The sequence below is a fragment of the Megascapheus bottae genome, chromosome 6, assembly GCF_031878675.1.
Source record: "Megascapheus bottae isolate mThoBot1 chromosome 6, mThoBot2.hap1, whole genome shotgun sequence".
Lineage (NCBI taxonomy): Eukaryota > Metazoa > Chordata > Mammalia > Rodentia > Geomyidae > Megascapheus > Megascapheus bottae.
The window spans coordinates 4,093,192-4,165,280 of NC_143514.1; the positions used below are offsets into that span (position 1 = coordinate 4,093,192).

The 72,089-nt window shown below is 41.1% G+C and overlaps 2 long non-coding RNA genes across 3 annotated transcripts; one reads left to right on the top strand and one right to left on the bottom strand.

Annotated features, from left to right (window-relative positions):
* Positions 1-15,414: 15,414 nt before the first annotated feature.
* On the bottom strand, positions 15,415-21,942 carry LOC150061229 (uncharacterized). The gene is made up of 3 exons (XR_016535802.1): positions 21,711-21,942; positions 19,991-20,303; positions 15,415-15,567 (listed from the first exon to the last, which is right to left on the bottom strand). It is a non-coding gene; the product is annotated as an uncharacterized LOC150061229 (long non-coding RNA).
* A 13,826-nt stretch (positions 21,943-35,768) lies between these two features.
* Positions 35,769-43,854, top strand: LOC150061230 (uncharacterized). 2 transcript variants are annotated; one of them, XR_016535804.1, is made up of 4 exons: positions 35,769-35,849; positions 37,502-37,644; positions 41,375-41,560; positions 42,554-43,854. It is a non-coding gene; the product is annotated as an uncharacterized LOC150061230 (long non-coding RNA). The 2 variants fall into 2 exon arrangements; XR_016535803.1 differs by lacking the exon at positions 41,375-41,560.
* The last annotated feature ends 28,235 nt before the right edge of the window (positions 43,855-72,089 follow it).

The following is a 72,089-nucleotide window of genomic DNA, read 5'->3' on the forward strand; positions in this document are numbered from 1 at the left end:
TGTGTGTGTGTGTGTGTGTGTTTGGCTGGCTTAATTGGCCAATTCTGTTCATTATAGCTCTTTTGTTTCTTTTATGGATGTCTGGTTTTGTTTTGTTTTCAAAATTTGGTGCCAGACTTTGTGTTTTTTCTCCTGTGTATATCTTTGGCTTCTTCTAACATGTATTTTGCCTTCAATCTGATATGTAAGTGGTCAGAGCAATGTCTGTTCAAGAAATACATTTTTTAAACCATTCTATGATTCATGCTTAAAGAAATTCTATTTTTCACTCTGGCGGATGGAAGTAGAAACAGTTCCAGGTCTATGTGAGTCTCAGGTGGCATTTCTTTACATTCCCCTCACCCCTTTAAAAAAAAATTTTTTTTTTTGGCCAGTCTTGGGCTTGAGCTCAGGGCCTGAACACTGAGCACTGAGGACTTTTTCAAGGCTGGAGCTGTACCACTTGAGCCACAGCACCACTTTCAGTCTTTTCTATGTATGGTGATACTGAGGAATTAAACCCAGGTCTTTGTGCTTGCTAGGCAAGCACTCTTAGCACTAGGCCAAACTCCCAGGCTACCTTGCATCGTATGGACCATTATTTAGCAATACTCAAAAAGAGCACGTTTCTGAACTCCAGAGATTATATTCTCTGTGTGTCAGACCCGTTTCTCTTCTTTTTCCTCTCTAATATTCTGTTTTGTGAATTCTAGGGCACCTTAATATTTCTGAACTCTCAATTCTTATTCTTCCATGTAAGAGTCCTGTTGGGTTGTTTTGTTCCATTTTTCTGTAGGATAGCCCAGATACTATTTAGGCAGTGTCTGTATCCCAACCTATGGGGGGAAGGTCAGATTTGGCACTATTGAGCATCTAGAAACAGGTTTTATTTTCCCTACTCCAGACTAACAGTGGATATTGTCTCTCTCAGTGGCTCTGACATCGACTTGAGCCTTGTCTTTGTGCTCTGGTGTGAAGTCTGTTGGTATCATTGTTATTGTGGAGAAGGGGAAGTCAGGATTCTCATTATCTCTTTTCTTTTGGTATCATTGCTCTTCTTTCTACCAATGCCACATGATGCCTGTCAGCTTGCTGGCAGTGCCTCCTGTACCACCATTCTTCAGTTAATGCAGACTTCAGTTAATGCATTTGTGTGCACTTGAATATGATCCTGTATGCATGTACTTGTATGTTTATAAATTAGACCTAACTTCTACACATGAAAGAAAACATACATCCCTTGTCTCTCTGGGCTCAATTTGCTTCACTTAACATAATTTTTTCCTGCCCATCCATTTCTTTGCAAATGATGTAACATCATTCTTCATAATGGATGAGTAAAGTTCCATTATACATATGTACCTACATATATATGTGTATATATTTGCCACACTTTCTTTTCTTTTTTTGTGCCAGTCCTGGGCTTGAGCTCAGGGCCTGAGCACTGTCTTTGGACTTTCTCAAGGCTAGAGCCTCAGCACCGTTTATGGCTTTTTTCTGTGTATGTGGTACCGAGGAATCGAACCCAGGTCTTCGTGAATGCGAGCATTTGCCACATTTTCTTGATCCATCATCCGTTGAGGGGCATCTAGGCTGATTCCATACCTTGGCTATGTTGACTAGTGCAGCAATGAACATGGTTGTGCTGGTAGCTATACTGTATCCATATTTGTAATCATTTGGATAAATGCCCAGGGGTGGCCTTGCAGGGTCATGGAGTTTTGTTTTCTGAGGAACCTCCCACTGCTATGCACAGTAGTTGAACAAGTCTACATTCCCACCAACAGTGTATCAGGGTTCCACTTATTCCACATTTGCATCAGCATCTATTGTTTGCATTCTTCTAACTAGGGTGAGATGGAATCTCAGTCTTGTTTTGATTTGCATTTCCTTTATGATCAGCAACGTCAAACATTTCTTCATATGTCTTTGGCCATTTTTACTTCTGAGAAGTCTCTCCAGCTCATTTGCCCATTTTTTAATGGAGCAATTGATTCTTTCAGGGTTTTAGTTTCTTGAGCTCTCTGAATATTCTGGATATGAGTCTGTTTTTTCTGACATATGGTTGGCAAAAATATTCTCCCTTTCTGTAGGCTGTATTTTGTTGTTATTGTTGGTCATGGGCCTTGAACTCAGGGCCTGGCCACTGTCCCTGAGCTCTTCAGCTCAAGGCTAGCATTCTATCCCTGAAGCCACAGTACCACTTATGGTTTTCTGGTGGTTAATTGGAGATTAGAGTCTCATGGACTTTCCTGTTTGGGCTCGCTTCAAACTGTGATCCTCAGATCATAGCCTCCTGAGTAGCTAGGATTATAGGTGAGAATGCCTGGCTCTCCAGCCTATAATCATAATCTACCAGTGCCTGCTGTGGACTGTCTTTTAAACCCTGGAATGCTCCATCAGGATGAGGCAGTTCCACTGATGAATCTGTAGATCTTGAGGATTCCAATTCTACTTGACTCCAGGACCACCACGTATCTTCTCCTGTTCTCTGTGCTACTTGTTGGTGCCGCAGGATTTAGGTCTAACTCTGTGTTATCATTTCAGAGAGCACTTGCTAGATCACATAAGAAAACCCTTCTCTGTGATTTCACACCTACTTTTTTCCTTTATAGTACTTACTACGGTTTACATCTAATTTTACTTCTCTGCTGACTTTTATTTTCGCACGTGCCTTCCTCTCAAGAATATAAATTCCATGAAGACAGACATTGAGTCATTGTAGCTTATTTATACATCATTACTCAACTTGTTTATTAGATGAATATACAGATTTGGCAATTTTCCTAAACTACAGTTGATAAAATGTGGCTGAGATTTTACACCTACATAATAACCTTCCCAACATGGTCAATTATATAATTCTAGACATTCATCTGGAGGCCAAAGGAGGATACACATAGGCGTGGTAGAGAGCTCGATGGCTATGTGCCTATGATCATATAAAACAATATTTTATGGAATAAACTCCAAGCCAAGGAAATAGATATTTTTTAAGTTGCTGTTGCTGCTATTTTTGTTTTCTTTTCCTTTTGTCCTGTTAGTTCGTTTGGGGGAGGGTAAAAGGTGGCATAGGAAAGGTAACACAAACGCTGAACAAATTCAACAGTGGTGTGCACTGAACACCATGTGGAAAATGAACTGTACATCTTGTGGGTGGGGATGGGAGGGGAAAAGCTGAGAGTGTGGGAAAGGAAGACATGGTTCCAAAAGCATTGGACTCATTGCCTGATTAATGTAACTGTAACCCCTCTGTATATCAACTGGACAACAACAATAACAACAAAAATAAATTTAAAAAATAACCTTCCCAGATAAAAGTATGTTTATTGGCTGCTATTTGTGTATTCACTTATTTGATAAATACTTATTGAACAAATGTTAAATGCCAGGCTTCAGGGATGGAACCAAAATGGGAAAAATATCATTTCTGACTTCAGAAACCTCACAGCTTGAAAGGAGACACAAGCAGTAAAGTCTGGCTGTAATGTGGCATAGGAAGGTCTCTAATAGAAAAAAGGGCAAAAGAAGAAAACTCCCAGAGTGCGAGGGCTGAGAGTCAATTCTGCAGAAAGCAAGCACATCTGATTTTGTTTTGCATGTAATCCTAAGATTCTTGAGACACTCATACCTTTACTTAGAAATAGGAGGCTAACCATAATTTTGAGAACACAGGTGTGTGTTTGGGGGATGTTAAATATGTTCTATAGTTTAAGCCAGGCGCTGATAGCTCATACCTGTAATCCTAGCGATTCCAAAGGCTTGATATGTAAGGATTGTAGTCTGAAATCAGCCTGGGCAACAAAGTCTGTTTATCTCCAATTAACCACTCAAAAGCCAGAAATGGAAACATGGCTCAAGTGGTAGAGTGCCAGGCTTGAATGAAAAAGCCGAGGAACAGTGTTGAAGCCCTTAGTACTGGCGCGCGCGCGCGCGCGCGCGCACACACACACACACACACACACACACACACACACACACACACACACACAATTAAAATGGCCTGAGGCCGGGAGTTTGGCCTAGTGGTTAAAGTGCTTGCCTAGCATGCACGAAGACCGGGGTTCGATTCCTTGGTACCACATACATAGAAAAAAGCCAGAAGTGGTGCTGAGAGAGGCTCAAGTGGTAGAGCTCTAGTCTTGAGAAAGTCCAAGGACAGTGCTCAGGCCCTGAGCTCCAGCCCAGGACTGGCAAAAAAAAAAAAAAAATGGCCTGAAAGTGGGTGCTGGTGGCTCATGCCTATAATCCTAGCTACTCAGGAAGCTGAGATCTGAGGCTCACTGTTTGAGGTCAGTCAGGGCAGGAAAGTCTGTGAGATTTATCTCCAATTAACCATCCCCAACCAGAAGTGGAGCTGTGGCTCAAATCAGTAGAGCTCAGGGACAGTACCTAGTTTCTGAGTTCAAGTCCCATGACTGACAAAAAAAAAATAATAGCATGAGAAAAAGAAGAGAGGTAAGACTGAATGTAGTCCATTGGGAGAAACAGAATGAGGATACTTGGAAAGTAGCAGATGGAGGCTGTTGGGGAGTGGGCAGATAGATGAACAGGGCAGATTATGAAGTTGTGTTTCACCCTGTACATTTAAGAGCAGCCAATTGAAGAACAGTGGTGTGGGCTCCGTTGAAATCATTAGAACAGCAGCTGGAGAAAATGCCTTCTGTTTCTGCTGTCAGATATGAGTACCAGATGTTCCCAGATCTCCAGTTCAAACTTATTTGGAAAAAGCCTGGGCTTCTGTAATTTTCAGTTACAATTCTCATCCTGAGAGGAATGGACTTTGGGGCCTACCAGGTCTTTCCTGCCCACGGAAGAACTACTTTTAGAATACGCCGAGCAAGTGCATGTTCCACTCTTCTGGGAAGACTTGGGAAGAAAGAATACTCCTAGAGCTTGTTTAGTAAAATCCACCCTGGGTGTGAACTCCCTGGGTAGAGCATATGGGGGTAAAGTTTGCAGGCCTTGAGTGTATCTTTCCTTCATTCTTTAGAAATAAATACCTTTTTATGTTGAGTCAAGTTCAAAACAACATGTCTGGTGCCCGAAATACACCTGTGGGGAAGAGAAGCAACTTCAATGAGAACTAATTAAATAGCTTTGCCCTGGTAGCGGGCACTTGTACTTCTGCTAGTGGAAAGAAAACCTCTGGAGAAGCAAGGATCCAGTGACCTAAATTTCCCTGGGAACACTCTACGTTCTGGAGAAGCAGAGGATTTCAGAGGACATGTATCTGTGTGCCAGACACGTATGACTGTGGAGATGAGCAATCTGTTACTTCTCTGTCTGCCACAGCTGCCCCTCTGAGGCTTCTTCGAACTAACACAGAGAGAAGACTCATGAAGGTGTGGGCTGCCGGGAAGAGCCATCAAAGCACGGAGTGAGGGGAGAGACAGACAGACAAGGCGCCTTGCTCTTGGACATGTGCTCTGAGCAGGACCTGGAAATAAGCCATTTGTCTGGAGGATGGGAGGTATTTGGTCATTGCAGGAGGGTGAAAAGATGAAAGAGGATGGCGATCCACCATTGGAGGTAGGCAGGAGGCTTCCAGCCTTATCTTTGGTCCTTTCCCTCATGTAGAATGAAGTACATACTCCTTACCCTTCCAGAATCCTCATCTCTCTACCTTGATGCTTAGGCTACAGTATTATAATTTGAATGCCTCTCTGTGTCTCCCCTGTGACTCCTAATTCTGCCTCTAAAGCCTCCTATGCCTACCAGCCTGGTGAAATCTAATTCTCCCTATATGGCTATTGCAATGCCTCCATACCCAGGTCATAAAGGGATGAAAGTGGAAGAACATTCGGGAAGACTCCACACCTCCTGCTTGTTAAGTCATGCTATCTGACTAGAGGAACCCATTATAGCATCGATGTAAGCTGTTCAGAATTAGTATAAATAGGTGAGCTGAGCATTTGGGGAAGTAGTATGCGCTGGGTTCCAATTCCTTTCCTATGGGGATATTTAGAGCAGGACTTATTTTATCATATTTGTTTTTATCACCTGCTAAATTAGAAATTTTTATTTATCTACAGGTTATAATATAGATATATATTCCCTTTTTCATCCTCCAAGAATATTGGCAAAGCTTATCTCATGAGCATAGGATTTTGCTTAAGGACCTAAATGAATTACTTTTTACATGTCAAAGACTAATATAAGTTTGGCCTACTGGCAGAGTGCTTACCTAGCATGCAAGAAGCCCTAGGTTTGATCTCTCGATTCCACATACACAGAAAACGCCAGGAATGATGCTGTGGCTCAAGTGGCAGAGTCTTGAGAAAGCCCAAGGATATTGCCCAGGCCCTGAGCTCATGCCCCAGGACTGGCAAAAAAAAAAGGATTAATATACTAATAAGATACAAATGAAGCAAGGCACAGGTGGCTCATGCTTGTAATCCAAGCTACTCAGGAGGCTGAGCTCTGAGGATTTTGGTTCAAAGCCAGCTCAGCTAAAAGTCCATGAGACTCTTATCTCCAATTAAGCACCAGAAAACTGGAAGTGCCACTGTGGTTCAAGCCTTGAATTGAAGAACCCAGGCCTAGAATTCAAGTCCCATGACTGACCAAAAAAAAGAGTGAATTGTAAGGTAGGGATCAGAAAACAGAAAACACAGAAACAAACAAACACCCATCCAACTTTGTAAAATGTTGGAGGGAAGGAGGCAAAAAAAAGAAGAGTCAAAACTACCCTTTTCCTTACTGACTTACTGACTGTGAAATCAGAGACAAAAGCATTCTAATTCCCTTTCCTTGTCTGGAAATGGAGTTTCCTAATAGAATGTGCTGCACAGGCCTGCCGCGGAGATTAGATGAGGTGCTGCGAACAAAGTCTTAGCATAGGTCTCAACATACATATGACAAATAAATAGCTTGGTAAACATATGCCTAGGAAGGTGAGGCAGAGCCACAGGGACTGGAAAGGGGGGAGGAGAGCTATCTGACTGCCAGGCAGACCTCTTGCTCCTGCAGCAAACATTCCAGCTACTGCATATCCTTGGCTTTTGTGCCCTAGAACCCAGAGTCAGCTTTCAGAAGATGAAGTTGCAGCAGCGTCTTCCTCTGGACAGAGGCCGGGACTGGAGTAAGGAAATCAGTAATAACAGGGGCAGTTGCAGTACAAACTCTAGCAGATCTTTCTGACTTCTGGGCCTCTGATCCTGGATATTTTAATGTCATTTCTTAAAGGAAAACAGGGATGCTAGATTACTATGCCACGGCCTGAGACACTCTGATGGGCACAGGAATGTTCAAGCGAGCCCTGCCAGTGACAGGCGACAGGGTAAACTATGAAATGCTATTCCAGGGCCAGGAAAAGCCTGTGTGTCAGATGCTAGAGCACCTGAAGTTTCCGGAATGTATCACCCTTGGAGACTGAGGTATTGCCATCTTCTATTAAAATGCAAATGTAATCTGGAAGGCATTGTGCATTGATCCTTAAACCTTCATTTCTGAAATAATATATCAGATTTGCCAGTCTCTTGTTTGGGCAGGAAGCAGCGAAGTTTCTGAACCCAGTATGTTCTGTCATCTCTAAAAATAGTTGACTACTAAATTGTCGTCATATTTTTTTCCATGCTCCAATGTGGACAATTTCATTTTCTTTCCACAGACTTTATCATTGAATGCCAGTAATTCAGGTCCAACTCCATATAGTATTATACATTTTATAATTCAAGGAAATGGTTTTTTTTATATAAATGAAAGATACTCTTGGAAAGTAGATACTTTTGTAGGTGTGCGTTAGGCCACTCTCTCTGTTTCTTTTCTACTTTAAAATTTCCTGATATTCATTACAGTTGCTGTGTATGTGTATGCAAGCATATCTCCTATCTTATTATTGCTTTTTGGATAACAGCTAGTTTTATATTCTTACATAAATGAATTAATCAACTGGGACACAGAGGAAAAAATGAAAGTCAGTAAATAAAGAATCTCCCTTTTCATACACCTTATCACAGAAAAGCCAGTTATGAAGCAGGAGGAACAATGAAAATGGCCATGAAAATGAGAAGAGAAGATGGGATCAAAGCAAGGATGAAAGAAAGAAGCGGGGTGGGGGGAAAGCAAAAAATAGTTTGAGATTTGGGTGACTGGGAGAACAGAGATGCCTTCAATAGAAAGACAGGAGTCAGGAAGGCTTGGGCTACAGGGGACCCACTGCAAATTCGATGGCCGTGGATGGGAATGTGGTATGCCTAGACAACACAGGTCTGAATGTAGGTTAAGATGCCCAAGATGCCTTGACACCTCTGACGTGATCAGTTAACTGCTGAGTTCAAGCTCAAATGGAGGCTACTTTAGCCTCCCTCCTGGTTTTATTACATAGGGCTTTGCACTAGGCCATGAAAGGGGTTAAGACAGATACACATGTCACCATCTTTGCTGCCTCTGTGTTCCAGCTGCGTGAGGTGAGAACATGGACTCAATCACTCTAGACGCTGAATGCCAGCATGGACGGGGAAGATGGAAGGACCCAAGATGCTGTTGGAGTGAGAGGCAGACAAGCCATGTCTGCGCAGCTGTGGGGAGCCATGGCCCCTGGGAGAAAGCCATCCACAGTGAGAAAGACACCACTCCCCATATCAGGTTTATTTTCAAATGAATATACCAAGTATAAATTTTACTGGAAACCCATGTTTATATGTGTGTATAGAGATAAGGGGATACCACCAGTAATGGGTTCCTTTTTGTTTTTGCTAGTTGAGGAACTTGAATCAGGGCCTGGGCACTGTCTCTGAGCCTTTTTATGCTCAAGGCCAGCGCTTTATTTGAGCCGTAGTGCCATTACAAGATTTTTTTCCTCCCTGAGAAATTTATTGGAGATAAGTGGCTCATGGATTTTCCTGCCTGAATATATATTTAATTTCAAACTGTGATCCTCAGATCTCAGCCTCCCGAGTAGCTAGGGTTACAGAAATGTGAGCTACTAGCACCCAGCTATGGGTTTCTCCCTCTCTCTCCCTCCCCCCCTTCTCTCTCTCTCTCTCTCTCTCTCTCTCTCTCTCTCTCTCTCTCTCTCTCTCTCTCTCTCTCTCTCTCTCTCTCTCTCTCTCTGTGTGTTTTCCCCTTGAGGAAGACATGATTTTTCTGAGCCCAAATGAAAGTTATTCAAGACTCCGCCCCTAGAAATAACCCTGATGGCTGAGGCTAAGAAAGCCCTGGGGACATTCTCCTTTCCCAACTGTCTTTGCATCCACTCCCTTCAGGGACATTAAAAACAAAACAAACAATTATTTGTGTTATCTTTAAGTAGTTGTACAAAGAAGTTGTCATTTAACAAAGCCATCTGTGAATACAATGCATCTTGATCAAGGCCACCCTTTCATGTATATTGATTTTTTTTTTTGCCAGTTAACAAAGCAGTTTGTGTAAACACATCTTGATCTGCGTCACCCTTCAATAATGTCACCCCTCTGGCCCACCTCTTCTCTTATATTTTTCAATTTGGTGATACATACAATGAATTCTTGCCTGTATTTATCCCTCCCATCTCCTTTTCCTTTTCCTACCCTTTTCCCCCTGCCTGTCTCTCCCCCTGCCTCTGGCAAGTCCCCATCTCCTGGTATTTATATTATTGGACTTCTAACATAGACATGGTCTGTCTCCTGGAGGCAGCTGATATGTCCACAAGCACTCAGCTTCTGTCGGCTTCCTGTGGCCGCTAAGCTCTGTTGTCCAGCCATGGAGACAGCAGGGAGGGAGTGTAAACATGGGAGTCTCACACACATACCCAGGACAGGAGGCTTAGGTTAGGACATTTGACTTTTAGAGTAATAGCTTTTACTCTCGGTTTCAGTTATCAACCTGCATCTGAGAGTTAAGGATGTCTGAGAAGGGCTGACTACCTCATTAAAATAGTGCCATCTAGCGGTGAACATTTCACATTGTAGCCAGGTGCCTAAATTGCCATCCCACACCCTCAAGGGGCTTGGCTAATCAGCAGGTACAATTTGCTTCTTCATGTCTATTTGTAGTCTTTCACTTAGTTTATTTATCAGTTACTATATGTTGGGAAGCTAGATAAGTGTAGTGTTTGAATAGACGAGGAAGACACAATCCTTGGCCTGTAACAATTCACAATCTAGTAAGGATGGCATGACAGCTGGCAGACTAATGACTGATTGAGAGATAATGGCTGGGACAGAACAGCCCAGTATCCCGGGGGTGTTATGGAAAGCCCCTCACCCATATGTGTAAGCCCATTCCTTTCAAGTAATGCAGAGGCCAGGATGAGACAGGCCCTTGGAGTTTATCAACTGTGCTTTAGTGTTGACTCCTGACCCTTCTCCACACAACTCTGGCCCTGATCCTAAATTAAGATTTCAGTGAATGTATGGTTTGTTGCTGTATGGGGCGCTCTTCTCTTTCATGGTCATCCTGGGATAGAACTTGCTAAGCACAATATGAAGGTGAAAGAAATGGGTGTTTTCCAAGAACAGACTGAAGATAAAATGAGCTGTGATAAAGAAAATGTGATATTGTATATATAATATACAATATAGTGTACAATATGCATACACTATGTATACAATATATGATATATACATACACACATACATACACACAATGGAAGACCTGGAAAAAAAATCATGTTAAGTGAAGTAAGCCAGGCCCAGAGAGACAAAAGATGTGTGTTTTCCCTTTAGCTTTACGAGCATGCTAGCTGGTATGCAATGTATACACAAATGTAGTAACTGAGATATGGCAGAGACCATGGTGACTCAAATAGTGTGTGGCTCCTTCGGCAAAACCAAAGTTCAGCAAACTAAAACCCTAGGAAGTGGGCATTTGAGAGGGATAGGGTGGGGTCGAGGAGAAGAGGATATATCCTATAAAATTAAGAAGATCGAAGAAGAGGCAGGAAGGGAAAGGATGGGTGAGAATGTTGAATGGGATGACATGGATCAGAACAGATTTTCTTTATAAACTGCTATGTTAAAGGGCAGCTCCTTTGTACAACTACTTAAAGATAATAATAAAAAATTAGTTGTGCCTACCCTTATTTTCCTTTTCTCCCCTGAGTTGTCCTGTAAGTGGTTCTCTCACACGACTCAGGCTCTACGTAGTCATTGTTCTATTAAGGTCCCCAGTCTCTGTCTCTAAGGGTTGTTTCCCCCTTGGGAACAATGAAACTGACCTACCCACTTTCATTAGTGTTAGTAACATGTTTTAATTATGATTTAGTATTTTCTTACCATCTAAGCACAAGCAAAACACTTGTTAAAACTTTTCTTCACTCATTTGAAGTTTCACTGTGTGAACATTTCCTCTCATACTGTTTTAGGGACAGAATTTAACACAAAAGATTTTTCCCCTTCATTTATTTTTTTAACACCGTACTTCTTGAACACATCTTTTCACTTTGTTCCTAATTGGCTCTGAGTTTGGGACTCCTTAGTTTTTTTTTCTCCTTTCTTCCTCTGTTTTCTCTAGGGGAGGCACTGCTCATCCATCATTCTCGTCTTGGCATAGCTTTCCTCTTCTGTCACAACTCTTGCTTCCTTTCGTCTTCCGTTTATGAGTCTCAGAACCCCCGTCTTTCACATACTCTCTCTGCCCTTTCCTATGTGTTTCTCCTATTTCTTCCACTACATGAATCTTTTAGGTTCTACTTCTCAGGAATGTGTAGGGACCATGGTTAAACAAGGCTTCCCTGTTGAGTTTGTCCCAGTGATCATGTGAGAAACTATTCTATACGTTTGATGGAGGCAAGCCGTCTGACAGGAAAGAATAATGCATTCATTCGCCCATTTGTCCAGCAAGTGTGTCTTAGGTTACCAGACAAGGACACAGACAAAGGAAGAGGGGATCTCTGCTTTCACCAGAAACTAACAAGTCCACAGAATATTATGATACACACTTAGGATTTATGCTACACAGAGACAGGTGGGATGAGGTTTGAAACAACGCACTGTACTTAGACAAGGTAGGAAAATGTTCACAGAGGCTGAGCCACACGAGTAGACTATGCCACGAGTGGTTTGAAGTGATCTGAGTGGGAAGTGGGCCAGGCAAAAATACTTGATAAAAGGTTGTAGCCATGAATGCCTGTGGTGATTGGGGAGGTGAATGAATGGGAGAGATGCTGGTTGTACTTGGCAGATGGTAAGATGGAAAAGGGAAACTTACATTGTGGGTAATGGAGTGAGGAATTCATCCTGTAAATACTAGCCAGCTGTGGCCAGATGCTGGGATATGAGTCACATGCAGGTTAAGAAAATAGAGAAAAGTGAAACACGTTTACCGGATATAGAGATCCGATGGATAGAATTGAAAATGCATAGATGTGTGTGTTGGGGCTGAAAGACAGTGCAGCAGTCAGAGAAGCTTCTCTGTCATGGTTCTATTTTCTCCTGAGGATCTCAAATCCTCCTTTAGAGTTATTATCCTCTTCTGGCTCACAGAATTATTATCTTTTATGAATGCGATCTCCTGAGAAGTTGAAAATGGTACATTTCTGTTTAGCTGCTTGGAACTATTGTTTTACATTTTTTTTGTAATAATCTTTTCTTATCTTCTTGAAATTTGACTGGCTTGTCTATTCAGATCTGGTTTCCCTCACCAGCATGTAAAGGAGACAGGTGATGGGCAGAGTGCTGCAGAGACTGGGGGGTAGAGGCAGTGCAGGTACACCTGGGCACGGAGAGAGCTTTACCTTCTCAGCTTACAGAGTGGGCATCTTGATGTTTGTGGGCTGGAGGAGTAAATCATTATAATAGTGTATATAATAAAATGCACACCATTGCATTGCAGATTCAGGTGAGTGATCCTAGCTATTCAGGAGGCTGAGATCTGAAGATCATGGTTCAAAGCTCCCTAGGCAAGAATGTCTGTGACACTCTTATCTCTAATTAACCACCACTCCCCCATCAATAAAAAAAAAAAATGGAAGTGGAGCTGTGGCTCAAAGTGGTAGAGTGCTAGCCTTGAGTAAGAAAGTTTAGGGACAGTTAGTGGCGACTGGCTTGGTTGGGGACTTGCGGCAGCAGTGGTGTGTCCAAATAACTGACAATTCTCGGCCTCTTCATCTTCAGTAACAGGTCAGAATGCAGATTTTTGTGAAGACCCTGACTGGCAAGACCATCATCCTAGAGGTGGAGCCCAGTGACACCATTGAGAATGTGAAGGCCCCAAGTACAAGTCTGGGATTGACACATGTACACACACACACACACACACACACACACACACACACACACACACACGGAGTAAACTTGTTTAATTAAGTTAATTATGCAGGAGTGCCTAAAGGGAAGGATGGAGATCAGTAACGTTGAAATTGTTTTTCTATTTCTCAGATTTAAAAATGGGGTGGTAGAAGAAGATGTTACACTGGGATACATTTTTGTGTAGACATATGAACAGATGACAGTTCTTCATTCTTAGGAGAATTCACTAAGGGATAATTATTCTAAATTAATAGAGGACTTAACATCATGTTTTGAGAAATGAGAAATATCAAATGTGGGCTCCAGCAGCCTTTTTCTTTCTCTCTCCCCAGACACCCCCAACTTGTCAGATTCTGCTAAAGATTTTTAGATTCCATGTTTCTTTGTTTCCTCTTGGTGCGTGCAGTGTAACTCCTTAGATTTCTTGCTATACCTCTATATATACCTCTACTGTTGATGAGTAAGTACATAAACAGTTGAATCATCATATGTATACAAAAGATTTATGCTGCCAAAATTCAATTCAGCATCTCCATCTCTGCAAGCCATGTGCACTGATAATCTCAATTGTCCCAATTTTTTATCTTCCCCAAATTCATATGCCTTTAGTACTTTACTGTGTAATTTGTTTCACTGGAATCAGTTTCTGTGCATTTTTGATTCTGAGTTTGGCCATCTGACTTTCTTTGGCCAGTGAAATTTATAAAAAATCCATACCCCATTTTGATGTTAGGCTGTTGAAAAAATTAGGGTTGTAGTCCTCCCTTTCTCCTGACCATATATCTGGTGGGCCAAAGGTATCTCCTTAGCTTTGGTCACTGGAGGAAGTCTGAACAGCCTGTTCCACATAATAATCCCTCTCCAACCTCGTTACTCAGCCACAAGAATGGATCAACCAAGGTCCACCTTTGTTTTGTGTCTCCCTTCTTCCTTCCAGGAGTCACTTGTGTGGAAATGTTCTTGTTCTCAGTGTGTGGAGTGCCAGCAATCTTAGCACCCAACGTATGAACTGGAGGTCGAGTGGGGCCCTGGAAGACTATAAAACATAGTAATGAATGTGATACTTGAAGATGGGGGGAATATATACGTATATGTTATATTATATATACATATATAATATTATGTACATGTACATTGCATATACATATATAATATTTTCTATACATATGTTATATACACATATATACATATACAATATGATATGATATTATATATATAATATATATTATATGTGTATAACATATATTATATTATATATGTATATATTATATGTAATATATTATATATATTACTTATATATAATATATTATACATATACTTATATATATATGGTCTGGCCTCAGCTGTTGGGTGATCCTACTGAATCCCAAGTCTATGGACTTGTGCCCAGTTGTCTAGTCACAGCCATCCACCACCCATGGATTCCAAACATGTGAGCATGCTCAGCTGAAACCAGCAGAGCCTCCAGGTCAATTCAGTGCTAAGTCTGGGAGCATCAGCAAGCCAGACAAGACTAATCAAGGCCCTCCAGGATGAATCGAACCCCGAACCTGTGAGCTATGCCTATGGTGTCTGTGAAATCTCCCTTAAGTGGTTGTTCAGCACTTTTGTGCCAATAGAGACTGATGAAATGTCAAGACTTCTAGATTGACCTTGGGGTAAAGAATACAAAGTCTCCAAACTTGAGCAATTTCTGTTATACCAGCAAGAACAAAAATGAAGCTGGACTCATGTGGAGCCCTCTCTCCTGCCCTCATTTTTAAGAGTTTATTTTAATTTTTTTTTGTGTGTGTGCTAAGACTCTTAATAAGCAATTTAAAAAAAAGCCTTAAGTAAGATTAGCAATTTGCACCTTTTTAAAAATTAACAGCGCTCTGTTGTTTTGATATTTGAGCTCCATTATCAATTTGCATCTTTAAAGAGGTGTAACCTTTCTCAGATATTTTGCTCCGTGTTCTTATATTTAACTAGCAAGACTTGATTTTTTTTTACATTGCTTATGTTGCATTTACTTCTGCACGATTAAAGCAAGCGGAGAAAAGAATTAGGAGTGTGATGTCAATTCCTAGAACCTAAACTCTTCGGTTCAGGTGGGTGACCCTAACAGAAAGTTGTCCTGCATACAGTATTCAGAAGGGAAAAATGTTCTAGAGTGTTGGGGCACACATCAAAAAAAGATGGCTGCTTTGCTGAGTGCTTGCAGACTATTTATGTAAGACATTCCAGGGAGCTGAACAGCCTTGAACCTGCCAAGGAAACCTGAACCCTCAGTCATATGACTCAGCTCATTGTGTTTCCACTGTACTGGTCTGTCCTGACAATCACCAAACAATATTCTAAGGAGTCTTATCCTTTGCTTTCCATTCACTTCTCCATGGAGGGTGGTTCAGGTGGTAGAGGCAAAGTTCTTCATTTCCTGTGGAATAAAAGGATGAACCATGTTTTTTAATAGAAGGAAATTTGCTTGAGAAACTCATTTTTAGTAATGCGCATACATCAAATTATGCTTCTTCCTCCTGACTTTGTAACCCAGTCGGGTGCATATCAGGAAACCATAACAACTACAATGTATTTTATTTTATCTTTTCAACACTAAACTAGTGGCCACTGTAGCCTGGTCTCCATAGTGTCTCAATCTGAGTTGGAACAGAAGCAAAACATCAAAATGTTCTTGGCCATGGTGTGATAGTTACTGTAGAAAGTCCTTATTGTGGTATAACAGGGCGTAGTAAGTCCTGGTCAGTTTTTGGAGTTCTGTATGATATCTAAAAGTTTTTTTTAAGTAGAACAATTAGAAAAATGATGTCCATTATTGCAAGGAAGAAATGGGTGGTGCATTTTGGCAGCTTACAGGTTTGTCTCTGCCAAGTGGTTTCCATCATTTGCTAATCTGGCTTTTGCTCTCCAGCCAAACAGGTTGCCATGTCGCCTGACCATATTCTTTACCTGATTCCATAGTGTTTTCCCTGGAAAGTCCCATCCTGGAAGTCACAGAAGGATAGTCTGTAATTTCATCAGTACAGATGGGCCAAGACTTTCAGCTTTTACATTTCTATAACCTAGATTACAGGGTAAAGAAATAACCCATCACACAGGCGATGAGGACATTTTGTCTACAATGATGATGTACATACGATCACTAGAACAAAAGTTAATTTCATTATACAAGTACTTGTTGTATTCGTCCCAGAATAATAGAGGCCTTCTCCACACAAGTGGAAGAACCCTTACAGGGATGAATATTTAAGATGACAAAGGTGTGTAAGAATTGTTACATGAAAGAAGCTGTGTTTGAAAATCTTGGAAGATGAAAGAGTCAGGAACAGAGCAGGTGTCAAAGGAGGCAGGGATGGTGATTTCCAAAAATAGTTCAGCCCCTGGCTTAGGGGCAAGTCAGAAGAGATACTCTCTCTAGAGAGGTGTTACCTGCTGCTGTTGAACTAGAATTTCAATTCCCAGCACCAACTTCTGAGGTTTAAAGCCTTTGTTATGTGATATTTTCTAAATTACAGAGCACTCTTTACAAAATGAGACAACAAAAGGCCATGGAAGAGAAGACTATGTTGTTGCCCCTTCTGTTTTTCTCATCTCAGTTTCTTGCACGATTCAGCCTCTGCCATCTGCCCTGGGTCTTGTACAGACCACAGCTTGTGCATTTGTTTAGAAAAATATGTTCTACTTCACTTAAAAAATGGTGTCAAAATAGAATCCTGCATGCACATTCGTCTTTATTTTCCTTTTCTCACTTGAGGGCATACTCTAGAAAATTCCAACCATAGACACAGGTCTAACACTATGTCAGTGGGAAAAAAAAAGCAATATAAGTTACTTGTATGAAAGGGGATCTGTATTAATTTTCATCAAGTTCACTCCATCTAAAATTATTTTCTTAACTGTCCTTGGAACAGTTTTTGATGAGTTTCATGGACATTATATCTTTCTAGAATATTCATTCTCCCTCCTGTCTGGGACCATCTCCTTTCTCCTTCCTTTCCTCTGGTCCCACCCCTAAATATCTCTCCTTTTACAGTCATGTCACTGTTTTGTTTTGTTTTAGGTTTAGATTCTGAATAAGTGGACCAAAAACATTGTATTTGTTTTTACTGGTGCAGGCTTATTACTAATGCTGGTGTATTATTCTTAACACAGTGATCTTCAGTTCTATCTAGTTTTCTAACAATGGACTAGTTTAATTCATTTTTTTTTTGCCAGTCCTGGGCTTGAGTTCAGGGCCTGAGCGCTGTTCTTGGACTTTCTCAAGGCTAGAGCTCTACCACTTGAGCCTCAGCACCACTTCTGGCTTTTTTGTATATACGTGGTTCCAAGGAATCGAACCCGGGTCTTTGTGCATGCTAGGCAAGCACTTTAACCACTAGGCCAAACTCCTGGCCCTAGTTTAATTCATTTTTATGGATGAATAATATTCTTCTAGATACTTCATTGGATCTACGTAGTAAATTTTTATGATCATCAGTTGCTGAACTTGTCCCATAACTTGGCTAATCCTAAACTTTATTGGTAGCAACAAAAGGTCCTCAATATTTAAAACCATCTTGAATAAAAACAACAATAAGAGCAAAACTGGTTTCTTTCTTTCTTTAAGGTTTTATAAATTTTCATCAGACAAGTCTCTCACCTACTTAGCTAGATATATTTTATTTTTTGAGGCTAGTTCTTCCTCCCTCCTCTTCTTGTCTCTCTTTTCACTCCCTCCCTCATTCCTTTTTCCTTTCCCTCCCTCCCTCCCTCCCTCCCTCCCTCCCTCCCTCCCTCCCTCCCTCCCTCCCTTCCTTCCTTCCTTCCTTCCTTCCTTCCTTCCTTCCTTCCTTCCTTCTTCCCTTCCTTCCCTCCTTCCTTCTTGTGCACTATGTAACCAAGGCTGTCACAGAGGCTCTCTGCAGTCAAGGCTGGCCTCCAGCTCGTAATCTTCCAGTCTTCTGAGTGTTGGAATTGCAGGCATACTCATGAAACCTTTGCCCAGAAACCTTTTCTAAAAGTCCTCACTGGGCTCCTCTTTCTTTGATCCTGTCTCTGAAGTGTTCTCAATGCTTGTGCTGTAGCCACTGCTCTTATTTCTACATAATTCATCTAGGAGATTTACATATTTAGTAATTAAAAATCACTACCCTTTATAGGTTGGCAAACAAACCTATGCTCCCAGCGTAGCTCACTTTGGTCTCCATATGTCTCCATATTTAACCTATGCTGGGCATTTCTTTTTTCATATATTTTTATTGTAATTAATAGAAGGGTTACATTATATACTCCTGATAGATAGTGCTTTACTTCACATACATTGATACCCTTTCTCGTGTCTTGGTCCCCATTTCCCTCTCCCCACCCCAGCCCCTCACCTTGTTTTCCTCCCTTCTCTATCCGACTTCAAATAACCAAATACGCATATATACAATATATCAGATAACCAGGAGAAATACTGTAACAATATGAGATAACCAAGGGACAGCAAAAGAGATGAGAGATAACATAGTACATTAAGAACAACAATCACTCATTATATGGCTTTTGTTTCTATATCCTGGAGGTCCTTTCATTTAGCGTCATTCTATATGGCCTTATGAATCTATGTTTTGTTCTATTGTAAATCTCTGCTAGGACAGTCCAAGGTTTCTATTGATTAGGACAAATGAGGGAAGCCATTGAGCCTATGTTCCTTTGAGTCTGGCTTACTTCACTTAATATGATTTTTTTCTAAGTCTTTCCATTTCCTTACAAATGGGGCGATGTCATTCTTTCTGATTACATATGCTGGGCATTTTTATCTAGTTTTTTCATAAGTACCTCAAGTTATATTATGCCCAGATCCTCCCTTAGTTTTCCTCTCTTTTGTGACCTTTGTCATTTGTTGAGTTTGGTGTTAGCAGTATTAATTTAGATGTCAAGCTGGAAGCTTACCACTTATAATAAATCACAAGCCTTTACTGACTTATCGCTTGAAAACAGTTCTTGAGTCTGTCCTCTCTTTTCCCTATCTCTGACTCAAATACTAGTTGAAATATTCATTCACCTCAGGTGAATTATTGTCCATGAATTTCCATTTAGATTTCATACTACAGCGAAGTATTGGGAATGCATGGTTTCTAATCTGTCAAAGGAAATACTTGGTTATTTGGGGGAAGTTGGAAGCATGACAGAACTGTCTTTTCGCAGTAGAAAGTACCAAACTTTTACCAAGATATGAAACTAACATAAAACAAACACCTATATTGTTGTTTGTGACTCACACCCCTACACCTTGGTACTCAAGAGGATGAGATCTGGGCCGGGAGTTTGGCCTAGTGGTAGAGTGCTTGCTTAGCATGCACGAAGACCCGGGTTCAATTCCTCGGTACCACATACATAGGAAAAAAAAAAGCCAGAAGTGGTGCTGAGGCTCAAGTGGTAGAGCGCTAGCCTTGAGAAAGCCCAAGGACTCAGGCCCTGAGCTCAAGCCCAGGACTGGTAAAAAAAAAAAAACAAAAAAACAAAAAAACAAATAAAACAAAACAAAAGCGGATGAGATTGGAGAATTAGGGTTTGAATCCAGCCTGGGCATTAAAGAACATAAGATGCTTCTCTCCAATGAACCACCAAAATTCCAGAAGTGGAGTTCTGGTTCGAGTGATAGAGTGCCAGGCTTAAGTGAAAAAGCTGATGCACAGTTCTGAGTTCAAGATCCAATACAGCACAACAACAACAACCCAAATCACCTCTTTGCAGAAAAAGAAGTGAGAAGTGCTATAGGGTGCAGCTGTTAGAAAAAAGAAGCCATATTTCCAAGCAAGTGTTGATCCTCTAGCAACACGGACTGCTGCCCCCCTGACTTCTAAAGTTTCCCTTACCTTTCAGTGACTTCTGTCTTGCTATTTTCATGGATGTTCTGCAGCCAGTGTGGGCTATCTAAAGGGCACATTGGATCTCTTTGGGTGCCAGATGCAGTATGCTACATGCATGGATGTGGCTGGCAGGGTCAGTTCAAAGTGAACGAGGCAGAAGATCAACCGAGGACAAAGCCCTCCAGGGAAGGGAAAAGCTGTTGGGAAAAGATCGCCAAGTCCATCTTGTGACAAGGCCATCCTAGCTCTTATTGCGATAGAGAGTCGGGTTGTAGGACAGAATTCTTCCTGGGAATTGATGATTAGATTATGTCCTCCTCTGGCCATGAAAAGCAAGAGTAAATGTCATATATAGCTCCACAAGGTTCGATTCTATCATTTCAAAAATGAGACAGAAGCAGGGCAGTAGGAGTCAGGAAGTACAGTAACTAGAGAGAATGGAACAAAGCATTCGAAGCATTGAAATAAAACCCAGTAATTGGAGGAAAAGGGGAGTTAAAATTCTGGTAATGGGCTAGGTGCTGGTGGCTTACACCTGTCATTCTAGCTACTCAGGAGGCTAAAATCTGAGGATTGTGGTTCGAAGCCAGCCTGAACAGGAAAAGTCTATGAGACCTTTAGCTCCAATAAACTACCAAGAAGACAAAAGTGCACTGTGGCTCAAGTAGAGCACGAGCTTTGAACCCCCCAACAAAACCCAAAACACCTCAGGGACTGTGCCCAGGCCCTCAGTTCAAGCCCCAGGATGGGCACATATACATGCACAAGTGTGTGCATGCACATACACACACACACACACTCAAACAATAAATAAATAGTAAAAGCTTCTAGGGTCCCTCATTGAAAAACTTCTCATTTATAAATACAGGTGGGTCCTAGACTGAGGATTTTATTTGCAACTTGTAGATGATGCGAATGAAATGTATTTAATAGAACCTGTACTTTGAATCTTGAATTCAGATCTTTTCCTGATCTAGCAATACCAGCCTGTCAGTCTTTGGTGATGAGGACCTTCTAAGTCAAGGCCCTCGATCACAGGGAAATGATTGACTGCAACATTGTATGTGTGTGTGTGTGTGTGTGTGTGTGTGGCTAAGGATGACATTTGTAGGTCGTTATTTGGTACATTTTTGGCTTCTGATCATTTCCATTTATAGTGGATTTGGACCTGAATTATCAAAAGTTTCATTTTGTTTGCAAAAAGATTGGACAACATCTCCTTGGCCTGTGGCAGCCTTGCAGGACCCAGCTGTTTGGTTTGGCCTAGGCTCTTTCATGGAGGCCGTGTAGATGTCTCTGAGTATGAGAAATATGACACAAAACCTGGGTGTCAGATCTCATGTCGGGGGAAAGTAAGGAGTAAAGTGGAGATGCAGCAAGGTGAAGGCAGAAGGAGGTAGAAAGGGCACATGGGTCGGCTTGAGCTTGCCCTTCACAGCTGCTTATAATCATGCATCTGGTGTCACTGACCAAGAAAAAGAACTAGCAGATGTTATGATGCTCTTACAAAACAAAGGCTGAGAGTGGGGATTTATGGCACCCCTCCAGGAAAAGTCCTTTCTCCCCTTCTCTTGCAGAAAGCATCTGAGCTAAAATGTGATGACAATGTGGGAAGCAACCCGGATTTAAGCAGGGCTGGGAATTACCATTAGTGAATGCAAGAACACATTCTCTGTTTAATCTAGACTGGAGAGGAGAGAAGAAGAAGAAAATGAAGTAGGAATGCCTTGTAGGAAGTGGCTGATCTTCACAGAGTGAAGTTTAGCTCCATGCAGTGATGGTTTTAACAGTCACCTCAGCCATGTGCTAAACTGGGGGTGGTGAATTAAGAGGTTCAGTCACCTCTGTTGGGGCGACGGGAGGTGTTGTTTTCTGAAGCTTTGCTCTGAGGATTCGGAGTGGTTGTCGTATTGGCAGCTAACATGGCAGCTGTTTCCACACTGCTGGGAGAGGAGCAAGGGATGGTGACATAGGCAAAGTGTCCCCCCTGGCCTGTGGGGACAGTGACTTCATAACCAGCGCCATGGTTCCAGTGCATAGCAACAGATCCATCACATCCAGGGGTATTTCTGTCAAGCCCTCTTCTTCTCAAGTCTTTCTGGAACATTCCTTGGTATCCTCTCCAGAATGGCAGGACAGTGCCTACTGGCAAAGAATTTCAGATACCCAGTTCCAGCCAAGTTGAAACTTAGCCAAGCATTTCCCCCCTCCATTCCTATCTTTTATTCCTTATGATTACCTGAGAAACTCTGCTGCCAGTAGATGCCTCAAGACAGTGACAAACTGAATCCTCATTAAAACAAAGAAAGGTTAAGAGTGGGGGGATAACCTATTTAACAGGAGGGGAACTCACCAGTCTTTCAGCTATAACTTGACAATAGGTTTTATATAAATCCATAATTGTATCTCTTTTACCTGCAGTTAGTCTAGTTAACGATGGGGGGAAAAATGTAGACAGCTGATCGTGTCGCTTTAATGAGGATTCTTTCTTACAGAGTTTTAAAAAAAAGCCCACCAAATTAAATTCTACCAATTTACTCCATTGCAAATTGTACACCACCCCATGAGCCCAAAGGAAAAAAAGGGAGGGGGGAAGAAAAAAATCATCAAGTAGCTTAAATCAGTTACAGCTAAATGTGTAAGTCAGCATGCGCTTTAGCCTTTAGTCATGAAGAATATATTAGATTTTTAAAAATAAATGGCTTTCTGCTGAGTCTTCATTGCAGTGGCTTTCTGACTTTTAATTAAATTTTCAGTACTTGTGGCCACAGAACTCGAATTGCCTCCATCATTAACTGGAGTGGAAAACCAAATTGGAGATTATTAAGCTTGTTCATTTCTTTGTTATCAGTAGCTAGTGACTCTCTTCTTTTTACTTGTTAAATAAGGATGAGGCTTTCTACTAGGGTCCTTTTTTTCTTCCAAGGAGATAAGCTCTCGTAAACAGAGCATGATTAGCCCTAATGCGGGAGCTTGTTAAATGTTCCTCATTATACATTTCTGGTCTGTTTCATCAGTGTTAAATGAACTTAATGTAAATTAATAAAAACAGGTTTGCATTATTTGTAACAGGATTGAGAGTAAAGAAGAAAACTGTAAGCAACACCAACTCAGCAACTAATGTGGAAGTTTTGCATTTTATTTTCCCTTTGCTGCCCTTTCTGTTGCATAGAATAGAATAAAGTGTTCCAGAGGCTTAATATTTAATCTTCTGGAATGGAGCATTGCAGTTTAGGTCTTACATTATAGACCTTAATTGCTAATTTGGTACTATTCTACAAATTTTTGTCTTTTCTCCTTTTAAACTTCCTAGAAATAAAGAGATTGATGAAAAGTATATATTGTTGTAGAGAACAATCTTCAACAAAGGAGTTTAAATTTTTTAATACCAATAGAGTCAAGAGCAACCTAATTTTGGCTATAGGACCTACTGGCTGGTTTTAAAATTCATATTTGTTTTGATTTATAAAAATAAGTTCACTGCATATGCTTCGAGGCAAATGTGTTATGCAAAATTCACATTGTTTTAAACAGTGACATTCTTAAAATACATGGTTTCTTTTCCTAATTAAGGAGAAACAAGACTAAAAAGACACTTAAACATGCACAGAAGGTCAAAAAGCTAAGGGCCATTAATCTAAATGGTAAAATGATTTATGTCTGAGATGTAGAACTAGATGCCCACGAGGACGTTCAGAATAATTGGGGATCTCACTGTTTAAAATTTGAGGACATTCATTAACTAAAGTAGAAAGTGGCTAAGTTGTAAACGCTTCCTTGAATAGATCATTGGAAATGCGAAGCTGGGTCAGGTAACTGGGACTGGTAGTTGCCGATGTGGAGATGTGTGTGTGGTGAGTGTGGTTAGTTGTGACCTTGCAAACATCTTAGTGCTCACGAGGGCCGAGATGGTGTTTAAAATTGAGTGAAATCAAGAGCAAGGTTTTTTTTTTTTTAAATTACCATGGCAACTGGAAATGCAGTGCCATTTTAAGAAGGTAAAGGGGTAACATTGACCAAGATGCATTTACACTCATATACTGACAGCTTGAATCAAAACCCTTTTGTGCAACTACTAAAAAATAGCAATAATTCAACTTTTTAAATTTTTATTTATTATTTTTTTTGCCAGTCCTGGGCTTGAGCTCAGGGCCTGAGCACTGTCCTTGGACTTTCTCAAGGCCAGAGCTCTACCACTAGAGCCTCAGCACCACTTCCAGCATTTTTTCTATGTATGTGGTACTGAGGAATCGAACCCAGGTCTTCATGCATGCTAGGCAAGCACTTTAACCACTAGGCCAAACTCCCGGCCTTCAACTTTTTTTTTAAAAGGAGTTTTCTGAAACTTTACTTTTCATTGAAAACATTGTGGCTCTTCTAATAGCACATAGTAAAACATTAATGGTGATATATGCTTATGTATATGTATCAATTAGAATTTTAACTAGAATTCTTTTTTTTGGTCAATAAGTTGATGCATGTGTGTAATGAATCTTGAACCCCTTCTATCATTTTCCCTTTCCGTCTATCCCAACCTTACCATCTCCCAAGTTGCGGGGTTCTGTTTTCACCTAAGTACACTGTATATCGTGACTGTATCTGTCTATGCTTCCCCTCTTCACTTCTCTGTTCCTCTTTCCCTAAGCCCTGCCCACCTCAGGAAAAAAAATAAAACCATTTCAACATCTTAGTATCCATTATTTTTTCACAGGAATTCCTAAAGAACGTGATGCCTTCAATCCAGAATAGTGAAAACAGAAAACGAATTCCACCAAACCAGCTGTCAACATCAGTATACCTGAGTGTTTCAGGCACTCATTCCTGTTCAAATAGAATCCAGACTCTTTCTCAAGGTGGTAGCTTTTGCCAATACATCACAGTTGCTATGTGAGATAGGCTCCCCCCCCCCTTTTTTTGCCATTTCTATTTCAAGAAGTGAAATTTTTCTTTTTTTAGACTTAGTGAACTTTCTCATTTTTCAGCTTTTATGTCTAAAACATTTTCGGCCTTATCATGCCTTCTCAGAGTACAGTGAACACATTTAAATTTTTATGACATGGTTCATTTCAATCTTCATTTCCTAAAGACACTTGTTGTGCTTCAATGTCACCATTGTGAAAATGAATTTTATTTATCTAGTGAAGCATATGTATAGAAAATATAACATATTAGGAACCAGTACTCAACTCAGGATGTATACTAGAACAATGAATTTTCTTCCCTTCCTGCTCTCTTTCTTTTCTTTTCCTTTTTCTTTTCTTTTCTTTTTTTTTTTAAACAAATCTTGGATTCTTTGGGTTGCTGTTAAAGAAACAAAAAATAACTTAAGTTTTCCAAAGCTTAGGGCAAAGACAAAACACAGAGCATCTGAACTGCCCAGGTAATACTAACGTAATTGTCCACATAGCTGTGTCTCAGGATTATTCACTTTGAACTTCAGCCTCATTCTGCTTTGTAGCTCTGTGTTTATCTTTCACCCATGTTCAGCTTTGATTGAACCCTCTTCAATTTCTGGCTTCCTTGCTTCTGGCTTGCTCCAGGTCCTGCGTCATTCTATTGGATTAAGCTCTCTTTTCCCCCTGCTCCTCCATGTAAAATGTTAAACTGGGACACTGGTTAATTGGAAGCTTTTATTCGCAGCACTTTATTTAACTGAGTTTACTAAATGTATTAGCTAAAACCCTAGCAAGTGCAAATTCATTCTCGCTGGTCTGGCATATTCTGTGTGTATGAATGTAAAGGTCAGAGGGAGAAAGGGGAGCATTTTAGAATAACTTTAGAGAATCCAACTGTTAGAATAACTAGGGTGTAGAATAAATAGAGTAACAGTAAGTGGCTGTAGATTTCCACACACAAAAAATACCACCAAATAAAAATAAGTGACCTGTCAAACAAGAACCAAAAAAGAGCCTCATAAAATAATAAAGATGGGCCGGGAGTTTGGCCTAGTGGTAGAGTGCTTGCCTAGCATGCACGAAGACCCAGGTTCGATTCCTCGGTACCACATACGTAGAAAAAAGCTGGAAGTGGTGGTGAGGCTCAAGTGGTAGAGTGCTAAGCCTTGAGAAAGTCCAAGGACAGTGCTCAGGCCCTGAGCCCAAACCCAGGACTGGCAAAAAAAAATAATAAAGATGATAGAAAACATTAATTGAAGACTTACTACATGCTAAGGACAACTCCAAGAGCTTTATACTAATTTATTCCACGCAACATTTCTATGGTGTGTCTATTATGCTTATCCCTATTTTAGGAATGATGGGTTTTTGTTGTTGTTGTTGTTGTGAGACTTGGATTCTGGGTCTGGGTACTGTCCCTGAGCACTTCAGCTCAAGGCTAATGCTCTGCCACTTTGAGCCACAGAGCCACTTCCATTTTTCTAGTGGTTAATTGGAGATGAGTCTCATGGATTTTAGTGCCTGGGCTGGCTCTGAACTGTGATCCTCAGATCTCAGCCTCCTGAGTAGCTAGGATTACAGGCAAGAGCCACTGAAGCCTGGCTCAAATGGTTTCCATTTTATTAGCACATTAATGCCGATGTCCAGGAAATCTTAAATGTAACAGAAATCAGGAAAGGGTCAGACTTTTGAAGAAAATTGGACCTTCTTCAAGATGATTCTTCATTACCAACTTTTCTTATTTCTGTCATGATTGGATATTAAAGGGGAAAAAATGAAACCATGGGGTGGTTAATATTGAATGGCTTCAAGGTTTTTGCAGCTACCAATGGAGGCATGCGGAAACCTTGAAGACTGGCACAAGATGGCATGTGGAATTGGGGTAAGATCTTCCATGCCTGTGGGCAGGGATTGAGGTGAAAACAAACCAATGAAACTGGAAAGCTCTTGCCACTATTCCAAGTTTCATGATGGGAAGGATAATGGGGAAGTCCCAGAAAGGATTTAGCTGCTACTCTTAGTATCTGCCAAAGTTGTAGAGTACTCTGAAATAGGTAGTTATTTTCAAGGGATTTGATGACATTTAGATTCAATGTTCAGGATTTAGATCTTTTGAAATAGGCTACTACTTTTTTTCATGCACAGTGAAAATCTAGTAACCACAAAATCTGGGATAGAATGATAATGCTCATTGTTAGCCAGGTGTGATGGCTCGTGCCTATCAGCCTAGCTACTCAGGAGGCTGAGATCTGAGGATCAAGGTTCAAAGCCACCCCGGGCACTAAAGTCCACAAGACTCTTATCTCCAATTAACCACTAGAAAACCAGAAGTGGAGTTGTGGCTCTAGGGGTAGGGTGGTAGCCTTAAGCTGAAGAGCTCAGGGACAACACCCAGGCCCAGCGTTCAAGTTCCACAACCACCACCACTAACAACAACAAAAATAGAAAAGAAATGCTCATGGTTTCTTATAGAACATGGATAAGTAGCTTTTCTCTTTATTCTTACCAGTGTTATGAATCCTCATATAGAGTTGCCTGGAGAACTGATCAGACATTGATTTCATTTTTACCGCCATTCTTCTTTCTTTGCCACTTTCCAGCCAGTCACCCAAGGGGACCAAGGTGGGTGCTAGCTGTACATTCAGAATGCTAGCCCCCATTTGTCATTCTGTTCATAGGCTATGTAGGAAACAAGTGGACACGGTGTGTCCGATTCTACTTGTAAGTAGGACACAAAAAGAAAATTGAAAAGGAAAATGAGAATCGGTCATTCTGAGTACTCAACTCTGTCTGTAGTTGACTTCAGGAACTAAAAAGCAAGGCATATTCATAGGATTTTGGGGAAACCCTAATGGGGTGGGATTTATTTCTAGGGTGCTGTGTAATCTCATCAGAAATGAGGGTTTCTATGGGGGCTGCTCTGCTGGGCTCCCTTTAGGAAATTCTAAGAAGTTCAAGTGATTTCCATTCCTGCTGGACCTTTTTGTGGATTCTTTCAACTTCAAGAGGAACAAAGAAACCTTGTGCCCATCTGGAAATTTCTTCCCAACATTTTCACAGAGGCATTTTCTGAGAATCTGTTTTGGATCCGAGTGTTTCTCTGATAGGGAGGGAGGAAGCTGTCTCATGTAAGCATTCAACTTCCCTCCCTCTCCCATTCATCCCAGCAATAACAGCTCATGGGCAGATCAGCTGACAGAACCTAGAAGCTATGCAAAGCAACACCATGATGTCATAATTACCACAGGGATGAGGGCTACAGAGGCAGTCCACTGCAGAGCTTTATTTCTTGATTCTCCTGGCAGTATTACTAAGCAGACACTCTCCCTATCAACCAGATGAGAAAGCTAAGACTCACAAGTTGCCTGTTCAAGTTCCCCAACTAGTAAGGGGGTAGAGCTAGGGTTTCCAGCTCACATAAAACCAAGTTCCAACCCTATTCCATCATGCTTCCCTGTATTATCTCTATTAAAAAAGCCACACGGCACTTAATTCATGCCTGAAAACGAAGGCCGGCTATTGCTATATTATCAAGTGAAACACTGTAAGGACCCCATCTTCAGCCATCCAGCTATCTCATCTCATCAATAATGGAGGCTTTGGATCTGTGCGTCTAAAACCCATGTCCCAGCCTGGTAGGTGGGATGGCTAGATGGGATTAAGGCCCAGGGACTCTTTTCTGAGGAAGGTGCGCCTTCCTGTCAGAACACATTTCTGTAGAGCCCCGCAGTCTGCAAGCTTGTGGGGCCTCTAGCTTCTGCCTCCTAGCGGGCGATCTGAGGAGGTTATACATATGCATTAAGTTATTAAGCGATGCTACGGGTTCTCACAAGTTCAAACACAAAGCATGCTGTGTCTCTGCTCCAGCATCTCCAGGAGGGCTGGGATTAATAGAAATGCAAATGGAACATCGGCACAAGGCCATATGATTAGAGCCTCCCCCCCTCACACCTCAAAGTCAAGGGCAGAAAAACACTGCATGTGAAATACAACAACAAAAAAAATGGTGATATAATATGCAAAGTCGGTTACCCATTCCAACAGCAGTCAGCAAAACATTTCTATTCACTCCACTCAGAACAATTCTGCCCCCAAGTTTATTATGGGAACTCATGGTTTTTTTTTCCTCCGGGGAGAAAATGGCTGTTGATATGGTACAGTCTCAACTGGCAGACCCAGTGTACACTGCTGTTGGCCTATTGTGGCAATGGACACACAGAAGTAGGCTGTTAGTAGTTGTTTTCGCCCTCCCCCCCACCACCTGCCTGCTCTTTTTTTCTCCCTGGAGTAAAAATATTCCACCAGGCTAACCTTCCAAGCCTTAGTTCAGGCTGCGTCAGGTCTCTCTGGACTGTAGGGCAAATCCTAGGATTTTTATCCACTTCAGTCTCAGTTTCTATGGGTGCCAAGTTCTGTAGGCTGGCAAGCCTAGTTGTCTATGATGTTTTAGGGCAAGGATGAAACCCTAGCTTCCTGCCATAGTAATGTTCCATGCATATTTTGGTAAGATGAGATGAATGAGTAGGTAGAGAGGAAAATCTGTTGCCTCTCAGAGCACACTGAAGAAATCTGTTGCTTCTCAGGGCTCACACAGGGTGGCAAACTTTCCTTTCTCTTCAGGTTTGCTTTCCCAGAACCCAGTCTTCTCTCTGTCTGCCAAGATGGCTCGGGGAAAAGAATACTTTGTTCAAATGACCTGGCGAGGTCCTAATAGCAGAGTGACAGCATTACTCTTCTTCCTTCTCAGAGGAAAAAGAAGAGAGATCCAGGAGGATAAGTCCTGTCTAGGGATAAATTGTGAGGTGACTGGCCGTGGTACCCAGTTATTTGGTCTCTTTTATATATTCTGAGCTATATGGTCGGCAGCCGTGCTGCGGAGTTGTGGTTTATTACTGACTCTGGGAGAATGCTATCCAGTGGAGGATAATTTGTTGTAGTACATTATGGACTTTGTCTAAGGCATTCAGTTTCACTTCCTTTCCCCCCAAGTTTAGTGACCCAGTACCCTTCCTGTCTCTCACTTGGGCTGCATCCATCCATGTCTAGCCTCCTGGCCTTTTATCCTCCTCCTCCTCCTCCTCCTCCTCCTCCTCCTCCTCCTCCTCCTCCTCCTATTCCTCCTCTTCCTCCTTCCCTTCCTCCCCCTCCTCCGTTTTGGAATCAAGCCTGTGGCCTCCATCATCTTAGGCACTAGTCTGTCACTTAACTATATACCCAGTCCCTTGTTAAGTTTCCCAGCCGGAGCTTCAAATTGTGATTCTCTTGCCTCAAGCACACACTACCATGCCAGACCAAATGAGAATATCTTATCCTGGCACTTAAAGATGTGTAGGACCTTGGCCCCATTTTTATTCTCAACATTTTAAGATCTACAGTGCCCTCTGTCTCCAAACCCTAAACACCATGGACTTAGGTTAACCCGAAGCTCCTCCCCTCCCCAGTCCATCCCCACATACAGGCCTTCCTTCAGGAAGTACCTTACTGTCACCCCCTTTTGGATGCCAGTGGTCTCTGTGTGTCTTTCTACTTTTCAATAACATGAAGGTCTAGGTAATTTTTGCTCAGACTGACCTTGAACCATGATTCTGCCAATCTCCATCTCCCAAGTAAGCTGGGATTATAGGGAGGAGCCACCATGCTTGGCTGCTTCTGCTGGTCTGTTTGTTTCCTTTCCCAATATGGTTTGAATAGCTCTTACCTAGCGCACTGTCCTTCCAGTGTGAGGGAGTCAAGACTGGGCTTTGGGATCAGAGTCCCAAGTTCTGGTCTCTGCTTGGCCATGTGTCTCAGGCTCCGCAGGCTTGTGGAGTGTGTGAACTTTCATTGCAGAACTTCATGGTTGTTGTTCATGTACATTCTTCAGTCCCTGGAAATGCTAAAAAACACAAACAATGCCTTGTCTCACAACTAGAGCACATTCTTTTCACAAAGAAATCATGGTATGAGTTGATATCATACACACCACAGATCTAGTAAGATTTCACTTGAAAAATACTGAATTGAGTAAGGATTGTACGCTAAGGATATCACACACCTCTGTGACAACCAGCTGTGCACAATGTGTTTAAAGATTATGCATTTTGACAATTTAACTAATTTGGGGACCCAGTACTAGAAATGACACAATGCTTCTAATCCAAGGAACTCTGATGATGAATTTTTTTTCAAGACAACCCAGTAAGGGAGGGAGAAGTTTCAACAGTGATTTCTTACATCTGCAATCCTAAATCTAATTTAGTATTAGTGCTCCTGACAGGGAAAGAAATTTCAGGCCAGTTACTCACACGTTTGAAGGTTTTATTTGGTTTAACCTCAGAAATAACTGTAGCGAGGGAGCGGAATGCTCTCATGTATGGGTTTTTCTCTCTGAAAGAATGGACTCTTGAGTTTCTTCTCTTCTTAAAATTAGGTCTGGAATGCTGGAGGGGTTTGCTGAAGAGTGGCTTTAACTACCATGGGATATTAAACCTTAAAAAAATCCCCTACCCACTTAGAGTATTTTCTGAGACCAGGTAAGAATCTGGAAAGCCTCATTGAGGATGCAATATATTTTAATAGGATGGACAGCAGGTGTCTGTGTGAATACATGTCCCCAAGGCCATTCAGGTTCCCTACGAACCAGGACCTTGCGCTGGGCCATGGTTGATGAATTAGGGGAGTTCCATCCAGGAATCATTTCCATGTTATTTACAGCACTCTCTCTTGCTTTGTGACATTTGTCCTTTTCTTTTGAAGCTGGCCTCTTGTCAAACTACAGTGGCGAGCATAAAACAGGCAGCGCACAGTCAAATTTTTTTTTCTTCTGTTGGGAAGGAGATAAATAACTAAACAAGAAGCCATCAATCCTATAGCAAACACCACAGTGGTAATATTACGTTGTGTCACCACAATGGCAAAAAGACAGGGGCTGGAGTTTGGGGAATGGATTGTAGCTATGTCTCAGGTAAGTTGCTTTTATTGTTGTTTGTTTATTTCTCCTCTGTCAGATAGTTCTATGGGGACAAACATTTCACTGACTACTCCATGTATAGCTCTTTACACTTGAGAGCTTCTTACAGAATTTCCATATTTCATAGAGCAATATTGACACATTGGATGCTATGTTTATTATTTAATTTTTTTCTGAGAATGAAACTGTAACCAGGAGGCCTACAAGCTATTGTCAAATGGTTCCAATCTTATCAGCGATAGTTTTTTTTTGGGGGGGGGGGAATCAGGATATGAAACTCTCCTTGCTGAAAAATAGAGAAATTGGGCACTAGAAAGCTGGTAGTATCCAAAGACTGGAGTGCCATGATGAGGGTATTCCGTGATATAGAGTCCTGGAGACAGGATGAAATCCAATGACAAGCCAGGGGGAGATCTCACCATTTGGAGGAAGCCATGTAAAGGGGCTGCTGGAGGGAGGTAATGGACAGACCAAAGTTTAACCCAGAATTCCAGGACTTAGACTAAGGCTGGGACATTGCAGGAGTGTGAGACTCACTGAAGAACAGCTGCAGGTGACTTGTTGTGGAAAGTCCATGTAGCCTTGACTCTGGGCTGGAGGGAGCCAGCTCCAGTGCCAGATCATGAATTTGGGAAGAATGAAGTTTAAACTTTCCCAATGAAAATAGCCAGGGGATACAGTATGTAAAAGGATGAAGCATTCAAACGTATCATGTGGATAAGACATAGAAATATTGTTACCTCTGGGAGGAACTCCCAGGCTGTTACTTTTGCCCTTCCTCCTTCTTCAACTCCCTCTGTCCATCTTCTTCCTCCCTTTCTATCCTCCTTCATTTTGTATCTTCATAAGGCAACTATTTTGTATGACATGAAAAGATTAGACTAGGCTCAGGGATATAAATGTGTCTGAAAATGGGATTTACAAATCTTCTGTCCATAGGAGAGATATGTGACTAACTTAGATGAATCTTATCTTTTGAATTTTTCTATATGCTGGGCTTGAACTGAGGACTTAGACACTGTTCCTGACTGCTTTGTGCTCAAGTTTAGCTCTCTACCGTTTGAACCACTGCTCCACTTCTGGCTTTATGCTCATTGATTGGAGGTAAGTGTCCCAGAGAATCTCCTTCCTGGCTGGCTTTAAACTGCAGTCCTCAGATCTCAGCCTCTTGAGCAGCTAGGATTATAGGCTTGAGCCACTGATATCTAAACTCTTTAACTTTTTACCTTGAGTAGGAAAAGTCATGTATTAAAAGTGAATAAGAAAGTATATTGTGTGTCCATGACTGTGTATGTCATATAGTATACAGATGCTTGATTTATAACTGTTTCAAGGTCACAAACTTATGTTCTCATTTATTTTGTAACTTTCCTTTATATTATCTAATTTATTTAAATTCAGTGAGTGGTTAATAAATAATTACATATCATATTTTCAGCTTACTTAATTTGCTCTTTCCAAAAATATTTTTTCCTGATAATAATAGTTTATATTTCAGTACATGCTGAGGTATCTTTTTTTTTCCTAGTCCTGGGCTTGAGCTCAGGGCCTGAGCACTGTCCTTGGATTTTCTCAAGGCTAGAACTCTTCCCCTTGAGCCACAGCACCACTTCCAGCTTTTTTTTTTTTTTCTTGTATGTGGTACTGAGGAATCGAACCTGGGTCTTTGTGCATGCTAGGCAAACATTTAACACTAGGCCAAACTCCTAGCCCTGAGAGGAATCTTTTTTATATGATCTCAAATAGTTCTATCAGTCTTCAACTTGTTGGCTAGAAAGTTGAGGCAGGTATGGAATGGAACGGGGATGGATTTGTTTAGTTTTTAGAAGACTAAAGCCTTTGCTAGGGAAGAAAATGTGTACAGATTGAAAAATGGAGACAACACAGGTCATGTGTATGTCATCTAGCATTAATAGCAACAGAGATTTCTTTAGTTGATATTTTTCATTAATAAACATATCCTTTAAAGAATATCTAAAACTGTACAGAAATCTACAATACTCTGATTATGGAGGAATTAATAAGAAAATGCAAACTCGTTCTATAGAGCCAACCATTCCTGCCTCTTTTCTTCTCAGAACCTATGTGGTAATGGCCTTGAAAGAACTTAGAACAAGGTACACAGCTGTATTATTGTCATTGTTACTATTAGTAGTAGTACTTAGATGGTTATTACTGTGATTATCACCACTACATTATTACTACCATCTCTATGGTTACATTATTACTCTTTAGCATTTGCAGTTCATTAGCATGCACTTTCCTTAGCCCAAGACATCAGTATTTAAATTACCAGATAGACTTAAGCTTTATCTTCATGAGCCTGTCACAGGGACTCAAGTGGAGTTTATACACCTAAAAATACTACCTAACATTCTAATTATGTATGTCTAATTCATTTAATCTCAGAAATTTCAAAATCCCTTGTGCATCGTTTTTCCAAATGATTGCCCACATCAAAATTACACAGACAAAAAAAGTAGGATTAATTAGCAAAATGAGAAGTTCTATTCAGGGCTAATAGAATTTTCCATTCTAATCACTTATCTTGGGAGCTCGCTGTGGAAAGCTGAGAGGAAGTATGCATATTTCCAGATGGGAGCTTTGTGTGTGCTATTAGAGAATGTGTGCATCTTCTGACATCCCAGAAACTGCCTGCCACAGTGGTAGGGAATGTGATTCTTCCTTAATCACAAGGAATTTCTCTCCAAGACTTTCCAGGGCCTCGTTCCTATTCAGGAAAAGGAACAGTGTCAACAAATAGGAAAATAAAAGTGGTGGCCAAAGGAATTTGTTATGAGTGGTAGACTGGCAACAAAAGTACAGCCTATTTCACCAACTTAAGTAAGACATCTAAATGGGAGCTAATGGCTCATACCTGTAATCCTAGCTACTCAGGGGGCTGAGAACCAAGAACTGTGGTTCAAAGCCAGCCCATGCAGGACAGCTGTGAGACTCTTATCTCCAGTTATCCACCAACAAACCATAAGTGGAGCTATGGCTCAAGTGATAAAACACCAGCCTTGAGTGAAAAAACTCAGGGACAATGCCCAGGCCCTGAGTTCAAGCCCCAGTACCAGCATACTCACATATAAACAAGATGGCAAAGGTGATTTCCTAAATCAGTTGTAAAAATTGTCATTTACAGTGACAAGAAAATGCATTCTTTTTTTTCCTTTTCTTTTTTCCCTGTGTGGTCACTGCTTGTTGGCTTTTTCTGTGGAGATGTATTATTTAAGTAGAAGAATACGGGCCAGATCAGAGACCAGATATGAGAGAGTCGATAGGAAGGATCAGATTCTTCTGGGAAATGGAACAAGCAGTCATTGTGGAGGACAGGACAGGAGATGACTAAGGCACCTAGGCCATGACAGGCCATGCGTAGCTGAGACAGAGGAGTCACACCAGGGTGAGAACTTGAGGGTCCTCAAGCATGACAAGGAGACAAACTGCTCTCCAGAGCGCATGTGCTAGAATCCTGTTGTACTCTTTGGACTTCCTGAAGGTCACGACCTTAGTTCCTAACCCACTGTGTTTTACATTCGAGTATCTTACCATAGTTGTCATTCTCTGCTTCTTGCGATCAAACCGAGCAGCGACAAGCTCTTTTACAAAGATAAACAACTCACCTCCTTCTCTCAAAGGAACCTCCAAAGACCACAATCCTTCGCGCCCATTTCAACTCAGGACTGCATTTCCTTTTTCTCTGATGAGTTTTCTTCTACTTTTTTGTTTTTGTTTTTTCTTTGTGTGTCTTTTGGTAATTTGGGATCAGTCAGCTCACTTGAACTCACGGTGCTCAACGAGCTTTTAATTCAAGTGAGTAACAGACAACCCAGGGGACAAGGTGTGTGAAAACACAAGTCGAGACTAAACTGTGTATTTATTATCTGAAATCTTGGTGGTTTTTAATAATCCTGGCAAGTTTTCTTACAGAAGCAGGACTTCGTTAGAGAGGTTACTGCTGCTTACAGGCTGGCTGGCAGGCAGGTAAGAGATTGGAACCAAAGCATCAGAGAGAGTAAGTAACAGTTCTGACATGACTTAACTCTAAGTAATCACATAAAATCTCTTGATAATAAAATTCCTTGGTCATTGGTGGATTGCCCCCAGTCTCTTGGAAAGCAAGGCTGGTCTTTCTAATATTCTTTTTTTTTTTTTTTTTTTGCCAGTCCTGGGCTTGAGCTCAGGGCCTGAGCACTGTCCTTGGACTTTCTCAAGGCTAGAGCTCTACCACTTGAGCCTCAGCACCACTTCCGGCTTTTTTCTATGTATGTGGTACCAAGGAATCGAACCCGGGTCTTCGTGCATGCTAGGCAAGCACTTTAACCACTAGGCCAAACTCCCGGCCCCTCTAATATTCTTGCATAATATCAGTTCATTAAAATGTGTCTGCCACTTGCTAGATTCCCTTTGGCCATGTTGGGTTTCAGCTGTCCAACAGAGAAGAGAGGTGTGTGTGTGTGTGTGTGTGTGTGTGTGTGTGTGTGTGTGTGTGTGTGTCTGTCTGTCTGTCTGTCTGTCTGTCTGTCTGTCTGAATTTGTTCAAATGCTTTGAGCTTTCAGATGGGTTGGGGGAAAAATCTATGGGAGCACATCGATCTGAAAAAGTAAACTTCTCTCACAACCATGAATGTGTACACAGTGGTGTTCTTCTACAGTGTTCCTGAAATCAGTGTTTAATATTTGTGTTGTCACTGCCAAGTGATGGATCTCGGGCATTTCAGGTAACAAGCTATCTGCTGCCTGAGTGTAAGTATTTAAATACCTGCTGCTTTTCATCATTCAACTTGTTTCCTCCTATGTTTCTCCTGCTAGGAAACAGAGCTGCCATATGTACGATGCCACCTGGCTGGCAGAGAATGGAGATCTTGCTTGGTGGATTTATTTGCTGGGGTGCTATTCCTGGTAGCTAGGCTTGGGTTAACTGCGCTGTCATCCTTATACTCTTTCAGTTTGAAGGAGTAGGTAAACACAAGTGTTTAGATTCAAGATTCTACTTCAATTCAGATTTACTGGAGTATATTTTCTCACTTGTCTAATAAGTAGTATCTATTTCATCTCATAGGATTGTTTTGGGACGTATGATACTGGATTTGTCCATCAAGGAATATCCAATGAACTCTGGTTTTATCTCTTGTGTGGACTCTGGCTTTATCTCTTGTGTGAACTCTGGCTTTGTCTCTTGTGTTGGGTATGAGCAATTGGTCACTCTGTACCCTTCTCTTGTATCTCCTTTAGCATGCTTTGCAATGTTCAAAGGGTTAGCTTGTAGGGAAGATGTAAGATTTATTTCCTACTTTTTCCTTTAAATATTTTAGGAAAGTGGGCTTTGCAAGATTTATGTCAAATGCAAATCAGTTCAAAGGAATAAAAATGCCAGTCTTTGTTGGTGGCCCTGCCTTTCAGAAAATACTATAAGGACATGAAACACAAGGCAAGGTGATGATAATGCTTTGCGTTGTATGTGGGGTTACCATTAGAATTCTATTGGGGAGTTTAATTTTAACAAATTTATTTCATCTCTTTCTTTCTGTTCCTCCTGGCTACAGTCCTAGTTCAAGGAAATCAAAAAAATTGTAGCTCCTTGATTGATAGAAACTTGTAGATCTTTGATTGAAAGCTCATTCATTTTTGTTGCAGGTGTCAGCTTGTACTTTTGTTATGTTTTAGGTATACTCTACTACTTCTAGAAATATCTTACGGAGAAATGTTAAGAAGACGTTGAAGACAACAATGTGATGATGTGAGGAGGTTTATGGAAACCGTTTGGAGAAGTAGATGAAATGGAGAAAAATGCCAAGGACCAGTAACAGGTTGGAGAAATTAGAATAAGTAAGAATGAAGTTTATGCTTGAACAAGACAACCATAAGAAGTTATCTGGAGGAATTTAGTTTTCTGGCCTGGTATTTTCAAGTTCCATACTTAGAAGATAGCTCAAGATGCCTCTATTAAAAAAAAAAAATTTCCTCTGCTTGCTGGAAACCCCAGAAGGAACTCTTCCCTTCCAGAAAGTTAGTAAGACTGTAAATGCTTTGTTCAAGCCTTTAAAAAAAATCTCACCGGGCAAGGTGGCTCACGCCTGTAATCTTAACTACTCAGCAGGCTGAGATCTGAGGATCACAGTTCAAAGCCAGCCAGGGCACTAAAGAACGAGAGACTCATATCTCCAATTAATCACTAGAAGTGGCACCGTGGCTTAAGTAGTAGGATGTTAGCCTTGAGCTGAAGAGTTCAGGGACAGCACCTAGGCCCAGAGTTCAAGTCCCATGACTGACCAAAAAAAAAGTCTCAATTACTAGTCAGGGACTATATGTTTTGTCTTTTTTTCTAGTAATAAATTAAATAGAAGGAGAGAGGGGTATTGTAAAGAAATTCATAAAAATAAATACAGCTGGGCACCAGTGACTCACAGCTGTAAACCTAGCTACTCAGGAGGCTGAGATCTGAGGATCATGGTTCAAAGCCAGACCAGGTGAAAATTTTCTATCTCCTATTAACTACTCAAAAAACAGGAAGTAGTGATGTGGTTCAAAGTGACAGAGCGCTAACTATGAAGGAAGAGCTCAGGAACAGAGAGAGCCCAGGTCCTGAGTTCAAGTTCCACAACCAAATAACAAATGAATTGATGAGTGAATGAATAAACTGACTAAATAAATACAACGGCAGTCTTTCCATTGGCTTGAAGACTCACCAGGGTAAATGAGTATATAACTAACCAAGTATTGTCCAACCAAGAATAATTGGGAGTTATGTTTAAAGAAGCTGGCAAGGAAAAGATAAATTGTACATTATGTTTTCTACTTTACGTACTTAATTTGGACAGGTGAGAAATTAGCCTATTCATTCAAAGTGGCTGGAGACGTGAAAAATGGAGGCAAGCTCCATTTTAGTCTCTGCAGTCAGATAGAGCCAGATGAAATGCCAAATTAACACACCACACTGGCAGCTGTAAACAAGCTAATCCTTTTATTTATTAGAGCCATCGAACATGCATAATACATTGGACACATTATGTATAGAAAGATGGAGACGGGACTAGTGGAAAAACATTACCATGACAGAAAATCTATATGTGGAGGAAAGAAGACATTTATCTACTAGAAAATTAGGATTGTGGCCAAGAAAACTGTTGGCTTGAGCTCACTGAATTACTCACCATGAAGTAATTACTGGATGCAGCAGGTGGCCTTATAACCAACTCAATGATTCCAACTTAGAAAACTTCCTAATTATAATGGTTTGGATTGGTAGTTTAGTAGAAGGCGTAAAGAAGAGAATGAGGTCATAATTAAGAGATCCTGAAGAGAAGACTACAAGAGAAGCCAGCTGACAGAATTAGATCAGCTTGCAGGAGGTGATAATTTTGTAGAAATACCTAGATTTTTAAATAAAGAAGAGGTTATAAATAGAAGTATTTCTTTCAGAAATAACTATGTAACTAATTTAATACTAAATGCTTCTTTCAAGTGCTGATGAGAACTCGGGATTTAAATCACCTCAGGGGAAAATATTCTCCTGAATTAGTATCCTAAAGTGGAGGGTTTCAGCCAGACTCATGTCAAGTAGGCTCGAAGAGAATTTGTAGCACATGCAGCTAGATGCTTGGGGAGAGTGGAGGAAGAAAGATGGGAGGTCAGTAAGTTCAGTTCTCCACACCCTGGCCTCATACTTTTAAATGTGACAGTTAGGGTACTGAAAGTATCTCAGATAGCTGGATGCCACTGGCTCACACCTGTAATTCTAGATAAACAGGAGGCTGCGATAGGAGGATCTCAGTTTAAACCATCTCCAGCAGACAAATCAAAGAGATTGTTATTTCCAATTAACTAGCAAAAAGCTGGAAGTGGAGATGTGGCTCAAGTTGTAGAATGCCTGCCTTGAACAGAAAAGGCTAAAGGAAATCACCTTGGGCCCAAATTCGAGCATCAGTATACAAACTAAAAAGAAAGTAAAGGGCCGGGAGTTTGGCCTAGCGGTTAAAGTGCTTGCCTAGCATGTATGAAGACCCAGGTTCATTTCCTCGGTACCACATACATAGAAAAAAGCCGGAAGTGGTGCTGAGGCTCAAGTGGTAGAGCTCTAGCCTTGAGAAAGTCCAAGGACAGTGCTCAGGCCCTGAGCTCAAGCCCAGGACTGGCAAAAAAGAAAAAGAAAGTAAAGAGTACCTCAGAGTTGAAGTAACCAACGAGAGAGAGAGAGAGAGAGAGAGAGAGAGAGAGAGAGAGAGAGAGAGAACTGTAGAGCCGCTACCTCAAAAAGCTCACTTAATGGGGCCAGGAGTGTGGTGTAGAGCTTGCCTAGCAGGCACAAAGCCCTGGGTTCGATTCCTCCATATTACATAAACAGGAAAAACTGGAAGTAGTGCTGTGGCTCAAGTGGTAGAATGCTAGCCTTGTGTAAAAAGAAGCTCAGAGACAATACACAGGCTAAGTTTAAGACCCAGGACTGGCAAAAAAAAAAAAGCTCACATAAATACAAATTGATTAAGTCTTCCCATTGACACTGAGGACCCTGAAGAGTTCCAATCTTTGGGCGCCAGAGTCTAGATGCTGGGGAGGATACAAACAAAGAAACAAAGCATTTCTTTTATTATTATTATCATCATCATCATCATTGTAGCAGCCATTTCCTATGAGCTACCTAAACCGAATTCCAATTTCTGTTTGAATTGCCAAGACTCTGTTCCTGCTCATGCTTATTAGAGCCATATATGTTTCATCTCTGAGCCTGAAGATAACCCCATCACCACTCCTGCCCCACAGCACAGAGGAAGGACCTGTGACTTACTGTAGTCACACACGTAGGAAGGGATTCAAAAGCTTTGAACTTGGGTCTCGGATCCTAAAGCCCATGGTTTTACTTGCTGTATCTTACCGCTGCCTAGGGTCTGTGCAATGTCTCTCTCAGGGATATATTTATTTTACATTATAGAATGGAAGATGTTTGAGTCCATTGAACTGATTTCTCTTGGAATGGCAAACTCCTTCTAGTTTTCCCGAAATCATATATTTTATTCCCTGGGTAACAGTTTGTCTCTCACCTTACATTTAAGTTTATGATTTCTGGGGTCATTATCAAGATTTTTTTTTTTAAACAGGCCAGCAGGTGAGGAGTAGAGGAAGGGAGGAACACCAAGTTCTGAATCTCCATTTTATGAGGCAAAAGGTGGAAGGTAGGTAAAGGTGTCTGAGAGACCCAGGTTTGTTACCCAGTAAAGGCATGCGCCCAGGGGTTGGCCTTTTGCCACCATTTCCCTATGTCCTTTCCCCCAGACCCTGGTACCACCATCAACGTTATAAAAACAGAAGCCAGACAACTTCATCTACAAGTCTAGAAAGCCCTCCAGTTCAGCCCAACTCAGTGTGTGGTTAACAAGGAAAATTCCTCTAAAATGTCTTTTTATTTTTCTTCTGCTTAGAGTTGCTGGCATCAAGTCTAGTTATTTATATGTTTTCCATTTGCTCTTGATTTATTTTAGAGACTGACACTTTTACAAGCTGACATCTCAGCATCCAGACACTTTTTTTTTTTTTACTTTGCAGAATGCAGCTGACGCTTACTTACTCGACTCCATGCCGAGCAAAACCTAGTTAAAGATTTCTCTTTGTGCCACGATCCATCACCCCTTTTACAATTCTTCATTGGGAAGAGTGCAAACTGCCTCATTTTGGCATCTGTTACCTGCCTGGCTGGCTGCTCCCTGTTGCTTCCTGAGATGGCTCTGTCAGGTAGACACTTGAGGATTGCATCGCCACCAGGGAATGTAGCAAATTCAAACTGATTTAAAGTGTTTTTTTTTTTAAAGCTCCTGATAGGTAATTAGGATGCAGGACTGAGTCACAGGAACTTACACGTTAAAATGGAAGCTGGAGCTCTCACTATCCGTGAAGGGTTCACTTATTTATACCATTGGGATAAAGATGTGTTGTTTGATTTGGTTTGATTATCATGTAACAAAGGTTTAGGGAGGAGGGAAATAAAATACCACCTCTCTCAAAGTGTTCTCTCAAAGGGAATAGTCACAAATTTACCTGTTGGATAAAGCTCTGGAATAGGTCTCTTTCTTCGCCTCTAACTTTCCATCCTTGTTGCTTATTCTTTTTCTACAAGTCTATTTTTGAGAGAATAGTACCGCAACGAATGCCTCACATCCGAACCTCAGCTTCTGCCTTTTCTGTTTCTCCCTCTTTGTTCCCCAAAATATATCTGCTCTTTCTCTCGGGCTCTCTCTTCTCCATTGGGGGCTAAGTGCTACATAGACCCACCTGGATGTGTTCATGCTGCACCTTTCCAGATGACAGATGTTCCTTGCTGGAGGTGGGGGTAGAGTTTTTAATTTACTTTTACCTTTTAAAAATAAGCTTTAAGTAGTTCTACAAAGAAGTTACCATTTAACAAAGCAGTTTATGAATAGAGTGCAACTTGATCCATGCCAGCCCTTTCACCGTTCTCACCCATCCCTCCCCAATCTACCTTCCCTTGCTCTTCTTAACTTTGTAGGATATACATTGAATTCTCAACTACATTCGCCTCCTCTTTTCCTCTACACATGTCTATCCCTTTCTCCTTTTACCCTACCCCATCCCTTTGGAGTATGTGTATTTTGTTGAACCTCGATTTTGCCTTTCTAAGGATCGGTACTGTTAATGATATCCCTTGAATCTATCATGCATCCTTCAGTTCTCTGGGCCCGACTTACTTCACATAATTTTTTTCCCCAGGTCTTTTTATTTCTTTACCAGTGCTATGATGACATTCTTTCTAAAGGACGAGTAGACATATTTATCAGGTCAGATAATAGGCCCAATTTATCAGAGCCTGAAACATTGAATGCCTACACAAAACAATGAAGTCACTCCTTCTCTTCCTGGAAGTTTGTGCTGGCAGCTGCTCCAGAAAAGCAGTAAAACCTTACTCAAGGAGTCAGATCAAGAGGCCATCTGGATTCTTTGTTTCTGCTATGCCAGTATGCTGTGTATGCTTCCATGTCTCCATGACAGGCTACCACCATAGAGTCTCAAACATCACCATCATCATCATCATCATCATCATCATCATCATCATCATCATCAACCCAATCAATCATTACCTGGAAACTGCACAAGTCATTTTTGCCTGAGCACTACTAGCCAGAATCACCTTCATGTTCAACACCTACCATACATGGGATGCTAGAAAATAGTCCTTCCATCCCGTCAGATGCCTCGCTACTCTTCCCGTGGAAATGGAAATGAATGGGAAGAAAGGAAGGAGGGGATATGCAGGGGAATTCTGCTCTTTGTGCATCTGTGCATGAGTTGAATCTTCCATCAGAAAGGACCGTGTGGAATCGCTAAGCTCATAGGTGACAGAAATGGAGAGCTACAATGATCCTGTGTGTGATATATCACTGCAAGTGTAAATGTTTGAAAGCAGTTGTGTTTTGATGAGAAGTTGATCTATTACTCCTGCTCATTTCCCCAATGTTTGCCCCAGCATATATGCTCTCTAAAGCTAGCTATTCCAGCTGAAATGGGCACATTAACTCTTTAAGGAATTGGGTGTTATTTTTTCCTAAGTATTCCTAAATTTCATCCTGTTCCCTCCACAGCAGTTGAATTTATCTGTAATGTCCAGTTAGGCGGCTGGAAGCTGTTTTCCTTCTAACAATCACTGCTTTCAGCCCTGTCGTGGATCTTCTTTTGAATGGATGTCTTCCTATTTTAATTTGATGTCCAACACTTGCTCAACAAATGTGTAACGAATGCCTACTATGCACTGGTAGAAGATGCTGTGGTGATAAAAAAAAAAGAAAAAGATAATTTCTGCTTTTTCAGTGTCTAGCAAGGTAGGAGGTGAGATTGACAGAAACATAAAAAGCTTGGAATCCAGGATGCGCTGTGATAAGGACTGTGCTGGAAATACAAATGAAGTGCTATAGGACAGAAGACAAACTGAAGAAGAGACTTGTGGGAGTTTAATTCAGGCAAACAGGTCGGTATTTCATTTGCATGTAAGGGGCAAGTCTCTTCTTAGGTATTGGTAGTTATGAAAGGGCTCAGGTTGCTAGAACTTGGTAGGTAAAAGCTGGGAGAAAGGATGAGAAGACGGTGGTGGCAGTGACCCAGGGGAAAAACTATCAAGTTTTTATGAAAATGGAAGAATGAAACTCAGAGCATGGAAAGGAGGAAGAGGAGATGTGGCAAGTAACCATGGATTTGATCAAACAACATTGTATACATCTATAGAAACAGCACAAGGAACCCCCCCCCAATAGACAGACATGAGCCAAAATAAAGAGAACAAGAAATAGTCAGAGAGCAGTAATTTCTGGAGGTCTTATATATTAGCATAAGAACTAAGAAAAGTCTGAGAGATGTACGTGAGATATTTCTACCTGCTGTGTGTGAGAAGTGTGTGTGTGTGTGTGTGTGTGTGTGTGTGTGTGTGTGTGAAGTCCAATGGAATTGATTAAGAGATGACTGAGATTATTGATCCAATTGGGATTTAAAAGTGTCAAGCAGTACTTGGGCCCAGGTAGGAAAGGAAGAACCCAGATTTCAAGGATTCAACAGCAGGATTTCATGGTAAGCAGTAAACCTTGTGCAAAGGCTGTCAAAGGGCCTTGGGGAATAAAGTCCCAAATAAAATGTAGGATAACCTGTGTTAGAAGTAGGGAAATTGAGAATATAAGTGGGGTTGGGTGAGGAGAAGAATGATGGAAGGGTGACATGGATCAAGATGCATCATTCTCATGAGCTGACATGTGGAATAGAAACTCTCTGTGTCTAGGGAGAAGTAAAATATGGAGATTACCCTGGAAAAAAAGAGAAAATATCTCTTCCCCTGCCTAATTTAGGGGACTATCTGCCATGTTTATTCTTGTGAGGGGACTTTGGCTTGTTGGGCCCCACCATCCACCTATCCTATACCTATCTTATGTTTGGCAGAAGGTCAATGCGTATTGGCATAACGGTTCAAAAATCCAAGGCCTTAATAAAGGAGCAGTTGCTTGTTAAACCCAGTTAAGTCTTTCACTGGGTTCTGAACCCTTCTGATGAGACTTTACTATTCGTGTCTCACGAGGCATTTTCTGTAATACCTAGAGAAGCACTGACGGGTAATACATGGGTCAAAAGATTGAAAGTGCTGAAGGGAGAAGGAATATAGAAAACTATAACAGAAAGAAAAAATATAACTAACTGCATACAGGACATTATAAGAATGTCTTATTTCCAATTCGTGGAGCTCATTTTGAATACACTTCATTACATATGGTCCTATGCATTTAGCAATTGAGTGTTTGTGATTCCCCTGCTAAGCATATCAGATATAGTCTAGTTATTACAAATGAGGGAAACCATGAAACCAGAAACAGCAGGAGTAAGCATGAACTAATACAATGATTCTCACTAGACACTATGGGGGGGGGGGGGAGTGGGGAGTGGCAAGCAGGAAAAAATGAAAGAGAGGGTAACAATCTTTAAAAAAGAAATGTACTTGGGCTGGGATCATGGCCCAGTGGTAGAGTGCTTGTCTAGCATGCCTAAAGCCCTGGGTTCAATTCCTCAGTACCACACAAACAGAAAAGGCCAGAAGTGGCACTGTGGCTCAAATGGTAGAGTGCTAGTCTTAGGCAAAAGAGGCTCAGGGACAGTGCCCAGGCCCTGAGTTCAAACCCCAGCACTGGCAGAAAGAAAGAAAGAAAGAAAGAGAGAGAGAGACAGAGAGAGAGAGAGAGAGAGAGAGAGAGAGAGAGAGAGAGAGAGAGAGAGAGAGAGAGAAAGAAAGAGAAGGAAAGAGAGAGAAGAAAGAAAGAGAAGGAAAGAAAGAGAGAGAAGGAAAGAAAGAAAGAATGAAAGAAGGAAAGAAAGAAAGGAAAGGAAAGGAAGGAAGAAAAGCAAGAAAGAAGCTGGGCGAGATGGCCTGTAATCCTAACTACTTAGGAGGCTGAGATCTGAGGATCAAGGTTCAAAGTCAGCATGAGCACTAATGACCAGAAGACTCTTATCTCCAATTAACCATGAAAACGGAATGTGGGGTCATGGCTCAAGGGGTAGGGCAGTAGCCTTGAGTTGAAGAGCTCAGGGACAGTGCCCAGGCCCAGAGTTCAAGTCCCATGATCCCCTCACCTCCCCCAAAAGAAAATAAAGATACTCATTACCTTACTTATATAACTTTAACCCCTCTCTGATCACCATCTTCACAATAAAATTGAAAGAGAGAGAAAGGAATTGAGGTATACGTCTGTCTGTCTGTCTGTCTGTCTGTCTGTCTGTCTGTCTGTCTGTGTGTGTGTGTGTCTGTCATTGCTTTCTCTGTAGCAGCTAAAGGCACTGAGGTCTTTGGGAAGGCTGACCTTTGCAAAGGCCCAGCCTTGGGGAGGAAGGCAAGACTGACCGCTGCCCCACACTGGATCATACGTCTTTAAAAGGCCCACTGTCAATTTTAAGATGCGCCTTTAAAACTGTAAACATGGCCCTAGGCCTTAATGCTTTTGACCCAAGTTCAAGGGGACAGTCATGAGCATGTCCTGAAGGCAGTTCTGAACAGTTTAAAAGCTTTATTTCCGCATCAGATGTTCACCGGCATTCCCAGGGCCCTTGAAGGCCAAGCAAGGCCTTCTGAATTGAGAAGCATAGGAAAGAAAGGGGTTTCCAGACCTAATTCCTAGGACAGCCCCCGCCCCGCCCCGATCCTTAACCCCCACAGAAGATGCTGGTTTTGTTACAGGGAAGAATCAAAGCACACTGAGGTGTTTACAGTTCCGTGGAAGGTCTGTAAAGCATGGGTAATGCGACATCCTTCAATGTGACAAATAGCAGTGATGTTGTTTTTTCCTTTTAGTATGGAGGAGTTTGAGGGCAAACAATGCTTTAGGAAATTATTGCCGCAACAGAGCCTTTCAGCAAGAGGTACCATTGAAAAAAATCACCCGACATTTCAGTCGCCTTGTTTTGTCTAAGTCAAGTGGTCATGCTAGCTGCTATGTTCAGCAGGGAGCTGTGTTATGATCAGTTTTGGAGTTGAAGCCATGGATGTGTTCTAGTTACCCTAAAAGACAAATCTGTTTCTCCTTCGTTAAGCAGTAGTGACCAACCTTGCCTCTTGTCAAAAACCGACTGTCATTTCATGAATGATTAAAGTGCTAGCAAGCCAAGATTCCAAGCTTTCTTCTTGCTCCAAATGCCTCATGTGGCTTTTGTCTGATTAAAGGTGCCGATCATTGAACATATTTCATTTATAGTGTAATTCTTGGGTTACCAAGGTAACATTCAGGTGAATCAGCTTTACCACACTTGGCCTAATTGAGGGAGAGCACTTCAGTTCCCACTCCAGTCTCTGAATGATAACGATTTTTTTCCCGTTCTTTCTTCTTCTTTTTTTGCCGTTTTTTTCAATGCTCTTGATTTCAGAATCATTTCATTCGCTGACACTAACACTTGGTACTGTGCCCTGGGTATCAGCTGTGTGCGAATGACTGTATTTCCTACAGGCCATTTCTCTATTTGTTAGAGAAATAGGATCACACGATTTTGTGCCATTCACTGACAGTGTGGTGAGATGGTGGGCATAATTTTGTATTAATACGGGCACCTAGGAATGTGTTTCTTGTCTACTCTTCTTGACTAAGTGTTTGGCCACGTCAGTGGATATGAATGAGAATTTTTATTTTTCTGCAGGGGCAGGGATGAGATTTGGCTGCTGTTCCTAAAATTTTACATGCCAAGCTTCAGGCAAAATTTCCAAGTGTCATTTTCTCTTTCTCCTTTCTTCTTCTTCCATCTCTGAACAAGTACAAAGAGTTATGCCACAGGCCAGCTACTGATTGCTAGTGAGGAGTTAGGTGTTAGTTAGCATTAACCAAAGTTAAAAGTGGGCAAAGTAGACAAATGGTTTTTGAACTGTGGAACAAAGATGTAGAAGATGTGAGCCGTGGCACACACCTGTAATCCTCGCATTTGGAAGGCTGAGACATGGGTAAAAATTCAGCCTGTAAGCTATGTGCTGGTGGCTCACACTTGTAATCCTAGCTACTCAGAAGGCGGAAATCTGAGGATCACAGTTCAAAGCCAGCTTGGGCAGAAAAGTCCCTGTGAGACTCTTATCTCCAATTAACTACCAGAAAATCAGAAGTAGCGCTGTGGCTCAAAGTAGTAGAGCACTAGCCTTGAGCTGAATTGCTCAGAGACAGTGCCCAGAGCTCAAGCCTCAGGACCTATTTAAAAAAAAAAAAAAAGAGGGCCAGGAGTTTGGCAGAGTGGTAGAGTGCTTGCCTAGCAAGCAGGAAGACCCGGGTTCTATTCCTCTGTACCACATACATAGAAAAGGCTGGAAATTGTGCTGTGGCTCAAAGAGTAGAGCTCTAGCTTTGAGAAGGCCCAGGATAGTGCCCAGGCCCTAGGTTCAAGCCTAGGTCTGGCGAACAGGAAGAAAGAAAGAAAGAAAGAGTAGGTGAGATTGGGGTAAAGATAAATTATGACAATCCCTGAAATTTCCCAGCTATCCCCAACTATGTTTGCTTTAATTCCTCAACTTAGATGTAGTTGAGACTTTTGGTATGTAAGAGTGATATTAAGCTCAAATGTCTTGGGCCAAATATGAGGTCAACCTTTTAAAATTCCCAATGATTGCTAGAATTATACTAATTTTGGAAGGATATATAATTCAGCTCATGTATACCTAGAGATATCTTTTGGAGTCTGCCATACTGAGTTTTGATTACAGAGCTAAAAGATGATCTCACACTCTTCTGCTCTGGTGGAAAGTGGTCATTTTCTTATATTGACGCATAAATTGCTAGTCTTTTTTTAAAAAAAAAACAAAAACACAACACTTGCCATAAATCTTTTTCCTAGTTCTCTGTTTACCTATCAGTTTAAATTCCTTCAAATGATTTGTATGTAGTAAAATCAGTTTGTTTTGGTTTGTGATTTTCCTTTTCACTATTTTAAGCTTAGAAAATCCTTTATAGCTTTAGTATTTTATACAATCTTCCAACTCGTGAAAGATTAACTTTTGAAAACTCCTGGACTTTCTTACCTGGAGTTTATGTTATGGTGTAATTTAACTATTAATTAGCTTTTTTTCTAATAATGGTGCTATTTCCTGCATCAGTAGTCCTTCATTTAACAACATATATTCATAGGATAAATTTCTGAACTACCTATTCTGTTCCAATGACCTGTAATTCTATTCTTGGGCTAGGATTTAGACCTATTTTAAGTTGTACTAGTAATTAGTTTTAAAGTAGTATTCAGTAGAAATGAGTATTTGTTTTGGATAGTAGTTGGCAGATCAATTTTTTAATTATAATATTTTGTTAATAACTTTTGATTTTGAAGCTCAACAACCCACTTCCATTTACACATATAATCTTGAGAAATAATACAAGCTTAATCAACAATGTAGTTTCACATCAAATTTCTTACACCAAGACTGTTTTTCTGTTCATCTATTTCAAACGACTTGGGCATTTGAGGCACATTATGTTACTAAGTCGTGAAACGTAATCTCAGAGAATTTATTCTGTTCTAAAAGCAATCTGCCATTAGATTCTATGTAGAGATGAATAAAAACTGGAAAAGCTTCTATCTTATGTACTAATAAAGCACTTATGAACATTCCTGAGCAATATGCCTCATCCTCTTTCTTGTCCCCCTCTTTGCTTCTTTCAAAAGACAGCCTTTTATAGAATGATGAACAGGGCTATTTGGGATTAGAACTTTCAGTTCTTCAAGGGCTAAATTGCTTATCTTCTCAATCATCCTTGTGAGTCTAACAAGGTCTATGAACTAAAGAACATTCATCTTGTATTTCACTAAGATCACAGGCCTTGTTTGAACTTAATATTACCCTTGTATATTTATTGATATAAGTGCTTCAGGAGACATAAACAATCCCTTTTTTTTAAAGAGTACAATCCTTCTAAAGCTGAATTCCTCTGTTTACCAGAATTTAGCCGATAAACAGAATTTCTAACAACAAGATTTTGAACCAGCTGTCATCGGTTCTGTGAGTTAGGATTTAATCTCTGTTTAGCTGAAATTTAGATAGCAATGTTGATGCCTCTGCATCTTAACTCTGAGACTTCTTTGTGGGACACGATTCCTTTCATCAATTTAATATCCCATCTTGGTTTCTAAGGGACAATAATTGAGTTTAGGCTAGTTTTAAATAGCGATAAGGATGGTGAACACAGATGGGTATTTCACTGATTAACACTAACCCTGGCCTAAGGCCCCGGTGTCAGGCTTTAGATTAGGACATTATGAAGAGAATGACAGAGTTTTGGTACTTTATTCCTCTCAATAACATTCTTTCACATATTACGTTTATCCCCCCCCTAGGTAGCTACTTTATCATGCAGAAGGCCTTAATCCACTGGTTCGAGATGCTCTGTGCTCTCACTTTGATGCTGCCTCTGTTTACAAGAGTAATGCAGCTGGTGCAAGACTATGCACTTGGAACAAGGGCAACAGAATACAGCTTTTAGATGCACAGTGATCCGACCTAAAAACAACACTCCCTCCCGCCCCCCAACAAAATGAGGCTTTGCTGAAGTGAAGTTATATGCAGCCTGCCTCGTGAAGAATCAAGCGTTAGGATTTCATCAAGAAGGCCCTGTGCTCCTGATCTCCGAGTTGGCACTTTATCTTTTCTTCACCTTTGACCTTCCTTTCAGGCTCTCTTCGAGGCGTGGCCACATAAGCCCTTGTGGTGTTCTTTTAGAAGCAGGATTGTTACCAGCTGCAGGAATCAGGGACAAGGCTGGGTACAGATTTGGTATCCTGGCTGGGAAAGAGATTAGGGGTCAGTCCCCACTGCTAGCAGACGATAGATTCAAGCAGTTCAGGACTTTTGGGATATCCGAAAAAGATTTCATGAAATTTGTAAAGATCTAAGAGTGCAGTGCAGATTTCCGTGTGGTCTGAACAGCTTATATACTAAGTACAACTTTTGGTAAGTCCGTAAATGGTGTTTTCACAGCTAGACAATTTTTCTAAGACCGAATTGTTCTGGTATAGTTGGGTTTTGCCAAACTGTGCGGTTGTGGTTGTTCGATGAAGTGGAAAGCTCTGTCCATCTTGACGTGAAAGCAGAGCCTAATTTTGCAGGGTCCATTGTCTTTTATGGTGAAGATTTACACGTTCACACCAGCTAATACTGATGATCAGACAACATCATTTTAATTTTCCCACGTAGTATAGAAAGCAGTATAAATGTGATCATAATATTTTAGGCAACTACAATATTAGATAGTATAGAAATTTTGTTGTATATGAGGTACGTGATAACATTTTTTTTTTCATGAAAGGGAGAAAGCAATATATGAAAAGACTTCTAAATTTGTCCTTTGTCATCAGCTCATCTTTTGCCATAATCACAAGGGAAAATCTTAGGGATTTCTCTAAGCTTGAGACTTTTTTTCTGAAAGGACCATATTCTTATTTCTAATGTAATTCCAAAGAAAGCTATATTATAAATGCGTATCAAATTTGTAAATTCCTGAAAATAAAAATGTGATCTAGCAAAATCTCCAGCACTTTGAAGGAAGAGAATCCAGAATATCCCTCCCAGACTTCCTCTTTTCCTTTCATATGTTTTTCCTTCAAAACCTTTCATAGGACTCAGTGATGGCTGTGCAGGAATCCCCATCCATTGTAGGTCATAATAAATGGAAAGCAGAGCTGGGTGAGGTGGCTTTTGCCTGTAATCCTAGCTACTTAGGAGGCTGAGATCTGGTTCTAAGCCAGCCCCGGCTCCAAAGTTCATGAGACTTTTATTTCCATTTAACCACCAGAAAACTGGAAGTGGTGTGGCTTAGAGGTAGGCCCAGGCCCAGAGTTCAAGCCCCACAATTGACCAAAAAGAAAATAAATAAATAGCTGAAGAGGTTCATTTTTTTTTTTTTTGGCCAGTCCTAGGGCTTGAACTCAGGGCCTACGCACTGTCCTTGGGCTTTTCCTCAAGGTTAGTGTTCTGCCACTTGAGCCACAGCACCATTTCCAGCTTTTCTATGTATGTGGTACCAAAGAATTGAACCTGGGTCTTAATGCATGCTAGGCAATCACTCTACCACTAGGCCAAACCCCTGGCCCAAGAGGTTCAATTTTAAGAGACAGAACATTTGACATGGTCAATATACCTCTCACCCCAGAGGACGTTGAAATGGAAAAGGAGCAAGCTCTTTAGCCCTGGCTTAGGGCTGTGGCTGCAATAAGAGCCATATACATTTACCCAGACCACCAAAATCACCAGACCAGTACTCCACATGGGCCAGATAAGAGCATTCCCAAATCACAGCTGATTTTGAGGCTCCTAAGTTTTGGTCAGTCAAGATCTTTTTTAAAAAAACACATTTATTTTGAATCTCAAGGAGTCTCCATACTTTGAAACCTTTTATTCATGACTTCGATTCCCATTGGGTTAGCAACTTAATGCAAACATTTTGGGAATAACAGTTTGGGAGTAGATTGCTAGAAGTTTTTGTGGCCCCAAATCGGGAGTCTAAGATCTTGTGTGATCTTGTTAAATCAATGAAGGATCTGAGCTCTTTCATCCCAGGATCACAGAGTTAGTTTGAAGCAGATTAAGAACCAGATTCTGAGCAGAAATGAATTGTCTATGTGCAATCAACAATTTTTTTCTTTCTTTCTGAAAACAAGTGAGGAGGGGTTTGTGGGGGCAGGGGTGAAGTTCTTTACTTTTATACTGGTAAAATCCACTTTCAAGAGGAAGAGTTCTCTCTCTAATTAACCTTTTCTTTTAAATGTTGTTGGGAAACTCCGGTGACCATATTCATACCATATTCAATAGATTATGGATGTCCCTCTGTCTTTGACACTTTCAACCCACTTCTATCATTAACAAGATTGACTTCATGATATTTACATCTGAGCCAACAAAATCCAAGGAAAGACAGAGAAGAAAATTCAGCCTTACCTCCAATGTCCCTCTGGTGTGTGTATGTGTGTGTGTGTGTGTGTGTGTGTGTGTATCATGTACTAATAGCCTCTGCGTAGCCAGTTGTTTCTATGTGACTCAATGGCGACATAATTAGATAAAACAGGGAGATGACCAGGTCCAGTCCTAAACAAAAGCAACAAAAAAAGGAAGCCCACAGTGTCCCTTAGATTCATTCAAACTCTCAAGTCTTGAATAAAATACTCGTTCTCCTGAGACAAAAATCTGATATGCTAGGTCAGGTTTGTTTGTTTATTTATGATAAAATAACAGCTCACTCATCTCAAGGCTAGCCTTGCATCATCCCTCTCAGCAGTGGAGGAAAAGTTAGCTCAAGTCTCCCCCCTCCCCCTCCCACAACTCTGCCATTAACAGATGGCAAGAGGATCTTAGCGTCACTGGCTCCTGGGCCACAGGCAGAGGGTTGGGCTGCTCCCCTGTGGATACTCTCAAAAGGCGCTAAGCTTGAGCAGCACAAATGAAAAGGTCTAGTGCCGGTGTTAATTACGCAGAAACCACACAGAAAGTGCTGGCTGTTACTGAGTGGAGAGGTTGGTCATCTCTTCTTCCCCAGATAAAAGGCTTGATATGAAAACATTTTGCAGGGGACAATGAAGTAAAGATTAGCATAATCTTCTGCACTATCCTCAGTAAGCTATCCATGAGCTACTTGCTTTTTTGTTTATTTTTTTTTTCTTTCTCATTCCTTTGGCTCTAATGTCTGGCTTTAAGCAATGGTATTGTTAAGAGTAGGCTTTATTCTTAGAGCCTGACAGTTGTGTTTTTCCCGCCTTCATGTGATCATCCGAGTTGCTAGTCTCCTGCTCTTTGGGAAGGCAGACAATAGGAGGAAAAATGAAGCGCCAGTTCATTGACAAAACCTTTCTGTGCTGTGTTATTTGGAATCCAAACTCTTCACGGTATTTCTTTTCTTGTCCTTTCTGTTTGTGTTTTTGTTTTGAGCGTCCTTTCACTCATACTCCCTATTTGAATAGGAGAAAGTCCTTTTAATGCCATCCTGGGGAACTATGTTGTGCAAGGGACATTGAATTTGGGAGTTTAAGTTGCTTTAGATATATCCAGAAGGAGAAATTCAAATTGCCTTGTTATCTATAGACTTCAATCAGGCATGCAACTATGGTTTTTCTATTTATATATATATATATTAGAATGAGAATAGTTGTTAAAATGCTTAATCAGATGGAGGCAGCTCAAAGCTCTGAGTGTTAAGGATTTTCAGGAAAAGAATTCAACTACATGCACAATGCAAATTAATGCTGTTCCTCTGGGGGGCTGGTCCAGTGGCTAATGCTCTAGCTTGTTGGGCACTTTGATCCTGGCTGCCCTGTTTTAAGTCTTGCTAGGACTGGTTAAGCTAGTGCTCTGTAACCCTGGGGATAACTTGAGGGTACTGGAAGTCAGGAGGTACGATCCCCAAGATCAAAATGGAAAAATAGGTCTGGGGTCAGGGAGCTCGACAGGTCCCCGGAAGCTCTTCACTTTTACAGCTGGAGACACTCTCTTATGTATTTAGGATTCGTCATTAGGATTCTGACACAGAAGCACTGGATGGGATGGCTGCAGGGCAAGCTCTTTGAATCTTATTCCTGATATAAAAAAAAAGAATCCCAACTTCTCTCTACTGACAAGAGACAAGGCAAGTACAAGGAAAGCATTGAAAAGCAGCTTATGTCTACTGATGGCCCAAGAAAGGTTAGAATGGCTGAGATTTGAGTTTAAGTGGAAAGTCCCAAATTTATTATTATTATTAATTATTAAAATAGAAGGTGAATCGGGGGGAGTCGTTGGTGTTTTGTCAAGGCCCAGAAAACCCATTAATATGAATAACTCAATCACCAGTGTCAGGGACAATACGCTGAACTTTAACATGCTCAAACATGAGATGCTCTTCTCTGGTATGAATCACCTGAGCACGTTTGAATTTCCTTCACTGAAGTTGTTTGTGCCACCTCAGTGCAGCATCCAAACCAGCATCTCTGCAGGGCTGGGCTGGGCGCTCTGAGTCACTGTGGTACCAAAGCAGGGAGATGAAGAAGTCCAGAGAATGCAGAGGTGACCTGAGAGTTATTAGAGTATGTGACCAAAAGCCAAACCAATTCCTGCTGCCACATTCGATGCTTTCCGGCAGAGTAGATGGAGCACTGGTGGGAGTCCCACATACCTGGCCAGCCCCAGATTAGCAGCTTGGTGATCTGACTTAGGGCCACTGTTCCACCATCTTGCAACTCTCTTCTCCAGAGGTTGGAGAGAAAGGTCTCACAATGACACTTTACCTAGGCACAGCAAGTTGAAGGGATATAAACATTAACTCCCTATGTCTCTATAAAGTGACATTACCTAAGAACATTTAGAATAGTTTTTACTAAAACAGTTTTGCAACAAGCACTTACTGAGCATTGATAATCATTTGTGCTTCTGGTAGGCTGCCTGAGAGCAGATTCTAGTTTGGCCTTCCTTCCTTCCTTCCTTCCTTCCTTCCTTCCTTCCTTCCTTCCTTCCTTCTTTTCTTCCTCTTCCTCTTTCTCTCTTTTTTGAACATTCGTGAGCATATTAAACTCATAGCAGAGATTTCTGTAGCTTGAACACTTCAGTATTTTTGTCTGATCCTTTTTTGGTTTGGAATGTAGTAGGGTTTTGACAGTATGAACAATTGACCATACTATGAGATATCTCTCTATCTATAAAGATATAGATAGATAGATAGATAGATAGTTTTTAAATTACTTTATAAACATATGAATGGAAACAGTACATTGCTAGGCCAATCTTCTACATGACACAGAATCTTCTCGAATTAATTTTGAAATTTTTTGTCAAGATAGTTTATTCTTTTGATACTTCACATAACCAAGCTGAGTCAAAGTGACAGACGGGATGATAAATGTAAACACCTCGGGCTGGCCAGTAGCCTATGGCAGCTATCCACCTGGAACTCACCTGCCTATTGACTGATAACCCGACCTCGAAGGAGACTACGAGGCAAAGCTTCACTCTAAAAGATTCCGTGGTGTAGACAGAGCTGGTGACTACCTATCGGGCATGGGATGTGAAGCTGGCCCTCCAACCACCACCAAGCCAGAAAGGACTATAGCTATCCTCTCACAAATTCAGCCCCCTCTCAGCCTTTGTTGTTCCAATGATATAAAAATATCTTTGTAGCTGGGCACTAGAAGCCATCCCTGTAAGTCTATCGACCTAGGAGGTTGAGATCTGAGGATCACAGCTTGAAGTTAGCCCTGGCAGGAAATTTCATCTGTAAGACTCTCTCTCTCTCTCTCTCTCTCTCTCTCTCTCTCTCTCTCTCTCTCTCTCTCTCTCTCTCTCTCTCTCTCTCTCTCTCTCTCTCTCTTCTCACTCATTCTGGGGCTTGAACTCAGGTCCATGGGCACTCTCTGTGCAAGGCTAGCCCTTTATCACGTGAGCCACAGTGCCACTTCCAGCTTTTTCTGAGTAATTAATTGGAGATAAGAGTCTCACTGACTTTCCTGCCTGGCTGCCTTCAAACAGGATCCTCAGATCTTAGCCTCCTAAGTAGCTGGCTTTATAGGTGTGAGCCACCAGTGCCTGGCTCTTTGAGACTCTTATCTCTATGAAGCCACTCAGAAAAAGCTGGAAGTAGTGTTCTTGCTCAAATGGTAGATTGTTAGCCAGGAGCACAAAGAGACTCAGGAACAGTGCCCAGACACTGAATTCAAGCCCCAGGACTGACAAAAAACAAAAACACGCCAAAACCCAAATACAAAGTGACTGCAGCAGCACTGAACCAACACTCTGCTAGAGTTGGCAAGTGCTTTCCACAGATGTGGCTTGCATGTGGTGTGTTTCTGGCTTGGTCACAAGGGGTTCTGAAGTAAATTCATGGAGTGATGGAATATACTTCAAAATTATTCAATGAAGACACCAAATGGTATGTACATTTGAAACAGACTTAAAACTTTATTAGGCTAATTGGATGAGTGATTGTCTCAAAACCTTGGAGGGCAGAGGAAGGATCTCCTTTCTCAATTTTTGCACTCTGAGTATTGAGCCTGGGCCAACATAAAGACGATGACCAGTGACGCTCAATGATCTATAGTAAGTCTCCCTATTTTGACTTTAATGGATGAGTGTCCAGAGGACAAGCTGACATGACTCCCATCTGATCTAGAGGGACTTGCTTTGGTGAACAAGGGAGTGGAACCATTACAACCCTATGAGTGGAACCTTTTATGGCTATTGAAGGTGGAAGAGGCCGCTTTCTTGAAAACATAATGAGATGGAAACTCACCTACCTTGTTGGAAATTCTCACTGATAAATCTATGCCCTTGGACTGAGTACAGTTTGCTTGCTTGTTTGTTTGTTTGTTTTGCAAACTCCTGTTAAGGGTATACACACTTTCTCAGATTAAGTGCGGAGAACAATTTCTTGAGTGGCCAAGACCCAGAATACTCAGATTTTTCTCGTAACATTTGCGTAAAGGAAGAAGACATGAATGGAAAATGCTATATACCTTCTGAGCTACTGTATTAGGTAGCCAGGTCTCAGAAATGGAGTGCAAAATATGTAAGCTCCCGATACTGCAAGTCCTGTATGCTGTTTTGTGATACTGACCAACTGTGATGTCAGCCCTGTAACATGAGCTCTCAGAACCTTAACAGAATTGGCCTTAAGTAAGAATCTACCACTTTCGATCTTGTTTGTGTTAAACTCAATACTTTTGACTTTTGGGATGGAGTAAGGGTAGATGAGTGAGACTAGTAGCCAGTCAACACAATTCCATCCAAATTGATTGTGTTGTGCTCAGTGACTATATATCTTTTTGTTTGGGTGAAGTATCAAGAGGGAAAAAAAAAGTGTTATAACACCTATTACAATATTTCCAGAGTGACCCAGCAGGAGGAGAAAACATCCCGAAGGGAAAGATTGGAATGTGAAGATAAAATCACTGGGCCCAAGAAAGGCAGTGGAAGAATGGAGGTCCAGGAGCTAAACACACTAATTACGTGAAAATCCTACTGTCTCTGTTGGACTTTGGGTTTCTTAGCCTTGATGAATTGTCAGCATTTAATGGTCCATCAGCTTGTATGAGCAGGCAGTATGGGACAATATCAGTTCAACCTGAAACATGTTTGGTCAAGACTCCAGATTGTCTGAAGGCCTCACCACAGCACTCGAACACCAAAAGATGACGTCGTCTCCCAACTTCCATTGCTTTAGAAATCTAAGGGAAGCTTCTAGAAAAGTTAAAAGTGGCTCTCAGCTCCAGGTCACCCATAGTGGAACAGAGGAAGGAATCGGATGAGCAGGCATTCCCCAGACACCTCTGCAGCTCCGTGGGACAGAAAGTGCAGAGGTTTCATTGCTCTCAAATAAAGGTGGGGCTGAAGGGAAGAAGGGTTGATCTGGAGTCTAAAAGTAGTCTTTGATTTTCAGCTTTCCCCTAGATGAGAACCAGAATCTCTTGCTTCATTTCCTCTATCCATGAGATCAGGGTAAGTGTGTATGGTTATAGCCATCTCAGTGAACCATTATAATGGGAGCACTCACATGACAGCATTAAAACATCATGTATGATAGTACTAAAAACACAAGTGTAATTATTGAAGTATGCAGGGGTGAATTCCAGTGGCGGAACTCCTTTGAACAATGAACTTACTGTCTAACAAAATGAGTCTCAGGAAATTGGGCCTGGAGTGTCAGGAAAAGGGGGTCAGGGGGAGACAAGGAGACAAATGGAGAGAAAAGATGGGCGAACGCAATCATTATATTCAATGTGTATGCATGTATGTATATGTACATATACACATATATATATAGAGAGAGATTGAGAGAGAGAGAGAGAACTAGAAAAATGGAGGGACTGGGTGGGGGATGGGCGGGGGGATGCTGGAAGGACTATCATTGATTGAGATGCATTGTATTCAGAAATGGACACCCTGAAACATAACCCCTTTGTACAACTATTTAAGGATCATTTTAAAAAGACTGATGCACACGGATGAAAAAATGAATTACTTTGAATACAGTGTGGGTAAATATTTAACTTATTCAAGTAGTGTTAAAAGTATAGTCGACAATTAGAATGGAGGGATATTGGTGTGGATTGCAATAGGTAGTGAATATGTTAGTTTACCTCATTGTGATGCATGCTTCTTCGCTCCTCTCCTTTCTGGATTTCTTCCTACCCTTGAACAAAACCATCTTAGTTATTTCTGGCTGCCTTTGCTCCCTGACAGTACTTTAAGCTTCAATTAGGCTGGTATCCATTCAAGGTTGACATACCCATTTCTTTTACGTATTTGTACAGACACAGAAGTAAGTCTGTATTTGGGTTGTGTTTTGGCAGGGTTTGAAGTCGTGTTCAAAGATCTGAAAAAAAAATTGAATGACTGAGGACACAGACTAGAATTCTAACCTTCAGTTTATGTGCGAAATCAAAAGCATGCAAAGTTTGTGGTAGCTGAGCTTCATCTGATCACTCCTACATGAAAGTATAAAAAGAAGCCCAGAAATGAGAGTCTTGTCAGTTTGAATGTTAGTTAAATAAGTACATAAGATAAACAGTTCATGGAGGGTTGTGCCGCTGAATTTTCAATCAGAACACACAGGAGAATATTAAAATACTGTCTCTTGGCAATCAGAGCCTGTTGGATTTGTTGCTTGCCATTCTTACATAGATCACGTTAGGATTTTTAATGCTAGACATATGACCAGGCCATTTTCTGAAATACTATTAGAGGGTGACACAAGATCCATTTTATCCCAACATCCTATTGTATAATAAGTGGTTACCTGTACCAAAGTTCAGCCATCTCTCTAACCCCAGGATCCATCACTGTGACAAAGTTTCTCTTCTTGCACATCTTATTTATTTCATTAGATTAAAGAAAATGAAATCCTGATGTGAAGGTTGTTAGTGGGCATGAAGTAGAAGAGGAAGCAGGACACTGGGTCGTTTTGGACTAATTGTTCAATGTCCTCAGAATTTTCCCAAAGAGTTTGTGTTTCTGTTTTATTCTCTCTGCAAGGGCTATAGTTATGACTGCAGCAATGTTCAGTGATGTTTTCTTTTGAGACAAAAAGTACTCTGCTAATGTGGATGGGGTGAGAATTATTGTATAGCAGGTCAGGAAACAAGAGCTTCAGAGTCAGAGAAACCTCGGTTTGCATTGCATTTCTGTCCTCTTCTTGTCATGTGGAGAATTAGTCCTCCTCTGTGAGTGTACCACTTTATAGAAGGAGCAAGGAAAGATCTGCCATGCTACCATTGATGGTTGTGTGGTACTTAGATCAGATGACACAGGCAAAGGGTGTGGACAAATTTCCGCTTGTCACAATCACTGCCCACTCAGTGGTAACTTATCACCGTCATAGCACTACACAATGGATTCTGCTAGTGGACCCCATTTTCTCTTACTTGAGCTCTTTCTTCACCTTTGTCTTCCAATGCTGTCCTCAGGAACACCACCCTCTTGGAGTACTCTTGCTGGGTCTGATGGCTGCCTCGTTCAGTTAAGGACTCTGTCTTACCTCTAGCCTTTCCTTTCAGCATACTGATTTGTGTATTTTCCCGTTCACAAATTCATCTGTGCTTTTGCACTCCTTTTTTGTTATTATGTAACATTCCATTCTATGGGTCTACCACGTTTTATTTATCCATTCATTAATGGATGGACTTTTTTTTTTTTGGTAAGTTGTGGGTCTTGAACTCTGTGCCTGGGCATTCATTGTTCCTGAGCTCTTCAGCTCAAAGCTGCCACCCTACCCTTGAGCCACAGCCCCACTTCCAGTTTTCTAATGATTAATTGGAGATAAGAGTCTCATGTTCTTTAGTGCCCAGGCTGGCTTTGAACTGTGATCCTTAGATCTCAGCCTCCTGAGTAACTAGGATTACAGGTGTGAGCCACTGTGCATTTTGTTTTTGTTTTTCCTAATCTTTGTTGAAGTAATACCTGTCTCACAAGTGCCATCCATGGAAAAGACTTTTTGTGGGAATACGTTGTGATTTCTTTTTGGTATATGTCTAGGCAATAGAATTAGGACTATGGCAGATTTCTAAGTAAATTGCAGAAGCAGGCTCTTTCACAGTGCTTTCTAAGTGGCCATATCAAAACCAGAAGCAGTAGGGGATGTTCCTGTTTTCTCACATCCTAACTAATATTTGACATGGTTGTATTTTTTTTTGCCAAGCCTGGGCCTTGAACTCAGGGCCTGAGCACTGTCCTTGGACTTTCTCAAGGCTAGAGCTCTACCACTTGAGCCACAGCACCACTCCGGCTTTTTTCTATGGTACCGAGGAATTGAACCCGAGTCTTCGTGCATGCTAGGCAAGCACTCTACCACTAGGCCAAACTCCTGGCCCACAGTTGTACTTTTTAACCAAAATCATTCTGATGAAAATAGGGGTTGACAGGATGAAGGAACAAATCAATAGATAAGAAATGAGCAAGCCAGTAAGTGTCTTGTGTCTGAAGTAGGAAGGATGGGTAGGAATGGATAGTGAAAGAAGATATCACATCCAGGGCAGTTTCTGGAAGGGTCTTCCATGCCATCTGTACATTTGGCAAGATGGCGCCCTGAAGATTTGAAATCATATTTTATACACCTATCTTTTCAAAAACTTTAGTAGTAATTCTAAGATTAGTGATAGATACATTAAGAAGTTTTAAATGGAAGAGATGTGTGAGGTTGGAAAGGATAGGAAAAAAATGATAGACATTGATCAAGATGTTTTGTGCTCATACACTGAACATGTTGTATTGAAAATCTTTGGCACAACTACTTAAAGATAATAAAAATAGGAAAGTATAAACTGTAAGGTAATACGAGAAACAATGTGACTAAAGAACATCAGCAGTGAGACAGAAACTGAGTAGATTACAGATTCCTTCCCTCCTTATCCTTTCCTTCCTTCCTTCCTTCCCATCTTCCTTCCTTCCTTCCTTCCTTCCTTCCTTCCTTCCTTCCTTCCTTCCCATCTTTCATCAAGCTAATTTAATAGTCACTGATCTGATGTGAAAAAAAAGGCAAAGATGAACAATTTCATTTTTATCTTGTTTTGTAAGTTTTATTCTAAATTATGATTTAATTTCTTGACTACTTGTATGTAGTATTTAAAATTTAGTTTTAACACCTGAATGATTAGGCATAAAACATCCTGGATTATTCTGTTTCATTACGAGAGCCATTCAAGGACTAACCATATAAAAACTATCTCTAGTTACTCAAGAGGCTGATAGCTGAGGATTACGGTTTGATGCCCAGGCAGGAAAGTCTGTGAGATTCCTATCTCCAATTAATCACTAGAAAACTGGAAGCAGTGCTGTGGCTTAAAGTGGTAGAGAGCTAACCTTGAGTGAAAATGTTCAGGGACATGTTCAGGCCCTGACTTTAAGCCTCACAACTGACCAAAAACTACCACTGCCACTAACAACAAAATCACTACCACTAGAAGAGCAGTGCATGTTGTCATTCAGGATTCCTAGATACAACAATCATCAAGTCAATTATTGGCAGCAAAAGAGAATGTTTATGAAGGAAGTCATTGGAGTATTATTTAAGACTTTCCAGAAAAGATGAGTCAACTCACCCACTGGGCTGCAAGTAAATGAAAGTTAAACAGCTAAAACTAACACGTAATCGGTTAGTTATCCTGATGTACTATTAATAATATTAGACAAATTATGTCACCTATTAGGAAATCAAAAGTTGGTACCTGTGTACCCTGGCCTTAAACAGAGTGAATTTTGTAGACAATTGTCCAGTTTGTGGGTATCTTCAACTAGTAACTATAAAAGCTAACGTCTCAGCCAGGCATGATGGCTCACACCTGTAATCCTAGCTACTCCGGAGGCTGAGATCTGAGGATCGCAGTTCAAAGTCAGCCTGGGCACTAAAGTCTGTGAGACGCTTATCTCCATTTAACCACCAGAAAGCTGGAAGTGGCACTGTGGCTCAAGGGGTAGGGTGGTAGCCTTGAGCCGAAGAGCTCAGGGACAGCACCTAGGGCCAGAGTTCAAGCCCCAAGAGCGACAAAAAAAAAAAGTTAACTTCTCACAGTTTATTTCCAGATGGTTATTCTTGGACTACTACTACTAATAAAACCTCTGCCTCAGCTTCTGTAAATCTCAGTTAACATCGTTTACTCCTATTTTGTTTGGTAGCCCCAATCTTAGTCTTCAGTTATATAAAACAGATTTTAGTCTGTTTCACATTTGGTTTAGGTACCTGATAAATATCATGGCAGACCATGTAACGGAAGTGCCCAGGTTTCTCTTCTACCCTTGCAACCGCAACCACATGTACACTGCTCACAGTTGACTTGTACTCTTTGTACTTTTTTTGCCAGTCCTGGGGCTTGAACTCAGGGCCTGAATGCTGTCCTTGGGCTTTCTCAAGTCTAGAGCTCTACTACTTGAGCCATTGCATCATTTCCAGTATTTTTCTATATATATGGTACAGAGGAATCAAACCTGGGTCTTCGTGCATGCTAGGCAAGCACTCTACCACTAGGCCAAACTCCCCGCCTGACCTTTACTCTTTGTAGAAAGCAGGTGGATTGTAAATCACAGAGGAATTGTGCTTTATGTATGATATGTTTATTAGCATTTGAATTGAATATGCATCCTGCTCCTGAAAAGTATCTCAGGCTTTTGAATATAGAACCCACAAATGTAAACTCTCATTGAGTTTGACATCACCAGTGAGAACATTGGCATACAAGCAAGCACTCCTGTTTCTACCCATTCCCGGGGAAGCTTCAGATCTGCCCTACCATCCCAGTAGTACACATACACTGAAAGATAGGACACTGGAAATCTTAGGACAGCTGGAGGGCTGAGCTGGAAGAATCCTCTTCCCTTGTGACCACTCAATCTGGGGCAATGGAGACTGACCCCAAGGTGACATGTGCCACACAAAGAGTGTTGTTGTCTACAATCCTTTTTAGATCAGGTTCCTAATTTCCTGATAACCAGATTAGAATGGTAAAACTTGGCTTAGCGCGTTTGTCATGATGGAGTCACTCAGGTATAGCTTGTTGCTGTTTAAGCGACTCTAAAAGAAGATATTGGGAAATACTTTCTACTGGGTTGGTTGCTGTAGCAACTAAGCCATGCTTCTGCAGCCTCCCCTCAGCGGCTGCGGATTTGGAAGCTGAGCATGGGAAGGGAAAGGTAATTAGTTCTGGAACTTTGCTTTTAGAACTTGGCTGTAAGTATCAACACAGGCAGTAGATAGCAGTATTTAAAGGCATTGAAATAAAGCTTGGGAATCATTTTAATTTTCCATCAACTCACAGGTTATTTTCTTCGTATTACTTGTTTATAGGGAGGAAAGATTCATGGCTATTTAGTCCAAAGAAAAAAAGTAGCTACAAATAGTTTATTACTGGGGACTCAATAAAGTGGACATGGAATTGAAATGAGCCTGAGATTGAGAGCGTGTTATTTTTCTGTCAAAATCAGAATTCTTTATCTGTCTGTTAGCTAGTTACTTCCCTTTGAACAAAGAATAGTTTAAGGAAATTGAACCACAAATAATCGTGCTTTTGCTTGCTATATTCTGAATTATCTAAATCATGGGTGAAATGAGGAGAGAATTGACTAGTCACATAAAGCACATTTCTTTTAATCTGGAGGTTTAGTACAGCTCAACTCTAACAGGAAAATGATAGTGCTCAAGAGTCGTCCATGTTACCCTCTGTCCATATTCTGGAACCAATTTATACCTTTGAAGCAATAGACCAGAGACCTCAGTTCAGAACTACAAAACACCAAAAGTCTGGCTAGCACTCCAGGTTGTAAATGTGTGAGTAAGCTAATGAAAGTCTGGGTCATGTGACCCATGGGCTCTCTGAGAGCTGCTCCTGAGCTCTGGTCTGGAACGTTTTAGATGCTGATCCTCACTCTGGGTGAACATGTATTTGTTTGGTATTAGGGGAAGGTAATTCGGTCAATTGCAATTTTAGCAGTGTTTCATAGGATCCCTGGAAATGTCTTCCCTTGGGATTTTGATGACATGTTTCTAAGCACCAAAGATAGCGTTTGAGCTTTAGAAATAGCCTGAAAGACAAGCATGGTAGTATAAGCTTATAATCTCAGCATCTAGGAGATGAGTCATAAGAATCACAGGTTTAAAGCCAGCCTAGAAGGTCGAACGTAGAGGGGAAAATAGATTTAAATATATGGACTGTAAAACCTGAAAGTCAGTCAGTAGGAGAGGCGGATAGAATTTGAGCTAGAACCTGTCATGCCAAGGCTGACAGCCTTGGGAATTTCAAGTAGCTTTTCATCATTTTGTTTGCTATTTTTTTACTTTCCTGTCCATATTTCCCAGGACCTAATTCTCAGCGGTGACTTGAGCTCAGCCCACTTTAAGAAGGCCATTTGTCCTAGCACCATACAGATACAATGGGAACATCAGATGAACAAAACACAGCCTTGCAGTGCACTTTAAGGAGTATAATAGGCAAAGGATTAAGAAAATGTATGTAGCTCAGTCTAATTAGTACAAAGTAGAAAACTTAGAGGCAGTAGATCTTGAACTGTGAACTGTCAGAGATCAGGCATTATGATTGAAGGAGTAGCAAGAACAAAGCTTGGTGGCTGTCCATACACGAGGAACCATTTAAAAGATGTACTGTCTAGGGCTGGGAGTTTGGCCTAGTGGTAAAGTGTTTGCCTAGCATGCACGAAGACCTAGGTTTGATTCCTCGGTACCACATACATAGAAAAAAAAAGCCAGAAATGGTGCTGAGGCTCAAGTGGTAGAGCTCTAACCTTGAGAAAGTCCAAGGACAGTGCTCAGGCCCTGAACTCAAGCCCACGACTGGCAAAAAAAAAAAAAGATGTACTGTCTACAACATCACAGGATAGGCAAATGGAAAAGTAAGAAAAAGAAATGGAAAAACAAGAGCCAGTTCAGAATCTAATTTTCTTCATTAACTAGTACATCTCATCTATCTTACTGAAAGGAAGATGGTGCCATCTCTGAGAGAAGGAACTGAAGGATGGCTGAGTGGGAAAGCAGGGAGAGGGTTCTAGACATTTCAATAACAAGAGATACTTAGGTGGACTGTCAAATATATTTCTGTACCTGAAGCTCCAAACACATTTATTTGATGAACTGTAACTGAAACAAGGAACTGTAAAAGGGCAGACAATAAGAAAGCAGACCCAGAGAGGAGCTTGAGTGAGTTCCTACATGTTGTAGGCCTCTAGGCTGCAAAGAAGTCTGACAAATGGCTTCTGGTGAGGAGCAGAACCACGGAACTCTGAGACATCATGGAAACTAAAAGACAGTGCTTCTACAAAGAGGGGGTACTTTTGCATCTTTGTGAGCAGATAGAGGATGTGATATTTTCTTCAATTTGCATGTCTGTGGAACTTTTCTCTATTGAATGTCAGGATATGGCCAGCACCAGTTATTCATTCATCTCCCCACATAAATTCAGTCTGGGATTTTATGCAGCTATAAAGCAACATTGACCTGAAAAAAAAAACCTTTCATGGAACAGCACTGGATTCAGTTTAAAAACAAAGTAGTTAATAACCAGTGTTATTTGAGTAGATATGAGAATCTTCTTGTATGTGTTAGTAATATTTTTAATGTAAGTTATATATGACATAGTGTGGATTACAACTGAGAATAAATATTTTCTTATTTAAGAAAAAGTACAAATCAGAAAACTTCCATTATTTCTGCATTATTGAATGAATGTGAACATAGCTTTCTTATTTAAAAAAATCCAATTAGCTAACGGCCAGTGGCTTACACCTCCAAATCCTTGCTATTTCTACTTGGTAGACTGAGATCTGAGTATTGCAGCTCAAAGCTAACCCAGGCAAGGAGGTCTGTGAGACTTTTCCTTACAATTAGCCACCAAAAAGCTGGACGTAGAGCTGTGGCTCAAGTGGTAGAGTGCTATTCTTGAGGAAAAAAAATAAAAGAAAGCTCAGGGACAACACACTCTTAATTTAAACCCTACAACTCACACAATTCTTTTTAAATCCAATTTTCCCATAAAATAATTCAGGGTACAAATCTTAAGCCCATTGCTATAAAAATACATGTTCTAGATAAAAGAGGTCCCCAGCATTCTATGTAATTATATGGCATGCTTTCTTTGCCTGCCTGCTTTTCTGTGTGGAATTCATACCAAGTATGTGTATGTTTCCTTACCAGGTAACATATTACAGGCAGATCCATGGAAAGACTATTGCTCCACATAATTATTACAGCTGTTCCTCAGCCATTAATAAATTTCTGTGGAATATGTGTAAATAGACAGGAACAAACTGCCTAAAAGTTATTCAGCTAGGCAGTGAACCATGTAATCTGTTGGTTCAGAGACAACAGATAATAGAGTGAGATATTTGCTTTACCATGCACACGCAGCACTGAAACTCGGAAAGCCAATCTGTGTTCTGTTGGGGCATGTCTCATCACACTACATTATCACATTGGGGATAGGAAATTGGGATAATGACTATCTGATTTAGAAAAAGAGACTATTTAGTGAATTGAGTATGGGTGTGGGGAGGGAGGAGTTTTGAAGTAGGATCTGGTTCTGTCCTTGGTTAATTTGATACTCTCCCTCTGTGTCTCATCACTGGTTCCTTCTCTTTTCAACAATGGAAGTTAGAAATAACCTTGTTAATTAGCATCTATTTTTAGGTTGATGACATGACACAGCCAAGACAGAGTGAGAAAATTCCAGGACTATCAGAGGAGAAGAAATAAAGCTCCTTTCTTGAGGGAAGGTAGACATGGAAATGAAAATCAAAGTTATCTCTTGTAGGTATGCTTACAGTAGATACTTATTTGAATATTCAAAATTAAGGAAATAATGTCTGTAAGAGAATTCCTTTGTAGGCCTAACTCTTGTTTGGCACAAACAACATGGCGCCTCTCAGTAACATTCATTGGCTCCCAGTTATCCTTTCCCCCATACCAAGTCCCTGTACTACTTCTGAATTGAAATAGAGTAAGTCTTCTGGGACTGGGTACATGTATATACTTAAAAACAATCCCTTCCATGGTTTTGACAGTGTGATCAGCTTATTTTTTTCTTCTCCCATCCCCATCTACATTGGAAAGTCCAACTCCTATTCGTTCTCATGACCTCTCCTGGTACTCATGTGACCTTGTGACAGTTCATCTGCACCTCTCCTAAGGCAATTAACACCTTCTGTCTATATTTTGATTATGTATGTATACTTGTTTTACTTCTCCTTCCAGACTAAAGTGTCCTATTTGTGGAATTGATGGGCAGATGAAATCAATGACGAAGAGAAGAGATCTGTCTAAATCACAGTAGATCTGAGCTGGCCAAACACTTCACCACTCACTCATTTCCCACGAACTTCTTAAGCTCAGCAGCCATTGCAATCTGTTCTGCTTACCTTATTCTTTTAGTTTAGAAAATAATATAACTCCCCCCTTCCTTCCCTGCCATATGAACAGTGAGCACATAGGCTTTGTAGGCTGGAGGATGAAATAGATTTTACTGGAGGGGTGCATGGAAAAGCAGGGCAGGAGGTAGAATGGGGACAGGAGGATAAGAAGAATAGATGCAATGTAAGAGTTTCTGCTTCCCATTTCAGTCTATGCTCACCTCTGTCTTCTCTGAATTTTTTTTTTTAGTTACTGGTATGACGCAATTCAGCACTTACTTGGCTCCTGTTCATAACTTTACTTTCACCACGAGATTTTAGAAGGGAGTATTTAGCCCTCAAATGGGGGGATACAACACAAATATGTGTGTGTGTGTGAACACACGCATGAGTGTTTGTATTAAGATGAGGGCCACCAGAATCCAGAGACAGATGGGTCCTTAAAAATAGGATTTATAAATGGAGCTATGAAGTTCGAAATGGATGGATAAATTGTATTTAATAAAACAGTTTTTTAAATGAACCTTTATTATGTTCAGAGCTTCAGACTGCATGCCTCAGGAAATATGAAAATACCACATGGTAGACTCAACTTTCATAAGTAGTTTTACGCATGTTCCAGATAATAGAAGATGAGGTTTCTGTACATGTGCATGAGGTTGTGATAGCTGCATACACACATATGACCTTGAGAGTCAGGGTAAAATTTTGACAGAACAGTGGGCGAGCCTTTAGATGGAATGTGAAAAACTGAACAGGATTTCAATGGAAAGAGAGAGTGATGGGAGAAAGAGTAGAGACTGACATGGTTTATTTGAAGGTGTATAGACAATGTTTATAAGGAGAAATAAATAAGTTAGAAAAACATTTTCTAAACTAGATACAAATAAAACACTGAAATTCATGGCATGTGCAATCTCCATTGACCTTTTAAACTGTACTACTCTGGTCGAAGTGCTCACTTAAATTCAATAGATCAGATCCGTGATTCCTAAAGAGCAAAAACAAAAGCAAAACAGAACAGACAATAAATATTTTGTCAACGAGACTCACTTTCACCATTCATGTCTTACCAAGTTTCGAGTAGCCAAAGTTATTGACCTTCATGTTTTGCCATCTGCTCATGGATCTTTATCTTCATTTTATCATCACATCACAGGTCTTGGCTCAGTGTTTTATAGTGCCTAAGCCTTGCACTAAGCAATAACATTTCAAATGCTTTGTGGATACTGTGAGTTTATCCTCAGAGCTGCAGAGGTAGGGAGGGGAAGGTAGCTTTGTCTCTATGGGATGAATGAGGAAGCAGAAGGGCAGAGAGGTTAAGTGACTCATATAAGATCACACAAGGGGTTAGTCACTGTGTGTGAATAGAAATCAGCTTCCAAACTTTTACTCCAGGGCTCTGTCCACTAAAGCCCTGTTTCCACAGTGGACAGCTTTGAAGAAAAAGAAACAGGAGGAGGAGGAGGAGGAGGAGGAGGAGGAGGAGGAGGAGGAGGAGGAGGAGGAGGAGGAGGAGGAAGAAAGAAAGTTGTGCTATAATATTCTGAACAGAAAAAGTGAGTGGATTTGTGAACAACAATGCATTTCATTTGGGGTAAATACTGTAAAAATGGTGTAACTTTCTATTAGTTTTTTTTTTTAAATACATGATTATCTTCCAGTTCCTAAATTGAGACCCATCCAAGACAATGGGGCATTGTGCAAACTCTGGGAAGGTTAAGGCTCACTCCTACAGAGTGGTCACCCTAGCTTCCTTTACCACCCTACTTCTTTCTCAGGTCCCTGGGGTTCCTCCAGTCATGTGCTTAGTCAGGTAGGAGTTTCAATATCCCCTGGTGTTTTGCTGCTTCCAGAGAAAATAATCTATGACACATTACAACTGTTCAGGGGTCACAGACTGTAAATATTTACAGATGTGATGTTCTGGATAATCAACTTGTTGCTTGCTGTGTCCTAGTGTTACATGCAAAAGAAACATACATGGTCCCGCTCATCACCTTTCCCGCACTTAGCTCTGCCTCAAAGCCCAGCAGAATCTCTGCTGCCAAAGCTCTCGTAACCATTCAGTTTTGGAAACACATCTTGAGGGAGATTTTCCCTTGCGTACAAACTTTTCCAGAGGTTGTACAGGCCTGAGAAGTAGTTTCAAATACACACTGTCCCTTCAGCCTGAGTGATTCTACAGGTGGACTGTGCAGTTGGAGTTTTTGTTGTGGTTGTTGTTTCAAACCTTGACCCTGCATTTTCTTTAAATCTGGACCCTACAGAGGAGTTCTAATGAAATAGTGAATTGCTTTTTGCCTCACTTGAGAGAGACAATTGAATATCAGTTCCATTAAATTCAGGGAACGGGAGACCTATCCTGTGTGGGGTTTTCTTGATAAAGCTGCCTCTCGCATATACATTTTTAATGACAATGTGGCTTCAGACTCAGTGTTATTCAATGGCAAATCAAAGCTGACTCATGGAGAAAAATACTGTTTGATTCTATTTAAACCATCTTTCCCTCCACACTTGAGGGTGTCTGCCTGTGTCGCTGGGAGGGGGCTAGGGGGTATGTTTAATGCAGTCTGAATACATTCTTATACGCATTAGAAGTATGGAAACACAGAGCCTTCTGTGACCCCCCAGCGACCTCTATTGATCACTGGTATTCGCTGTAGGAGGAAGGCAAACTTAAGTATAGGAGTCTTATTGAACAGAAACCCCTTCAAAAATGTCTCCGGGCTTTTGTTCCCAGTTGCAGAGCCGCAGGGGGCCTCCTCCTCAGAAAACATACTTATGCAAGTATTAAGAACTGCCTGGGATAAGAAGCAGATCTGAAGAGACCTTCGTCCTTAGCTGCTACTGCTGGAGATGAGTGACCCTACTCTGGGATTACAGATGGGAAGGGTGGCAGTGTTACTTGATTGTTTATTAATGCTTGTAAAATCAGCCAGCCGGAGGAAAACTGACCATTGTCTGCTCTCTCAGAGTGAAATGAAATTGGATCTGTTCCTCAATGGCCGCATGGATGTCAGCAAAGCAAATACACATGGCTTCCCGCCCCTCCGTCTCGATTTTAAATATTGAATTAAAAACTGTTATTCTAATAAACAGTGATTAAGTGGTCAATGCATCTCTCTGTGCATGGCTAGCCTTTATTTCGATGAAAGAGGCCTTTCTTTGCTTACATTTGCTCTGAAATGAGAAATAAAACCAACTTCCTCGAGCAGACCTCACCACCCCATTACAAATAAGCCTATACGACTGGAAGTTGTAATTCTGAGATACAAGAGGCACACTGCTTACAAGTCTTGGGGGAACTGAAGGCTCTTTTTCCCCTCTGTCTCCTTCTTTATCACACCCTGGCCATATGTTCTTCAAAAGAGTAATTGAATAGCCAGGTGCAGTGGCTCACACCTGTAATCCTAGCTACTCAGGAGGCTGAGATCTGAGGATCACAGTTTAAAGCCAGGCCAGGCACTAAAGTCAGAGAGACCCTTATCTCCAATTAATCACCAGAAAATGGGAAGTGGTGCTGTGGCTCCAGTGGTAGGGTGGTAGCCTTGAGCTGAAGAGCTCAGGGACAGTGCCCAGGCCCAGAGTTCAAGCCCCATGATCGACCAAAAAAACAAAAACAGAAACCAAAATAGTAGTTTTCCTCCTTAAACCCTAAGCACAAGTGCAGGTAAAAGATTTGAAGTCTGGTATTGTAATACCACCAGCAGTGCTCTTTGTGCCTACAATTGTTTTGGCTATTCTAGGTCTTTTCTTGTTCCATATGAATCTTTGGATTATATCTTCTATTTCAGTAAAGAATGTCTTTGGGATTTTGATGGGGATTGCATTGAATTTGTATATCCATGGCAGTATAGCCATTTTCACTATGTTGGTTCTCCCTAGCCATGAGCATGGGATGTCTTTCCATTT